This window comes from Procambarus clarkii, chromosome 1, assembly GCF_040958095.1.
Source record: "Procambarus clarkii isolate CNS0578487 chromosome 1, FALCON_Pclarkii_2.0, whole genome shotgun sequence".
Lineage (NCBI taxonomy): Eukaryota > Metazoa > Arthropoda > Malacostraca > Decapoda > Cambaridae > Procambarus > Procambarus clarkii.
Window position 1 is genome coordinate 61,039,231 of NC_091150.1, and position 72,089 is coordinate 61,111,319.

General features: G+C 46.1%; 1 protein-coding gene across 1 annotated transcript; it reads right to left on the reverse strand.

Annotated features, from left to right (window-relative positions):
- Positions 1 to 28,502: 28,502 nt before the first annotated feature.
- Positions 28,503 to 41,482, reverse strand: LOC123755873 (uncharacterized). The gene is made up of 7 exons (XM_069323108.1): positions 41,319 to 41,482; positions 33,715 to 34,038; positions 32,970 to 33,456; positions 32,093 to 32,862; positions 29,124 to 29,244; positions 28,892 to 29,033; positions 28,503 to 28,669 (listed from the first exon to the last, which is right to left on the reverse strand). Exons 1-7 carry the CDS (start codon positions 41,480 to 41,482, stop codon positions 28,503 to 28,505), a joined length of 2,175 nt encoding a protein of 724 aa, XP_069179209.1.
- Between the last annotated feature and the right edge of the window lie 30,607 nt (positions 41,483 to 72,089).

Consider the following 72,089-nt stretch of genomic DNA (forward strand, 5'->3'; position numbering starts at 1 on the left):
TGGTTTGTCTTGGAACACATTAGTATATTTACTTTGGGGGTCACACATGACCAGGGTCACAACTCTTTTGCCCTGCCTACAATCTCGCATTACGTGACCCAATCCGTTACAATTGTAACATCTCATCTGGGAAAAGTCTCTTCTATATGTACCAGAGTAGCTCTGACTCTGCCCACTCGTATTGGAGTTCCTCGGGCCAGACGTACTACTCGTACTCTGTGGAGCTTTACTGGACTCTTGATTCCCTGGATAACGATTAGTTTCTCGTTTGGCTCCTCCATCCTCACATTCAGACGAAGTGCGAGACCTACTCTTCTGAGTTTTAGGGTACTTACTTTTATCTGCCCATTTATCAAAATTTTTCTCACCCCAGACTCTTCTGGGTCTCTCATAATTTCTTCCTCCCCAGACTCCATTGGATCTGCCATTGCTGCGTCTCACATCGCTTCTCACTCTGTTCTCCCTTAAGCTCTTATATGCTTCAGTAATCATATCCGTCCTATCTGCGGCATCTTTCACCTCCTTTATCCCTGCTTCTTGGATCTTGAACTTTGTTTCGGGATGCATCATCTCCAAAAACTTCTCCATGACCACCAGTTGCTTCAGGTCAGTGTAAGATCCAACTCCAGCAGCCTCAATCCACTTCTGGAATCGTCTTTCCAGATCTCTTGCTGTCTCAGCAAACGTACATGCTCCAACTTTGATCATCTCTCTGAAACGCTTCCTATAAGCTTCTGGGGTTAACTGAAACGAGCGCAATATGCTGCTCTTTACTGTGGCATAATCCTGGCACTCTTCCAGTGACAATTGGGTGTATGCCTCCCTGGCTGCACCGGTCAATCTTAACTGGACCAGCTGGGCCCATTCCTCCTGTGGCCACTCCTTGATACTGGCTACTTTTTCAAAGTGCTCGAAAAAGCTTTCTGCCTCTTCGGGAACAAACAAGGGAATGTCCTTCTCCCTAACCCTAACATCTGGTGGGTGTGATACCTGGGTGGTGCTCTCTGGCAACCCATGTTCAATCCTTTGTTCAGCCAAGGTTCTATTCGCTTCTATCTTCATTTGTTTTGTTCTCTCTTTTTCTTTTTCGACCTGGGCTTTTTCTTTTTCTTTCTCCACCTCTAGTCTTGCTTTCTCTTTTTTTATTTCCTGTTCCAACTCCAGTTCTCTTACTCTGGTTTTCTCTTTTTCTACTTCCAGTCTGGTTTTCTCTTTTTCCTTCTCGGCTTCATTTTTCATCTGGAGTTCTAATTTCATCTTTTCCAGCTGGAACTGTCTCTCCTCACGCTGCATCTGGAGCTCTAACTGGAACCTTTCCAAGCTCCTATTTCGGCTACTCCTGCTACTGCGGCTACTCTTGCTGCTCCTACTCGATCCCTGGGATCTCACTTCATCCTGCCCATCATCCTCCTTTCCACTTTCAGCTCCTTTTTGGGCTCCTTGCTCTGCTGCTTCACTTCTGGCTCTCAACTGTCTAAGGATCTCATCCTTCATCCCAGCTACCTTAGATGCTTTCAACTTAATGCCACATTTTTCTGCTATTTGCTTCAATTGATCCCTCGTGCAACCTTCCAAGTCCTCAGGCTTGCCTGACTCCACAAATGCTTGCACCTTCTCCATCTTGTCCTGTGAGTCTTCCCAAGAGAGAGAGTATACACCTGCGGTCACACAGTTTATCTATTTTAGCAAGGGTGTACAAATCCACTCTTGGACAGGGTGTGGGTGTGTCAGTTCACTCTCCCGGACAGGCCCCCAATTTTTTATAGTCTTGTGGGTTGGTTGGTGTTGTTGTCGTCGTGTTCTTTCTTTACGGACAACCCAACCCACAACTCGGTAGAGTGCTTATACTTCACTAGGAGATCACCCTTGGCGCTTCTGGCTCTTGGAGAGGGGCTCAACGTCACACATTTAGGGGATGCGGCTCCAACACCTAGCCTCGTTGTCACGTGCACACACCCACTCGAGCCACTGTGACTCCCCACTCTCTCCTTAGGTAATATGATCTCCTCAATCCCCCCTTTGACTTGTTAGTATTACCTTCTACCCTGTCCACAGCAGTGGTTCTTGATTCTTTTTCTCTCTCTCTCTCTCTCTCTCTTCTTCTGTACTATTTCAGGGGAAGCCTCACTAGGACAAGGGCAAACACCAGCAAATTGGGGTACATTTACTGGACAAAGCACATACACGATACATACACACATATAATAATAATGAATCCTATTCTTTATAATATTACAATCAGGTTGCACTTCAACATCATCAGAACTCTATCATCAGCTTATCAAGTGGTGTCCTATCGTCTGATTCACCACCTGATACTATCAACCTCCTCAAGTAGATCAAGTCTACGTACACTGTTGCACTATCAACAAGAGGAATAAACATATATATATATATCTATAAATGTGTACAATGAAAATCAGCATGTGAAGGCAATAACATATATCAGCATAAATGTTCCTTGCTACACCGCAATGATCAATCGATCACCCTATCAGTCCTAGAACGCATACATCGGTAGGTAATCCAGCCTACGCCTGCAACTCTAAACTTAAGTATAAAACACTCCTTGACATAAGAATGCAAACAGTCGCTCACCTCTCACTGCGTCTTGCACGCTAACGACAACCAAACACTATCAACTCCCTACAAGTAATCCACCAGAACTTCCCTTCCACCTCTGGAAGTTCACTACCCTCATATCTTCAGGTTCTTCAGGGCTTCACTACCAGGATCCTCTGCAGCTCCTCCAGGCTGCTATCATGGAGTTGCCTTGAGCAACTACAGTGCTTCACCCTTCTGCTAGGTTCCTCCACAGCTCTCTTGGCTGCTATACCATGAAGTTTCCTCGAGCAACTATGGTGCTTCACCACCTCTACAGAAGCACGTGACACTCCACTTCGCTGCTTTTCCTCACAGCTCGAGGTCCTCGCCTCCTCTACCTTGGAGTCTCATCAACTACTCCCTCTGTGCTGGCTTCGAAGTTCTCAGCAACTTCTTCCCCAAAGACAAACCTGCAACCCATCGACACTCCAATAAAATTGTTTCCCCTTTAACACATAAACAAAAATAATCACACAATATGTTTGTCTCCAACCTCTATCTGTCCTCTACATACAGTGAGAGTGGACTCCCCCGTTTTGGGCGGGTCCATACTCCACCTCGCCTGGCGGCGGTCCTCACTCGCTGGGAGGGTCTTCCTCCGTCAGGAGCGGGGCTCCCTCAGTCGCCTGCCAGCGCTCAGAGGGGACGGACGTCGCTCCGTGTTCCTCCCTCTTCACTCTCTTATTTCAGGCTTTCTGCCTTATTAAAACATGTCTAACTTATAAATAAACATCGCTACTGTCGCTGGGCACACGACCAACTACAAGCAATCACTATGAACTGGCGTATATCGTGCTTACCACAGATCGTCTGGTCGAGGGCGCTCCTTCCTCTGACGAGACTTGGTCAGGGCGCTTCCACGGCCCACAATAATGCCTCTGGGCAATTTAATAAACACTTCGTCGACCAGGACTTGAGACCACAACGTTCCCAGCTCGGTTCCACAGCTGGCACGTCTACACACTTTTCTTCTCTTAGAGATATATCACTAGGGCTTCCCTTCTGACAGGAGCTCAACGGAGCGCGGCTTTCCCCTGCGATGTCTGGCACTCAAGTGAGGTCAAAGCCCCTCCAGAAGCGAGCCTCACGCCTCCAGCAAAATGTCCACATCTCCTAGCCAGTCATTTATCTATTTCCTTACTTACTGCCCATAATCTTAAACTGCTCATTGAATCCACCATACTATTTTTCATATGGGTTATCACCTCAATATTTGCTAGACCTTCTAATCAGGTCAGGCTTGATGAATAACTCTCAAGGAGGGAGACTCGTTTCTCTTGCAGGCTGAGATCATAACACAAGGTAGGGGGGAGAGATGGGCATTTGAGTTTTCCCCAAACCGCCAAATAGTCAGTTTTGAGCTGGGCGGCAAGCTGAGAGGTGACTTTGGGTGGGGGGGTGGCAGCCTGCCACCTCCTCCCCCATTAATCGCTGTGTCATCCTGATTACTCATCGTGCATGGCACTCCCGCCATCCTGGGTTGTGTCAAGGCCCAATTTGCATGAAATTGGGGCCGATGAGTACGGTAGGAACAGTAACAAACTAAGAGACAGTTAAAGTTTTCACCCAGGGGGCCTCGTAGCCTGGTGGATAGCGCGCAGGACTCGTAATTCTGTGGCGCGGGTTCAATTCCCGCAAGAGGCAGAAACAAATGGGCAAGTTTCTTTCACCCTGAATGCCCCTGTTACCTAGCAGTAAATAGGTACCTGGGTGTTAGTCAGCTGTCACGGGCTGCTTCCTGGGGGTGGAGGCCTGGTCGAGGACCGGGCCGCGGGGACACTAAAGCCCCGAAATCATCTCAAGATAACCTCAAGATAACCCATGAAGCAGCTGGCAGGCCTCATGGTGTATCAGATTGATCCCTCACATCGGGTCTGAGTGTCCTGTCTAGTGCTAATGGACAATTGGTGGAATATGGGCAGTGTAATTGTGGTGATATTACAGGCCCCTGTTGGACTTTGAATTCCACCTTGTTGTGTCCACCATGTGGTGACGCTGCCGGTCATTGTCGCCCCAGTGTACGAGCGAGTCATGCTCTGGTATGATGGGGTTGTAGGTGATCCCCCATCCACGTGTGTATGCATGGGGGTTATCTTGAGATATCTTGAGGTTATCTTGAGACGATTTCGGGGCTTTAGTGTCCCCGCGGCCCGGTCCTCGACCAGGCCTCCACCCCCAGGAAGCAGCCCGCGACAGCTGACTAACACCCAGGTACCTATTTTACTGCTAGGTAACAGGGGCATAGGGTGAAAGAAACTCTGCCCATTGTTTCTCGCCGGAGCCCGGGATCGACCCCGGGACCACAGGATCACAAGTCCAGCGTGCTGTCCGCTCGGCCGACCGGCTCGGCTGGGGGCGCCAGCCAGCCAGCCTGAGGCATTCCATGTGCGCGCCACCCATGCGCCGGCCACCTTGGCCAGCCACCCGTGGGGGGCCACCCTCCAGGCCACGCCGGCCAAACCCCACCCCACCCCCCCCCCGCGCCAGCTCAGCCCGGGGGGGGGGGGTGCTCTGAAATTGAAATTGAAATTGAAATAAGTTTATTGAGGTAAAATACACACAAAGGGATGAGGTAGCTCAAGCTATTCTCACCCCGTTCAGTACAACGTGTTAGTACATACATAGACACACATCACAAACAATAAACATGTTACCAAACATTCTGAGAGATAAACATGTACATTTCCTCCTTCACAAGTGGTATGGTATCAGACGTACACAAATACTTTTATGACCTAGTTATACGGATAATTCAACAAAATATTACAGTCTTGGTGCAAAATTCTTATATCTCTCAAGAATATCATCAACCTTTCCTTTGTGACACATCCAGGCTATTTGCTCAGGAACAGTCCTTATCTCAGTGTTTCTATATACATTAATCAACGGACAATCAAGAACATAATGGGCAAGGGTGTGAGACCTTAACATACCACATAGTTTACACTTCGTGTCATTATCATGAACGCCTATCCCATATTCCCAGTAATATTTGTACCCAAGCCTGAGCCGCATGTACACAGAGTCACTCCAAGCATTTCTCCTTTTACCATAAGTGAAAAGGGTGTTTTGACTCACATACATGTAGTGTTGCATGGTTAGACTTCTCTCATACATTATCCCTCTCCTCTCCACTCCTGCCTGTGCCTGAATATTTCTGATTTTGCTTCTTATTTGTCTCATTGTGAATTCACATTCAATGTCAATTTGTGGTTTTGATGTGGCACGTTTGGCCAAGTCATCCGCCACCTCGTTGAGCACTATTCCAACATGAGATGGAATCCACATGAATTTCACACTATGACCTTTCAGCTGTATCTCAGCTATTCTTCTCTTACAATCCTCAACTATAGACATGAAGACTGGGTTTCGACTGTTTAAGGACTCCAGTGCTCCTCGGCTATCGACAAATACAAAAACATTTTTGTCGTCATGACGTACTTCCTCCAAACACGCCAGAATGGCCTGCAGTTCAGCTTGTGTGGATGATATATAATTACTAAGCCGGAGTTCAATTTTCCTGTCCACAGTCCCAAACTCCGTATATTCCCTTATTAGGACACCACACCCTGCCCTGCCATCCTCCGCCACCGACCCGTCGCAATATACATGTAAACTGTTGCCTCTTGGTAACCGGGATATCATGCTTCCATACATACACCGTAATTGTCCCGGTTCATGATGAATCTTTTTCACATTGAGGGGTACAATTTCGACGTCTATTTTCTGTACTTTCCAGGGAGCAGACATATTACCCTGTCGAGAGGGTTTACAGCAGTCAAGTACATCGTATTCCCTGAGGTCATGAGCTAATCCCCCTCGTGTAGCGTGTCTCCCTCAGTTTCCTGGAAGTGTGTACGTCACTCAAGCAGGTCTGAACGCTCTCAAACAGCTTATCCCCTCCTTTTCCCCGCATGAAACGAATAGCTACTCTAGTGTTAATGTCACGGACTCTATCACACACACTCTGTAAATTTAATTCCAATCTCATTATTTCAATCATTGCATTTCTTTGACATCCAAGAATAATCCTCATAGCCTCGTTCTGTATCAGCTCTATTTTTTGAATTCTGCCTTGGCCTGTGTAAGACAAAACGGGTGCTGCGTAGTCTATCAGGGACCGAACAGTCCTTATGTATAACATCCGTAAGATAGGTACCCCAACACCTTTACCAGAAAAAGCCAGTGCTTTTAGAGGATGCAGACGGGCTTTACATAAGGTGCTGATATGATTTATTTCAGCATTCTTACTCTCACATGTGTATCCAACATACATGCCCAGATACTTGTACTTCTGAACACGGCTCAGTTCCACACCATTTAGAGTAAGTGTTATATTTCTTCGTTTCCTATACGCATATTTGGTTTTATCTGCATTTATAACTAAGCCTAACTTGTGACAGGTTGTACCAAGTATGTTAAGAGCAGTTTGAATTTTGTTCCCGGAAGTGCCTTGTATAAGAATGTCATCAGCATATATGATCGTCGTGACCCCTGGAGGATACATTTCTGATGCTAATCTGTTCATTAATACATTGAATAAGGTGGGACTTAATACTCCCCCTTGTGGGGTACCTAACTGAAACCTCCGTTCCTCAGACATGCATCCCTGATAATACACCTGACCTTTTCTGCCTTGTAGATAATCCCTTATCCAGTGTAACAATCTCCCTGTTATTCCCAGATTGGCTAATTCGTATAAGATTACTTCCCCATTGGCTTTATCAAATGCTCCTTGTAGATCAACAAAAACTCTACAATTGTCATCCATATTAGACAAACACTTTAAGAGACAATCCGCAGTACTTTTGCCTTTGACAAAACCAAAGAGATTACTGGACATGTTATCACCTACAAGGTAGAGTAGCCTATTTAACAAAATCCTTTCCATCATTTTACAAAAGCAGGATATTAAGGAGACAGGTCTGTAGCCTCCGTTTGACTTAGGGATAGGAATGATGACTGCCTCTTTCCATTTTCTTGGTAACTTTCCCTCTCTATAACTCATATTAAACAAATCAAGTAAGGGACTAGGTTTCATACCGGCTAAATAATTAAGAATGTCATACGTTACTCCATCTTTCCCAGGAGCAGTAGAGCTGCCACTTTTTATAGCATCCAGTAGCTCATCGTGAGTTATCTCAGTGCATGTTATAGATCTTGTATTTAAGGCACATAAAGTTACTCCATTTCTAATATTTTCCCATGACTCAATGGTGATTCTCGTGTCTGCAGGTAAGGACTCCATACCAGCAGCACTAGCCCATTTATCTACTAACTCATTAGCAACCTTCCCTGGATCTGAGTGAGCAATGAATTTGGTCTTACAACCCCTGACTTTATTTACTGCTCTCCATATGTCTTTAAGGTTCTTAGTATTACCAATGGACTGAGCAAAGTCTTGCCAGTATCTGTCCCGCGCCTCCTTCCTCACCTGACTGCATTCCCTAGCCACTTCCAACATTGTATTTTTCTCTTCATCCCTCATTCCATTTTTTATCCATTCTTTATGTGCACTCCGTAGCATTCTCTCCCACCCCTTGACTTGCTGATCATTGGAATATTTAAATTTCTTAGGTCCATGCGTCTTGCTTCCCCTGCCCCCGTTATTTTCCCTCTGTACTAATTTCTCTATGTTCTCGACCATATCCTCGTAAAAACTATCAACGCAGAGCGGCGTGTATTGTTGACACCAATCTCCCATATTTTGAATAAAATAATTTTTCATATCTTTATTAATATTTAGCCTTTTCCTTTGAAAGTGGACTTGTTTATTCCCCAGTGGTAATTCAACGTTCAAGGCAAAGTGGTCACTAAGTAGTTCCCGAACAACCCGAGCCTCCCCCATAATCCCCTGAGAGTTTAAAACGCAGGCATAGTCAAGCCGTCCTCCCCTGATGTGAGTTGGTTCATTGTTTCCCAATAGACAGGTATCTGGATGATCTTGTAGAAATTGTAACCACTTGACCCCATTAGTACTAATGCTACCCACTGTCCCAAGGCTTGTGTGCCGAGCATTAAGGTCCCCAATGACCAGTGAAGGATCAGTATAAATGCAGTCAGGTAGATAGTTAGCGTCGAAGCAGTTCCTGGATACATACAAATTAACTACAATAAATTCCCCTTCCCTTAATGATAATTTAACACAGACACTCTCTATACCTTGCGTTTTTGATGGCGGTTCTACTAACTCTGCTGGTATGGAGTTCTTTACATAAATTGACGTGCCTCTGATGTTATTTGCGGCGAAGAGGTGAAACCCTTTATAACCATTTAATTTCAATAAGCCTTCATTCCTATCCCCTGTCTCCTGGAGAGCTACAACATCAATATCATTTCCCATCACATAACAATGAACATCTGTAACCCTGTTTCTTAAACCATTAACATTCCATGACAAAACTTTCAGTCTAGGGTGATCCATTATTAATCAATTCACTGCCTAAGTCATCCCCTATAAATTCACTAAATGATAGCCATACTTGGCATAACATCTCCCACCTCCTCCCAAGTTCACCAGTAAAAGCGACATTGCGATTCTCAAGAGATTTTTTCAGCCCTGAGACGTCCATTATTGGCCCAAATGATTCCTTCATTTTATGTGTAATTATAGGGTTCTTCCTTTCACTACGACTACCATCATTCACACACACTTCACTTTCTTTCATTTCAGCACTCAATATTTCATTATTGCCCTCAACCACTATATCCTGATTTTCTTTCACAGTTTTGTGAATTTCCTTGACCTCCTGAACGTTTAATTTCGCCTCGATGGACTCGATTCTCTGCCCAAGATTTTGGAGGAACTCACCAACTTTTCTTAGTTCAGCCCACACCTCCTTGGCCATATTATTATGACCCTCTTTCTGAGCCACAGTAGCCACTTCACTCACCGTTACATTGTCACTGCCGGAGTCCTGAGTGGTGGCGTGGCTGCTTGTTGCTTGAGCCTGACGAAGTAAAGGAGACTCCTTTACCCACGCATTCGTCCGGTTCACTGGTGCTGTTTGGGGCAGACTGTTTTGCTGTGCTCCCGGTGTCTGGGTAAGAGCTCTTGCCTGCTCTGTAACATTCACCGGCCGGATAACACCCATACTCGGCCTCTTGCTACACACAGCTGAGCTGGCATTGTGAACGCCTCCACAGTTGCAGCATCTGGGAACTATTTTCTCACCCAGATTAAGTCTGTTTCTACACACATTAGAGAGGTGAGACTTTCCGCAGAAACGACATCGTGGATCATTTTGACGGCTCCAGGATTTATGCCCCCATCTGCAGCATTTCAGGCATATTATGGGCTCTTCCACATACTTTGCTACATGCCTGTAGCCAGCCCCGGTGATCACTTTCTCGGGAACTTCACCTCTCACTAAAGCCACCACCTGACTCCTAGCTTCACCTTTAATAAGGTGACGCTTGGCCCACACAAACCGTTGGTCGTCGAGGATGAATTCGGGGTCCAGAATCTGAGGGTATTTATAGATAATTACCTTCGTCAGCTTCTCGTTCCCCTCCGGTATTTCCATAACAATTCCATCATATCCTTGCTGGGTAAGATACTCCACTGCCTCCATAGAACCTACCGTTAAGTAAGGTCTGTTTACACCTTCCTTCAGCAGGGGCTCGAATGTCCCGCGCTATCCGTGGCCACCCTCCCCCCTTAGGGCTACGCGGTGGTCACATGCCTTGGCCATCCCCTTTGGCCACCTTCCATGGACATTCTAGGGCCACACCTAGTCGACGTACGAAGAGCGAGCTAGGTGTTCAACAGCCAGAGTGGTAGTGACCAGGGAAATGTATGTGTTGACGATTTAAAGAGCCGTGAGTACAATAATAGTTGTTAGTGTAACAGTGTCTCAGGACTAGTGGAAATTCCGGTAAAAGCTGTGTTGTCCCATAGCCCTGCCAGGCTAGGGAAGCAGCTGAGAGACAGCTGTCTGTACTGACGTCCAGGTGACTGGTTGGGCGGTACCTGGAGATGGATGGTGTACACGGTACCACACTGTAGATATATATATATATATATTATATATATATATATATATATATATATATATATATATATATATTATATATATATATATATATATATATATATATATATATATATTATATATATATATATATATATATATATATATATATATATATATATATATATATATATATATATATATATATATATATATATATATATATATATATATATATATATATATATATATACATATATTGGTGTATACTGGCAGCAGGTTTTCTTTCAAACATGTTTCATTGAATATGACCGCATATTCTGTATTTATTATTTTCTGGTTTAGGGCTTCTATCCCTCTAACTATTTTCTTAGCATCAGGGCTTAATTGAAATAGGAGTTCTCCAAAACTCATTTTCGTACTTTTAAGGTGAAGAAAAGAAGTGATTTACTATAGAGTGTATTACACTTATTTGTATAATTTGCACGACGTTTCGAACCTCCATGGTTCATTCTCAAGTGAACAGATCTTACAATACTAGTTGATTTTATACCCGCATTAGGTCAGGTGATAATACAATGAAGGTGAAAACATGGGGGGATACATAAGGGATAAACATAGGGGCTGCAGAAGGCATATTGGCCCATACGAGGCATCTCCTATCTAAACACAAAGATTAATCCAGTGTAATTGGCCTGTTATATTGGACATTGTCTTCTGTGTTGGCATCGATATGTTCTTGTCTTGTCCTTACTAAGACAAGACAATAGTAAGGACAAGACAAACAGTAAGGACAAGACAAGAACATATCGATGCCAACACAGAAGACAATGTCCAACATAACAGGCCAATTACACTGGATTAATCTTTGTGTTTAGATAGGAGATGCCTCGTATGGGCCAATATGCCTTCTGCAGCCCCTATGTTTATCCCTTATGTATCCCCCCATGTTTTCACCTTCATTGTATTATCACCTGACCTAATGCGGGTATAAAATCAACTAGTATTGTAAGATCTGTTCACTTGAGAATGAACCATGGAGGTTCGAAACGTCGTGCAAATTATACAAATAAGTGTAATACACTCTATAGTAAATCACTTCTTTTCTTCACCTTAAAAGTACGAAAATGAGTTTTGGAGAACTCCTATTTCAATTAAGCCCTGGTGCTAAGAAAATAGTTAGAGGGATAGAAGCCCTAAACCAGAAAATAATAAATACAGAATATGCGGTCATATTCAATGAAACATATACATATATATATATGTATGTCGTACCTAGTAGCCAGAACGCACTTCTCAGCCTACTATGCAAGGCCTGATTTGCCTAATAAGCTAAGTTTTCCTGAATTAATATATTTTCTCAATTTTTTTTCTTATGAAATGATAAAGCTACCCATTTCATTATGTATGAGGTCATTTTTTTTATTGGAGTTAAAATTAACGTAGATATATGACCGAACCTAACCAACCCTACCTAACCTAACCTAACCTATCTTTATAGGTTAGGTTAGGTTAGGTAGCCGAAAAAGTTAGGTTAGGTTAGGTAGGTTAGGTAGTCGAAAAACAATTCATGAAAACTTGGCTTATTAGGCAAATCGGGCCTTGCATAGTAGGCTGAGAAGTGAGTTCTGGCTACTAGGTACGACATATATATATATATATATATATATATATATATATATATATATATATATATATATATGTCGTACCTAGTAGCCAGAACGCACTTCTCAGCCTACTATGCATGGCCCGATTTGCCTAATAAACCAAGTTTTCCTGAATTAATATATTTTCTCTAATTTTTTTCTTATGAAATGATAAAGCTACCTATTTCATTATGTATGAGGTCAATTTTTTTTTATTGGAGTTAAAATTAACGTAGATATATGACCGAACCTAACCAACCCTACCTAACCTAACCTAACCTATCTTTATAGATTAGGTTAGGTTAGGTAGCCGAAAATGTTAGGTTAGGTTAGGTTAGGTAGGTTAGATAGTCGAAAAAGCATTAGTTCATGAAAACTTGGCTTATTAGGCAAATCGGGCCTTGCATAGTAGACTGAGAAGTGCGTTCTGGCTACTAGGTACGACATATATATATATATATATATATATATATATATATATATATATATATATATATATATATATATATATATATATATATATATATATATATATATATATATATATATATATATATATCTGGTATATATATATATATACCGGTCTCGAGTATGTAACCGGTCAGTGTAGAGATTTACCATATAAGTGATCCAGTCTGTCGATTCTATATAATCGTTCAGACTTGATTAATGCCATAGTGCCACATGTTAATTATATTATTGAAGAGGTAGGCAGGCCAGTGTTGCAGGGATGTCAGTGGATACCTTGAGGTCTGTGTAGTTATGGATACATTTTTCTGATGATATAATTTTCATTGATTATGTGAATGCCATTTCCAATGCCGCTCCAAGCAACAGCCTGGTGGACCAAACTCTCACAAGTCGAGCCTGGCCTCGGGCCAGGCTTGGGGAGTAGAAGAACTCCCAGAACCCAATCAACCAGGTATCAACCAGGTATCATGTGTTTCATTTGCATGTTTTGTATGTACTGTGTTGTGTGGTGAGTCAGTAGATGAGGTTGCTGACTGATTGCCTAATAATGTCATTAGCATGTGGGGTATGCTGATGGCATCATTATGCTGTAGGTTTGTGCAGTGTTGTTATCAGGTATACAATATTACTGCCCTAGGAACTGTGTTGAGGCTTTAAGGGGCCTCTTTGATTATTCAGGAGAATTCACAGTACTTAATGAGAGCAAGCAATTGATTTGTTAATTGCCTAATTAAGAGAATTAGTGCCAGCTATCCGCGTAGCGACGGTGCTTTATATTAACGTAAATTGTCTTGCTGAAGTAGTTGTGACGCTCACAGTAGTCCCTTGCAACGGTTGCAAGATTAGAGGGGGCAGTAATATTGCTATACTCTTGTTGTTGCATAACCGTGTGTCATTACTGTGTGGGCACAGTAATTAATGAGTTGCAGTAGCCACAACCGTATGTGGGCTGTGCATTTATGTTGTTATGCATGCCATTGTAAGTGTGACCTATGTAACACTGGGGTTACTTTGTTTCTTTAAGTTGTGTTGAGGACTTAAGGATTCAGTGAGTTAATTAAAGGGTAATTAACTGGATAAGGGGTGCACACTTATTGTTGAGTGAGTGAGAGCTGTTATAGGAGAACAGTGTTGAGCTTGAGTGAGATACGTTTCGGGTGCAATTAATTGTCCGTGTAACAACTTATTGACCACTCTAGCTAATTATGTAATTAGCATTCTCATCATGAATTCACGTAGTGGGAGAGGATCTGCCAGAGTCTGTCAGTATTTGTGTTAACGTAATTTGCTCGGGACTAATTACCTTTCTGGGGTATAGCAATTAGTGGCTCATGATAATTAGTGGAGTAATTAACGTCTGGAGTCTTGAGGACTCAGATGACTCGGTAAAGTGAGGTCATGGAGCTAGCATGAAATGTTGTATTAATCATATCCTGTCTGAGGACAGTGGATTAAGATGCACTCATGTTAATTTGGGGAGTAATTAACTCCTCTCCCGTGAATTCACAGTGTTTGATGAGACCTCTTAGGCAGTGCGGAGTGAGACGTATTTATGTATGGTTAATTATCGATCCTGGTGACAGTTAATTAATTGCTCGGAGTTAATTAGGGTAATTAACACTCAGTAAAGTAAATTTTGACACAGACTGTTGAGAAGGTACCAAGTTAGGGTAGGCTTAGTTAACGTAACTCAATTGGGATGTAATTAGTGGTCCGTTTGACCTTAATTAAGAATTACTCACTGAATACTTGTAAGGAGTCAAGTGTGATGTAATATAAGAGAGTTTTGAGTTATTGTTAACAAGATGACTTGTGTTAAGAGAGACAAGTGTTGATGATAAACATAGAGTATCATCATGTTGTTGTCTATGAGAGACAATTGTTTGTGATTAACGTAGTACTTGGTTGCTGACTGCTGTGATCAGTCAATTAACGTAATTAATCACATAATCAATTTTGTCATTGATTAAGGCAATTTCTTTTGTTTATCGTCTGGTGACGAGAGTAAAGTAACTTAGGGATTGCTGGAGCTGTGTCTCAGAATCCCACCTTGCCTGGCTTCGTTTTTTATTTACCGTGCAACACCTTACAGGGGGTTGCAAAGAGTGTTCACATTAGGTTGTGATAGGGGAAGTCACTGCTGGACTACCCGCCTAGTTACGGGGGCCACTCCTGTTATGGAAGGAGGACCCTTAAGACTGTGATTATAGTATCTGTTACCGTGAAGCCGTGACAATATTGATTGCAAGCTTGTGTCATCAGTGGGGATCCATCATTGTTCAGTTAGTTCACTGGTCAGCCCGAAGTGTCAGCAAGATGGAGACTGCTGTCATTTTCTCGAGGCGCTGCTGAATAGCTGTGTTGCAATTGCCACTGGATGGACATTAACGTAACAAGTCACTCTGTAGTGTAACTTAGTCTGTGATATTTTTTTGATTAGCATTATTGCGTCGTCAGTGGGCACACCTGTGTTCAGGTTAGTTCAGTATGCAGCCTCACAGCAAGGGTTGCTATTTAGCTGTTTGTTATCGTGCCACTGGATGGACATTAACGTAATGTAAACTCGATAATGTAGTAGTTTAGTCTCTTGTTATTAATAAATTATTATTTATAGAAAATGGTCTTTGATGTCAACCCTTCAACCATTCTTTTCCACCCATGTTCTGCTCTATACGATTGAATGTTGATGTGATCTTTTAATGTAACGGCTGTTCTTGGGAATTCGAATTCCAATTCATAGCGCCACATCAAATATAAATATTTGATTGAGAGAACCCGTCGGTTACCCTTGATTAGTTTTATCGTCCTGTTTAACTAGGAGGAGCCAGCGGCCTATTGTGGACAGGTTTTCACCCCTGGTGGTGGAGGCCTGGCGGTTTGCTCCCGCTTTTCCTTTTTCTATTGGACTCATGCTTAACTGCCGTGAGCAGCCTGTAAACTTGTAGTCCACCTCCTAAGGAAGGTAGGCGTAGAAAAAAATCTCACACACGTAACCTTGTAGATAGTAAGTTCCCTGAGACCACAGGTAGTAACTTTGTAGATAGTATCTTATCTTCACTTATCTTCAGACTGCAAACAGTAACTTACCCTCAGATTGAACATAGTAACTTTCCCTCAGGTCGCAGGGAGTAACTTCCCCTCAGGTCGCAGGGAGTAACTTCCCCTCAGGTCGCAGATAGTAACTTCCCCTCAGGTCGCAGATAGTAACTTCCCCTCAGGTCGCAGGGAGTAACCTACCCTCTGACCGCAGACATCAACTTACATGCCCTCAGACTGTCCTTCACATGCCCAGTGAGGCAGACTCTGCCTTACAGAGCGTCGAAGGGGCCATTGTCGTAGAAGAGGAGACGTTACAAAAAGTGCTTTTCTTTAATTGTTTACCAATATTTACGATGTCTGGAGAAAGGAGATTTACCGTGGGCAGCCAGGTGGTCCCAGCACCTCACATTACCTCGGCGGACTGCCAGTGTGATGAACGATGGCCAGTGGATGATGGTTGTTCTGAAAATTGGCGAATACCGACACATCCTACCGTTCAGCCTCCTGTCACGTCTGTTCCATTGTACTTTCTCCCCGTCATAGAAGGTCCAGCAGCTCATTAACTGGGGAACTAACAAGGGGGGAATGGTTAGACAATGTAGAATCGATTGAGATGATGTGTTCCTCTGGCCAAAAATACAGCAGGAGTTTAGTAGCCAATTTAGTTCTTCCTCCTCTCCTGCGGCTCACGGTAAGGCCAGCACCTGTTCCACCTCCCCTCCCACATTACTTGGCGGTCACAGCACCTGTTCCACCTCCCCTCCCACATTACCTGGTGGTCACAGCACCTGTTCCACCTCCCCTCCCACATTACCTGGCGGTCACAGCACCTGTTCCACCTCCCCTCCCACATTACCTGGTGGTCACAGCACCTGTTCCACCTCCCCTCCCACATTACCTGGTGGTCACAGCACCTGTTCCACCTCCCCTCCAACATTACTTGGTGGTCACAGCACCTGTTCCACCTCCCCTCCCACATTACCTGGTGGTCACAGCACCTGTTCCACCTCCCCTCCCACATTTCCTGGCGGTCACAGCACCTGTTCCACCTCCCCTCCCACATTACCTGGTGGTCACAGCACCTGTTCCACCTCCCCTCCCACATTACCTGGCGGTCACAGCACCTGTTCCACCTCCCCTCCCACATTACCTGGTGGTCACAGCACCTGTTCCACCTCCCCTCCCACATTACCTGGTGGTCACAGCACCTGTTCCACCTCCCCTCCCACATTACCTGGCGGTCACAGCACCTGTTCCACCTCCCCTCCCACATTACCTGGTGGTCACAGCACCTGTTCCACCTCCCCTCCCACATTACCTGGTGGTCACAGCACCTGTTCCACCTCCCCTCCCACATTACCTGGTGGTCACAGCACCTGTTCCACCTCCCCTCCCACATTACCTGGCGGTCACAGCACCTGTTCCACCTCCCCTCCCACATTACCTGGTGGTCACAGCACCTGTTCCACCTCCCCTCCCACATTACCTGGTGGTCACAGCACCTGTTCCACCTCCCCTCCCACATTACCTGGCGGTCACAGCACCTGTTCCACCTCCCCTCCCACATTACCTGGTGGTCACAGCACCTGTTCCACCTCCCCTCCCACATTACCTGGTGGTCACAGCACCTGTTCCGCCTCCCACACATAACACTTCATAAGGTAAAGTCCTCTGTTGACTTTAAAGTTTTTATATTTTAATCAAAAAGGGCAGACACAAAAATGGTTTTAATTTACTTAAAAAATTTAAGTTATTACCAACGTACATAATACACATTACTGTTTGTTTGGGGATAATGTCGTAGTCCGGACCTGAATCTTGCTGCATTACAAGGTAGGTTATCTTGAGGTTATCTTTAGATGATTTCGGGGATTACCGTCCCCGCAGCCCGGTTCTCGACCAGGCCTCCTTTTTGTTACACACACCCCTCAGGCAGCGCTGCCCGTAGCAGCTGTCTAACTACCAGGTGCCTATTTTCTGCTAGGTAACAGGGGCACCAGGGTGAAAGAAACTCTGCCCATCTGTTTCCGCCTCCACCGGGGATCGAACCCGGAACCTGAGGACTACGAATCCGAAACGCTGTCCACTCAGCTATCACTCCCCTTCACCGCCAGTCTGCCAAGTTCTCCCCCTCCCCCCCAAACTCCGTCTCTCCCCTGCTTCTCTTCACGCAGCTTTACGGACAAATTTTCTTCCAACTAGTTTTCTTATCCATTTAGTGTCCCATTTACCTGAACAAGTTCAAGAACCCCACTTGTAGACATTTCGTTAATGTTTGGTCATTAGTGTGTACGTGTGGCCCTGAGGTACGGGCTGTGTGTGTGGCCCTGAGGCACGTGCTGTGTGTGTGGCCCTGAGGCACGTGCTGTGTGTGTGGCCCTGAGGGTCGTGCTGTGTGTGTGGCCCTGAGGCACGTGCTGTGTGTGTGGCCCTGAGGGTCGTGCTGTGTGTGTGGCCCTGAGGCACGTGCTGTGTGTGTGGCCCTGAGGTACGTGCTGTGTGTGTGGCCCTGAGGCACGTGCTGTGTGTGCGGCCCTGAGGGTCGTGCTGTGTGTGTGGCCCTGAGGGTCGTGCTGTGTGTGTGGCCCTGAGGCACGTGCTGTGTGTGTGGCCCTGAGGCACGTGCTGTGTGTGTGGCCCTGAGGTACGTGCTGTGTGTGTGGCCCTGAGGCACGTGCTGTGTGTGTGGCCCTGAGGGTCGTGCTGTGTGTGTGGCCCTGAGGTACGGGCTGTGTGTGTGGCCCTGAGGCACGTGCTGTGTGTGTGGCCCTGAGGCACGTGCTGTGTGTGTGGCCCTGAGGGTCGTGCTGTGTGTGTGGCCCTGAGGCACGTGCTGTGTGTGTGACCCTGAGGTACGTGCTGTGTGTGTGGCCCTGAGGCACGTGCTGTGTGTGTGGCCCTGAGGGTCGTGCTGTGTGTGTGGCCCTGAGGTACGGGCTGTGTGTGTGGCCCTGAGGCACGTGCTGTGTGTGTGGCCCTGAGGCAGGTGCTGTGTGTGTGGCCCTGAGGGTCGTGCTGTGTGTGTGGCCCTGAGGCACGTGCTGTGTGTGTGGCCCTGAGGTACGTGCTGTGTGTGTGGCCCTGAGGCACGTGCTGTGTGTGTGGCCCTGAGGGTCGTGCTGTGTGTGTGGCCCTGAGGCACGTGCTGTGTGTGTAGCCCTGAGGGTCGTGCTGTGTGTGTGGCCCTGAGGCACGTGCTGTGTGTGTGGCCCTGAGGGTCGTGCTGTGTGTGTGGCCCTGAGGCACGTGCTGTGTGTGTGGCCCTGAGGTACGTGCTGTGTGTGGCCCTCAGGGTCGTGCTGTGTGTGTGGCCCTGAGGCACGTGCTGTGTGTGTGGCCCTGAGGCACGTGCTGTGTGTGTGGCCCTGAGGGTCGTATTGTGTGTGTGGCCCTGAGGCACGTGCTGTGTGTGTGGCCCTGAGGCACGTGCTGTGTGTGTGGCCCTGAGGCACGTGCTGTGTGTGTGGCCCTGAGGCACGTGCTGTGTGTGTGGCCCTGAGGGTCGTGCTGTGTGTGTGGCCCTGAGGCACGTGCTGTGTGTGTGGCCCTGAGGGTCGTGCTGTGTGTGTGGCCCTGAGGCACGTGCTGTGTGTGTGGCCCTGAGGGTCGTGCTGTGTGTGTGGCCCTGAGGCACGTGCTGTGTGTGTGGCCCTGAGGGTCGTGCTGTGTGTGTGGCCCTGAGGCACGTGCTGTGTGTGTGGCCCTGAGGCACGTGCTGTGTGTGTGGCCCTGAGGGTCGTGCTGTGTGTGTGGCCCTGAGGCACGTGCTATGTGTGTGGCCCTGAGGGTCGTGCTGTGTGTGTGGCCCTGAGGCACGTGCTGTGTGTGTGGCCCTGAGGGTCGTGCTGTGTGTGTGGCCCTGAGGCACGTGCTGTGTGTGTGGCCCTGAGGGTCGTGCTGTGTGTGTGGCCCTGAGGCACGTGCTGTGTGTGTGGCCCTGAGGGTCGTGCTGTGTGTGTGGCCCTGAGGCACGTGCTGTGTGTGTGGCCCTGAGGGTCGTGCTGTGTGTGTGGCCCTGAGGCACGTGCTGTGTGCGTGGCCCTGAGGGTCGTGCTGTGTGTGTGGCCCTGAGGCACGTGCTGTGTGTGTGGCCCTGAGGGTCGTGCTGTGTGTGTGGCCCTGAGGTACGTGCTATGTGTGGCCCTGAGGTACGTGCTGTGTGTGGCCCTAAGGCACGTGCTGTGTGTGTGGCCCTGAGGGTCGTGCTGTGTGTGTGGCCCTGAGGTACGTGCTATGTGTGGCCCTGAGGTACGTGCTGTGTGTGGCCCTGAGGTACGTTCGGTGTGTGTGGCCCTGAGGTATGTGATGTGTGTGGCCCTGAGGTACGTGCTGTGTGTGGCCCTGAGGTACGTGCTGTGTGTGGCACTGAGGTGCGTGCTGTGTGTGGCCCTGAGGTTCGTTCGGTGTGTGTGGCCCGGAGGTACGTGCTTTGTGTGTGGCCCTGAGGTACGTTCTGTGTGTGTGGCCCTGAGGTACGTGCTGTGTGTGGCCCTGAGGTACGTGCTGTGTGTGGCCCTGAGATACGTGCTGTGTGTGTGGCCCTGAGGTACGTGCTGTGTGTGTGGCCCTGAGGTACGTGCTGTGTGTGTGGCCCTGAAGTACGTTCGGTGTGTGTGGCCCTGAGGTACGTGCTGTGTGTGTGGCCCTGAGGTACGTTCGGTGTGTGTGGCCCTGAGGTACGTGCTGTGTGTGTGGCCCTGAGGTACGTGCTGTGTGTGTGTGGCCCTGAGGTACGTTCTGTGTGTGTGGCCCTGAGGTACGTGCTGTGTGTGGCCCTGAGGTACGTGCTGTGTGTGGCCCTGAGGTACGTGCTGTGTGTGTGGCCCTGAGGTACGTGCTGTGTGTGGCCCTGAGGTACGTTCGGTGTGTGTGGCCCTGAGGTACGTGCTGTGTGTGTGGCCCTGAGGTACGTTCTGTGTGTGTGGCCCTGAGGTACGTGCTGTGTGTGTGGCCCTGAGGTATGTGCTGTGTGTGTGGCCCTGAGGTACGTGCTGTGTGTGGCCCTGAGGTACGTGCTGTGTGTGTGGCCCTGAGGTACGTGCTGTGTGTGTGGCCCTGAGGTACGTGCTGTGTGTGTGGCCCTGAGGTACGTGCTGTGTGTGTGGCCCTGAGGTACGTGCTGTGTGTGTGGCCCTGAAGTACGTTCGGTGTGTGTGGCCCTGAGGTACGTTCGGTGTGTGTGGCCCTGAGGTACGTTCGGTGTGTGTGGCCCTGAGGTACGTTCGGTGTGTGTGGCCCTGAGGTACGTGCTGTGTGTGTGGCCCTGAGGTACGTTCGGTGTGTGTGGCCCTGAGGTACGTGCTGTGTGTGTGGCCCTGAGGGTCGTGCTGTGTGTGTGGCCCTGAGGCACGTGCTGTGTGTGTGGCCCTGAGGGTCGTGCTGTGTGTGTGGCCCTGAGGCACGTGCTGTGTGTGTGGCCCTCAGGGTCGTGCTGTGTGTGTGGCCCTGAGGCACGTGCTGTGTGTGTGGCCCTGAGGCACGTGCTGTGTGTGTGGCCCTGAGGGTCGTATTGTGTGTGTGGCCCTGAGGCACGTGCTGTGTGTGTGGCCCTGAGGCACGTGCTGTGTGTGTGGCCCTGAGGCACGTGCTGTGTGTGTGGCCCTGAGGCACGTGCTGTGTGTGTGGCCCTGAGGGTCGTGCTGTGTGTGTGGCCCTGAGGCACGTGCTGTGTGTGTGGCCCTGAGGGTCGTGCTGTGTGTGTGGCCCTGAGGCACGTGCTGTGTGTGTGGCCCTGAGGGTCGTGCTGTGTGTGTGGCCCTGAGGCACGTGCTGTGTGTGTGGCCCTGAGGGTCGTGCTGTGTGTGTGGCCCTGAGGCACGTGCTGTGTGTGTGGCCCTGAGGCACGTGCTGTGTGTGTGGCCCTGAGGGTCGTGCTGTGTGTGTGGCCCTGAGGCACGTGCTATGTGTGTGGCCCTGAGGGTCGTGCTGTGTGTGTGGCCCTGAGGCACGTGCTGTGTGTGTGGCCCTGAGGGTCGTGCTGTGTGTGTGGCCCTGAGGCACGTGCTGTGTGTGTGGCCCTGAGGGTCGTGCTGTGTGTGTGGCCCTGAGGCACGTGCTGTGTGTGTGGCCCTGAGGGTCGTGCTGTGTGTGTGGCCCTGAGGCACGTGCTGTGTGTGTGGCCCTGAGGGTCGTGCTGTGTGTGTGGCCCTGAGGCACGTGCTGTGTGCGTGGCCCTGAGGGTCGTGCTGTGTGTGTGGCCCTGAGGCACGTGCTGTGTGTGTGGCCCTGAGGGTCGTGCTGTGTGTGTGGCCCTGAGGTACGTGCTATGTGTGGCCCTGAGGTACGTGCTGTGTGTGGCCCTAAGGCACGTGCTGTGTGTGTGGCCCTGAGGGTCGTGCTGTGTGTGTGGCCCTGAGGTACGTGCTATGTGTGGCCCTGAGGTACGTGCTGTGTGTGGCCCTGAGGTACGTTCGGTGTGTGTGGCCCTGAGGTATGTGATGTGTGTGGCCCTGAGGTACGTGCTGTGTGTGGCCCTGAGGTACGTGCTGTGTGTGGCACTGAGGTGCGTGCTGTGTGTGGCCCTGAGGTTCGTTCGGTGTGTGTGGCCCGGAGGTACGTGCTTTGTGTGTGGCCCTGAGGTACGTTCTGTGTGTGTGGCCCTGAGGTACGTGCTGTGTGTGGCCCTGAGGTACGTGCTGTGTGTGGCCCTGAGATACGTGCTGTGTGTGTGGCCCTGAGGTACGTGCTGTGTGTGTGGCCCTGAGGTACGTGCTGTGTGTGTGGCCCTGAAGTACGTTCGGTGTGTGTGGCCCTGAGGTACGTGCTGTGTGTGTGGCCCTGAGGTACGTTCGGTGTGTGTGGCCCTGAGGTACGTGCTGTGTGTGTGGCCCTGAGGTACGTGCTGTGTGTGTGTGGCCCTGAGGTACGTTCTGTGTGTGTGGCCCTGAGGTACGTGCTGTGTGTGGCCCTGAGGTACGTGCTGTGTGTGGCCCTGAGGTACGTGCTGTGTGTGTGGCCCTGAGGTACGTGCTGTGTGTGGCCCTGAGGTACGTTCGGTGTGTGTGGCCCTGAGGTACGTGCTGTGTGTGTGGCCCTGAGGTACGTTCTGTGTGTGTGGCCCTGAGGTACGTGCTGTGTGTGTGGCCCTGAGGTATGTGCTGTGTGTGTGGCCCTGAGGTACGTGCTGTGTGTGGCCCTGAGGTACGTGCTGTGTGTGTGGCCCTGAGGTACGTGCTGTGTGTGTGGCCCTGAGGTACGTGCTGTGTGTGTGGCCCTGAGGTACGTGCTGTGTGTGTGGCCCTGAGGTACGTGCTGTGTGTGTGGCCCTGAAGTACGTTCGGTGTGTGTGGCCCTGAGGTACGTTCGGTGTGTGTGGCCCTGAGGTACGTTCGGTGTGTGTGGCCCTGAGGTACGTTCGGTGTGTGTGGCCCTGAGGTACGTGCTGTGTGTGTGGCCCTGAGGTACGTTCGGTGTGTGTGGCCCTGAGGTACGTTCGGTGTGTGTGGCCCTGAGGTACGTTCGGTGTGTGTGGCCCTGAGGTACGTTCGGTGTGTGTGGCCCTGAGGTACGTGCTGTGTGTGTGGCCCTGAGGTACGTTCGGTGTGTGTGGCCCTGAGGTACGTTCGGTGTGTGCGGCCCTGAAGTACGTTCGGTGTGTGTGGCCCTGAGGTACGTTCGGTGTGTGTGGCCCTGAGGTACGTTCGGTGTGTGTGGCCCTGAGGTACGTTCGGTGTGTGTGGCCCTGAGGTACGTGCTGTGTGTGTGGCCCTGAGGTATGTTCGGTGTGTGTGGCCCTGAGGTACGTTCGGTGTGTGTGGCCCTGAGGTACGTTCGGTGTGTGTGGCCCTGAGGTACGTGCTGTGTGTGTGGCCCTGAGGTACGTTCGGTGTGTGTGGCCCTGAAGTACGTTCGGTGTGTGTGGCCCTGAGGTACGTTCGGTGTGTGTGGCCCTGAGGTACGTTCGGTGTGTGTGGCCCTGAGGTACGTTCGGTGTGTGTGGCCCTGAGGTACGTGCTGTGTGTGTGGCCCTGAGGTATGTTCGGTGTGTGTGGCCCTGAGGGTCGTGCTGTGTGTGTGGCCCTGAGGTATGTTCGGTGTGTGTGGCCCTGAGGTACGTGCTGTGTGTGTGGCCCTGAGGTACGTGCTGAGTGTGTGGCCCTGAGGTATGTGCTGTGTGTTGTGGCCCTGAGGTACGTGCTGTGTGTGTGGCCCTGAGGTACGTGCTGTGTGTGTGGCCCTGAGGTACGTGCTGTGTTTGGTCCCTGAGGTACGTGCGGCGTGTGACCCTGAGGTACGTGCTGCGTGTGGCCCTGAGGTACGTGCTGTGTGTGGCCCTGAAGTACGTGCTGCATGTGGTCCTGAGGTACGCGCTGTGTGTGTGTGGCCCTGAGGTACGTGCTGTGTGTGTGGCCCTGAGGTACATGCTGTGTGTGGCCCTGAGGTACGTCCTGTGTGGCCCTAAGGTACGTACTGTGTGTGTTGCCCTGAGGTACGTGCTGTGTGTGCGGCCCTGAGGTACGTGTTGTGTGTGGCCCTGAGGTACGTGCTGTGTGTGTGGATCTGAGGAACGTGGTGTGAGTGGCCCTGAGGAACGTGCTGCCTGTGGGCCCTGAGGTACGTGCTGTGTGTGGCCCTGATGTATGTGCTGTGTGTGGCCCTGATGTACGTTCTGTGTGTGGCCCTGAGATACGTGCTACGTGTTGCCTTGAGGTACGTGGTGTGTGTGGCCCTGAGGTACGTGCTGTGTTTGGCCCTGAAGTACGTGTGGTGTGAGGCCCTAAGGTACGTGGTGTGTGTGACCCTGAGGTACGTGCTGTGTGTGGCCCTGAGGTACGTGCTGTGTGTGGTCCCTGAGGTACGTGCTGTGTGTGGCCCTGAAGTACGTGTGGTGTGAGGCCCTAAGGTACGTGGTGTGTGTGACCCTGAGGTACGTGCTGTGTATGTCCCCTGAGGAATGTGCTGTGTGTGACGCTGAGGTACGTGCTTTGTGTGGCTGTGAGGTACGTGCTGCGTGTTTCCCGGAGGTACGTGCTCGTGTGGCCTTGAGGTACGTGCTGTGTGTGGCCCTGATGTACGTTCTGTGTGTGGCCCTGAGATACGTGCTACGTGTTGCCTTGAGGTACGTGTTGTGTGTGGTCCTGAGGTACGTGCTGTAAGTGGCCCTGAGGTACGTGCTGTGTGTGGTCCTGAGGTACGTGCTGTAAGTGGCCCTGAGGTACGTGCTGTAAGTGGCCCTGAGGTACGTGCTGTGTGTGGTCCTGAGGTACGTGGTGTGTGAGGCCCTGAGGTACGTGCGGCGTGTGGCCCTGAGGTACGTGCTGTGTGTGTGGCCCTGAGGTACGTGCTGTGTGTGTGGCCCTGAGGTACGTGCTGTGTGTGGCCCTGAGGTACGTGCTGTGTGTGGCCCTGAGGTACGTGCTGTGTGTGGCCCTGAGGTATGTGATGTGTGTGGCCCTGAGGTATGTGATGTGTGTGGCCCTGAGGTACGTGCTGTGTGTGGTCCCTGAGGTACGTGCTGTGTGTGGCCCTGAGGTACGTGCTGTGTGGGGCCCTGAGGTACGTGCTGTGTGTGTGTGAGGCCCTGAGGTACGTGCTGTGTGTGGCCCTGAGGTACGTGCTGTGTGGGGCCCTGAGGTACGTGCTGTGTGTATATGTGTGTGGCCCTGAGGTACGTGCTGTGTATATGTGTGTGGCCCTGAGGTACGTGCTGTGTGTATATGTGTGTGGCCCTGAGGTACGTGCTGTGTGGGGGCCCTGAGGTACGTGCTGTGTGGGGCCCTGAGGTACGTGCTGTGTGTGTGTGAGGCCCTGAGGTACGTGCTGTGTGGGGTCCAGAGGTACGTGCTGTGTGAGGCCCTGAGTTACATGGTGCGTGTGGCCCTGAGGTACGTGCTGTGTGTGGCTCTGAGGTACGTGCTGTGTCGTGCCCTGAGGTCCGTGCTGTGTGGTGCCCTGAGGTAGGTGCTGTGTGTGGCCCTGAGGTACGTGGTGTGTGTGGTCCTGAGGTACGTGCTGTGTGTGGCCCTGAGGTACGTGCTGTGTTTGGCCCTGAAGTACGTGGTGTGTGTGGCTTTGAGGTACGTGCTGCATGTTGTCCTGAGGTACGTGCTGTGTGTGGCCCTGAGGTACATGGTGTGTGTGGTCCTGAGGTACGTGGTGTGTGGCCCTGAGGAAGACCTTGCTGATTGTATGAGAGGTGAGGGTACGGAGCCGTGGCTACGAGAGGGTGTAGTGAGGAGAGAGGCAGGACTGCAACAAGGGTGCCCGAGGCCAGGTCATGGCTGCCACTGCACCTGCCTCGTGGCCAGTTCCAACCTCCAGCACTTGCCCTTTACAACACGTCGGTCAGATCTGGAGCCGACGTTACGCCTATTGCGACGAGGCTCTCGAAAAAGTAAACATTAAAACATAACTGGAGTAACCTCCAAAGTGTCAACATGTGTGCTGGCCAGGGCCCGGGGAGCACACCAGCCACCCAGCACGGGGGAGGAGCTGGGGAGGGAGGCTGCAACGTGACCTGGGGGGGGGGGGTGAAAGTTCTACACAGACTATTTTTTTTTGGCCATCTCCGATTGGCAGGAACCCGGGGCACAAAAGTGAGCGCTCTCTTGAAGGCGCCGAACATTTTTGCCTCCCTTCAGGAGCAGTAGGTGAGGGAGGGGCTAGGGAGGGAGGGGCTAGTGAGGGAAGGGCTAGGGAGGGAGGGGCTTAGTGAGGGAGGAAGCAGAGGGAGGGTAATATGAAGGGAACGGCGAAAAATTGAGGGACGGAGGGAAGAAGGAGCGGATGACGGAAATTGGAGGGATTCAAGTAGAAGCGTGATGGTGAGAAGGAGCAGGGGAAAAGAAAAAAAAGCAGGGAGTGAGCGAGGGCAAGCTGGAAGGAGTGAGGGCAAGAAGGACAGAGGGAAGGAGTGAGGGCAAGAATGATGGGAGTAAGGGCTAGAAGGAAGGAGCGGCGGCAAGAAGGAAGGAGCGGCGGCAAGAAGGAAGAAGCTGGGGCAAGAAGGAAGGAGCGGCGGCAAAAAGGAAGAAGCGGGGGCAAGAAGGAAGAAGCGGGGGCCAAGAAGGAAGAAGCGGGGGCCAAGAAGGAAGAAGCGGGGGCCAAGAAGGAAGAAACGGGGCCAAGAAGGAAGAAGCTATGGCAAAAAAGGAAGGAGCGAGGGTGTTACGGCCAGCCTGGGCCAGTAACCAGGTTCTTACTGTTAACGCGTCTTATAACCTCCTCTTCTTGATCTTACCCAAAGTCGATGGTAAGTTTTCAAGAACCAGCTATGGCAAGTAGTAGTGCAAAGAATATAAGGGGATAAACAATACGTAATTACACCTTCACCAATCTATTATCACCTTCACTAATAAATTATCACCTTCACCAATATATATATCTCTAAGTATTACTACAGATATTTACACTGTCGCTTTCACTCAGGACACTCAATAGATTGGTAGTATTCATCAAATCCCGGTGAGTCCACTATCTTGGCATATACGTCCAGGTACATGTCGTCCACACTTAGTGGCAATCACCGGCGAGTTCACCTTCCTCAACAAGGGTCAGTCCACACACCTTGTCGTCATGATGTCTTAATACCCCCACCTCCACGCCCCAGAAACACGCTGACAGAGGGTTTCAGCAACGCGCTGACATGGGGTCTCAAATAATCACGTATATGGGGTAGCTAACATGCTGGCAGAAGTCTCTAGTTACACACTAGTAGCACTTCTCAACAGACGCACTACTGTCACCTAGTAACAACTCTTCTTGGCCAAATCCCAAGTACGTCAGTCCATACAACACTTATAAATCCAGCAGCTAACACACTGCTATTACCGACAGCGGCCACTTTGTCCTCTCACAGGACCAAGTCAAGAGTTCTGAACTGCCCTCCTCAGCGCAATCGCCTCCTTACGTCACCTCTGTGAACATAAAACGTCATTAGCTAGACAGACAGTATACTGGGTGACCTTAGGATAACACCCTTCCACCGGGAAATTGAAATTATAATTGCTTGCACAACCTAGATGACGTTGATATCGTTACGCCACCAGCCAGAGGTCATCATCATCGACCTCACACACTAACTGATGTATGAAACAGGAGCCTTCCACCGACGCCACACCACTGCCAACAGATGGCGTTGTTTGCATTTCCTCTAATACCTGAGAGTTGGAGTGCAGGGTCCCCTAGATGGCACCGAAATCGCCAATCCACACTCCAGCGATGGGGCTGATGCTGTAACACCTCCCAACCAAAAAGAATTTGGTTTGGCTTCTAAACGGAAAATAAACCGAATTAGTATGTTTGTATAAAACCAATCAGACTTATGCAGATAGATAGCTAATGTTAGAAGAAAGTCCTGCTCTAGAAACTGTATTAATAGAGATGTCTTGACGAAAGTGAACACCAAGAAGACGGGCAATGATTTAACTGACATGCTTGTCCGTAGCGTGGCCACATTGTACACCATGGTTTATGTAAACACCGATACTCTGAGGAAGATCGAAAAACTGGAGCGAACTGGCTATACCTCCCTGAGCCGTGGTACCGCTGGTGGCTGTATACAGATGGTGTTTCCTGTACCGATCTAGCGGTCCCTCAAGGAGACAGGAATCTGAAATACAGGAAATTGACGATTTTGGCTACCATGTACAGCCTGGAGATGCATACCAGTGTCTCGACCAAAGACTAGACTCACACGTGTTCCTACAGTACCTGTCTATACGCTAATGAAGAGTGCTTTCTCTCCTTTAACTTCAGGGCTGCCACCACTCTTTATAATTTTGGCACTAGTCCTACTAGTTACATGAGGGGACATCAACCTGTCGAGCTATTACTCAATAAAACCATTTCTTTTACTACCACCATCCTCAATCACTTCTTGATCTCTTCCTCCTTCCACGACAATTATCACGGGGCGAAAGTCCTTTCCCTGATACCGTTCCACCATGCTTACGTGTGCTATCATCTGCTTGACCGTCCACTGGTCCTTGGTCACTTCTTCCATTGCAAACACAAGGAAAATACAAAATACACATAAGAACCATTTGGCTAACCGATGAATAACTTTCACAATCCTGCAATGTCCATAATGGGCTGTTTCCATCCACCTGGTTCGGAACATCGAGGGCACTACAACCTGTGCACATTCCTCTGAAGTCTAGGTAGTTCTTGGTTGGTTCTGTGAGCACTGCATCACATCATTCCCCAAGTACAGGTTACCTGCCATCGGGCCAGAGTTTAGGCTATCTGTGGGTGCTTGCACTTGTGGTTCCTTTTCTTGCTCAGTTATCCATGTTGCTCTAGTCCAATGTTTCTGTTCGGGGGCAGAGTCGAGAGAGCTCGCTGGAATACTCTCAACAACCTGTGTTGTAGATGTAGGGTTAAACAAGTTATTTGATTTCAACATCGTCTGTACCTGGGATCTGGATTGTGCTGCTACTACAGGTCTTACCACTTCTCCAGCCGGATCGTCCCCAACCATGGGACGGTTACTGTCCAAACCCGTCACCAAGTTGTTGGCCAGTTTGACCTCTATTAGAAGAGGATCCACTATTGCCAACGTACACTTGCCACTGTAATATGGCGATTCCGAGTGTACTTCTTCTAAGGGGAGCAACGTACCACGTCGAGAGAGCCCATCCTAAATAATCCTTTGTTTCCCACCAGTAAGCACTTCCTCGGGTAACGAGTTTCTCAAAATCAGAGACTGGGCAGCTCCACTATCCCTAAGAATCCCTACAGACCTGCCTGGCTGATCACTCGGTACATACCCTCTCGAAGTGTAAGGTGCAAACAATCCTGGCTTTTCTCTCTCTCCCTCTCTAGAGACTGGGCGTCTACTGGAGGTGTCGCACGACTCACCAACATAACCTCTCTATGTTGGTCGTTACCGGTCCTGCTTTTTCACTTGGCAGCTATCTAAGGAAGGAGCTATGGCAAGAAGGAAGGAGCGGTTGCAAGAAGGAAGAAGCGTGGGCAAAAAGGAAGGAGCAAGGGCAAGAAGGAAGGAGCAATGCCAAGAAGGAAGGAAGGAGCGATTTCAAGAAGGAAGGAGCGATTTCAAGAAGGAAGGAGAGATTTCAAGAAGGAAGGAGCGATTTCAAGAAGGAAGGAGCGATTTCAAAGAAGGAGCGAGGGCAAGAAGAAGGAACGAAGGCAAGAAGGAAGGAGAGATGGCCAGAAGGAAGGTGCGAGGTCAAGAAGGAAGGAACGAGGGTCAGAAGGAAGGAGTGAGCACAAGAAGGAAGGAGCGAGGGCATTACGGCTGAGTGGATAGCTCTTGAGGCTCTTAGTCATAAAGGCCTGGGTTCAATTCCCGGCAGAGGCAGAAACAAATGGGCAGATTTTTTTACCCTGATGCCCCTGTTCACCTAGCAGTAAATAGGCACCTGGGAGTTGGACAGCTGCTACGGGCTGCTTCCTGGGGGGGGGGGGGGGGGTTGCGCGTGTGTTAGAGAGAAATATATGTAGTAGATATAATAGAGGAAAATATATTGGGTAGAATGACCGAATTCAAGAGCTAAAAAAAAAGAAAAAACTCCGCACAAATATTAAATACACAAACAACTCCGAGCATCAACAACATGCCAGCCATCATAGACCGACTCGCTCTGACATTTGGTGTATCCTCCGGGATACATTAATAAGTTTTACCCCGTCCATTTCCCCAAAATATTTCAGTTATCCGTTAATTACCACCTGTTGCTGTGCGTATTGGGGGGAGCGGGCCGTCGGGGGAGCGGACCCCTCCAACCCATGGCGCCAAGACCTAAACACGTTTTAACTCAACAAGTGCCAGCACAACTATCACACTGTTGTTCCTCTCAGCTTTACGACTCTTATCTCTTCTTAGCGAGATATCCCAACTGTCCTTCGCTATTCTGTCCCTTTAAACAGTACTAATAATTAAAAGGATCTCACTGTGACTCCCAGGGCACAACTGGGAGTCTGACCTTACTCAGGGCGCCCAGGGCACAACTGGGAGTATGACCTTACTCAGGGCTCCCAGGGCACAACTGGGAGTATGACCTTACTCAGGGCTCCCAGGGCACAACTGGGAGTCTGACCTTACTCAGGGCTCCCAGGGCACAACTGGGAGTCTGACCTTACTCAGGGCTCCCAGGGCACAACTGGGAGTATGACCTTACTCAGGGCGCCCAGGGCACAACTGGGAGTATGACCTTACTCAGGGCTCCCAGGGCACAACTGGGAGTATGACCTTACTCAGGGCTCCCAGGGCACAACTGGGAGTCTGACCTTACTCAGGGCTCCCAGGGCACAACTGGGAGTCTCACCTTACTCAGGGCTCCAAGGGCACAACTGGGAGTCTCACCTTTCTCAGGGCTCCCAGGGCACAACTGGGAGTCTCACCTTTCTCAGGGCTCCCAGGGCACAACTGGGAGTCTCACCTTACTCAGGGCTCCCAGGGCACAACTGGGAGTCTGACCTTACTCAGGGCTCCCAGGGCACAACTGGGAGTCTCACCCTACTCAGGGCTCCCATGCCACAACTGGGAGTCTCACCCTACTCAGGGCTCCCATGCCACAACTGGGAGTTTGACCTTTCTCAGGGCTCCCAGGGCACAACTGGGAGTCTCACCTTACTCAGGGCTCCCAGGGCACAACTGGGAGTCTCACCTTACTCAGGGCTCCCAGGGCACAACTGGGAGTCTCACCCTACTCAGGGCATCTCAGAAAACGTCTAGGACTCTGATGATCTATCACTGTGATAATATACCATCAATACACTAAATACAAACACAGAATAATGACTTATAACATGACGTGAGTGACAGTTGTCCATCAACTGGGGCCATAAATACATCAATATCAAGGGTGTCAATAGTGCACATGTTTTGTTCTCTAGTTAATATTCATCATAAAGGAAGCGGAACCTTTTGGTGCGGAATATTTCCGTTCCAGATCCTATTATTCAGATGTAATATATACAGAAGGAAAGGCTTCTATGAGGTAGTTCAGTGCTGTTTGTTAAAGAGAGATATCTGCAAGATATTGATGACTAAATGATGGAAAATATGAATATTACTGATAGTGTGAGATCAGCTTAACGTTGTTAGATAGAGAGAGATGTGCTTGACGTCCTGTGATACACACTGAGATCTGCATGACACTGTGAGTGACACACCCAATAACGCATCCCACTCAGCTGATGGCAGCGCTGAAAAGCAGCTCGTTGGCTCCGAATTAGTCATCGAAGCGCGAAATTAATTGAATTGGAAATCGTTAGAATATTGCTTTAAGAGAGAGAGAGAGAAGGGGAACGTGGCTTGGCACAGGGCGGTGCCACACGGGGGGGGAGGTGCCATAGTGGGGTCACACTGGGGGAGGTGCCATAGTGGGTCACACTGTGAGAGGTGCCATAGTGGGGTCACACTGGGGGAGGTGCCATAGTGGGTCACACTGTGGGAGGTGCCATAGTGGGGTCACACTGGGGGAGGTGCCATAGTGGATCACACTGTGAGAGGTGCCATAGTGAGTCACACTGTGGGAGGTGCCATAGTGGGTCACACTGGACGAGGTGCCATAATGGGTCACACTGGGGGAGGTGCCATAGTGGGTCACACTGTGGGAGGTGCCATAGTGGGTCACACTGGGGGAGGTGTAATAGTGGGTCACACTGGGGGAGGTGCCACAGTGGGTCACACTGGGGGAGGTGCCATAGTGAGTCACACTTGAGGTGTCATAGTGAATCACACTGAGGGAGGTGCCATAGTGGGTCACACTGGGGGAGGTGCCATAGTGAGTCACACTTGAGGTGTCATAGTGAATCACACTGAGGGAGGTGCCATAGTGGGTCACACTGGGGGAGGTGCCATAGTGAGTCACATTTGAGGTGTCATAGTGAATCACACTGAGGGAGGCGCCATAGTGGGTCACACTGGGGGAGGTGCCATAGTGAGTCACACTTGAGGTGTCATAGTGAATCACACTGAGGGAGGTGCCATAGTGGGTCACACTGGGGGAGGTGCCATAGTTGGTCACACTGGGGGAGGTGACATAGTGGGTCACACTGGGGGAGGTGCCATAGTGGGTCACACTGGGGAAGGTGCCATAGTGGGTCTTACTGTGGGAGGTGCCATAGTGGGTCACACTGGAGGAGGTGCCATAGTTGGTCACACTTGGGGAGGTGCCATAGTGGGTCACACTGGGGAGGTGCCATAGTGAGTCACACTGAGGGAGGTGCCATAGTGGGTTACACTGGGGGAGGTGCCATAGTTGGTCACACTGGGGGAGGTGCCATAGTGGGTCACACTGGGGGAGGTGCCATAGTGAGTCACACTGGGAGAGGTGCCATAGTGAGTCACACTGGGGGAGGTGCCATAGTTGGTCACACTGGGGGAGGTGCCATAGTGGGTTACACTGAGGGAGGTGCCATAGTTGGTCACACTGGGGGAGGTGCCATAGTGGGTCACACTGTGGGAGGTGCCATAGTTTGTCACACTGGGGGAGGTGCCATAGTGGGTCACACTGGGGGAGGTGACATAGTTGGTCACACTGGGGGAGGTGCCATAGTGGGTCACACTGGGGGAGGTGCCATAGTGGGCCACACTGGGGGAGGTGCCATAGTTGGCCACACTGGGGGAGGTGCCATAGTGGGCTACACTGGGGGAGGTGCCATAGTTGGTCACACTGGGGGAGGTGCCATAGTGGGTCACACTGTGGGAGGTGCCATAGTTGGTCACACTGTGGGAGGTGCCATAGTTGGTCACACTGGGGGAAGTGCCATAGTGGGTCACACTGGGGGAGGTGACATAGTTGGACACACTGGGGGAGGTGCCATCTATCTTGAGGTTATCATGAGACGATTTCGGGGCTTTAGTGTCCTCGCGGCCCGGTCCTCGACCAGGCCTCCACCCCCAGGAAGCAGCCCATGACAGCTGACTAACACCCAGGTACCTATTTTACTGCTAGGTAACCGGGGCATTGGGTGAAAGAAACTCTGCCCATTGTTTCTCGCCGGCGCCCGGGATCGAACCCGGGACCACAGGATCACAAGTCCAGTGTGCTGTCCGCTCGGCCGACTGGCTCCCCCGGCTATAGTGGGTCACATTGGGGGAGGTGCCATAGTGGGTTACATTGGGGGAGGTGCCATAGTGGGTCACATTGGGGGAGGTGCCATAGTGGGTTACATTGGGGGAGGTGCCATAGTGGGTCACACTGGGGGAGGTGCCATATTGAACCACACTGGGAGAGGGGCCATAGTTGGTCACACTGGGGGAGGTGCCATAGTGAGTCACACTGAGGGAGGTGCCATAGTGGGTCACAATGTGGGAGGTGCCATAGTGGGTCACACTGGGGGAGGTGCCATAGTGGGTCACACTGGGTGAGGTGCCATTGTTGGTCACACTGGGGGAGGTGCCATAGTGGTTCACACTCGGAGAGGTGCCATAGTGGGGTCACACTGAGGAAGGTGCCATAGTGGGTCACACTCGGGGAGGTGCCATAGTGGGTCACACTCGGGGAGGTGCCATAGTGGGTCACACTAGGGGAGGTGCCATAGGATATTAGTATTAGTCAGTGGTTGTCCCTCATGCTGCTGGTCCACAAGCCTGGTAATGATCATAGGTTATGCATACATTACCAGTAAGTTAACACGGTTACAGTAGCTGATACATATATCCTTCCCAGGATGGAAGAGTGTAGTGATACCGTCGGTAAGGCCTCCTACCTCACTAACTTCGACCTCTTCAAGGGCTATTGGCAGGTACCTCTGACAGTGCGTGCCAAACCCTTTGCCTTTGTGGCTCCTGGTAGTCTTTTTGGGTGTCAAGTGGAATGATAAATTTGGAATGATAAATGCTGCCTCTTCATTTCAGCGATTGATGACTATTGTACTACGCTACGTAGAGAATGCAATGGTCTACATACATGATGTGATGATCTGCAACTCAAACTAGGAAGACCATTTACGACATATGGAAGCATTATTTTTTGGCTATTCGACAAGCTCTGTTGGTAGGCAATCTGTATTGCCTATCAACCGAGCAGGGCAGCTGTGCGTACTAGTGGCTTTACAAGATTGTAATTACTATAATATGTATCCTCACAATCCCAATGTATCTTCTTGTATATATATAAATAAATAAATAAATAATAAAATAAATAAATAGTATTAATCGGAATTTGTTAAGACTTCTGTTATCTTTGTAGGACATTTGGTTGGTGGAGGATGGATCGCCCCTAAGTTCAGTGCCCAACCCCTTCCACACATAAGGAGGTCCTGTGTTTCCTGGGTATTGCCGGATTCTACCGAAAGTTTGTTCCTAACGTCTCGACTATGGCAGTTTTTTTTTTTTTTTATTATTATTTTCTACCACAGACGTGGCCACACATTTACAATGCTAACCAGCATATATACATTTTCTTCTGTCCTCCATGGACAGGGTTAGAGAAGTGTTAAACATATAGTTCAAGGGTTTATTGAACACTCAGCCACAGAAGGTGATTCGGTACTTTTAAAATGCTAAGCTAACCTACATACGTAAATACATAGATACACAGATTTACGTATGCCCTACCTAAAGTGTTAGATGTGTCTTTTACATAGTGTCATTAATGTACATTCACAAAGGCAGTGATTATGGCAGTGCCTTCGACAACCCTCCAGAAGAAGGGAACAAAGTTCATGTGGACCAAGGACTGTCATGTAGTCTTTGAGAGCTTTAAAGCCGTACGGATTGTGGGAGAAACCTGCTGGGATTGATATGAGAGGAGAACTACCAGGGACTTGTACTGAACTAAATTAAATATTACTGTCTGCAAATTAATTCAACTAAAGTCTCTAGCTAGTCTCGTAAATCCTAGCTCCTCTTTTCCTAATGACAGATTGTGGGCTGTAAGGGGCAGGTGGGGTGAATAAATTAGTTGATTGAAGTTTCAGTCCACCTGCAGACAGGTATCTCACATTAACTTGTATTTTATACAAGGATAAGATTTAATAAATTCAGTTCTATGACTGAAGACTGGTTCTGTTAAAATCAGGGAATGAAACATATACGTAATACAGCCTAGCACCTTACCTATCAACAGCCAATATATTCTTACACTAATAACACAAACACCTCTCCGTGGTGCCTCCTTGCCGTGGTGAGGGGCTCACGTACACCTCCCTGGGACTGGTGTGAGTTGCCTGAGCCCCCTCTTTGGGTGGTGTACGTGCTGAAGAGCACCATGTAGGGGCCCTGTGAGCCATCAGACCACCCGCTGGAGGAGTCGCCTGTGAGAAGCCGCCCTGAGTGGATGGTTGGGTGTCCAGGCTGGGGCGATAAGGGACTGGGGTCTTAGCACCAGTGTGGGACAATGAACGAAGTAGTAGAACTCTTATCTCTTCTTAGCGAGAGATCCCAACTGTCCTTCGTTATTCTGTCCCTTTAAACAGTACTAATAATTAAAAGGATCTCACTGTGACTCCCAGGGCACAACTGGGAGTCTGCCCCTACTCAGGGCTCCCAGGGCACAACTGGGAGTCTGCCCCTACTCAGGGCTCCCAGGGCACAACTCCTAGTTGTGGCTGCATTGCTGAGCCACAGCAATCTTTCCCTCTCTCTCAGTCCTCTCCACCATTCCCTAAACCCATCCTTCGTTCCCTCGTCCTCACAACCATTTCTCACTCCCTCGTCCCTCTTTCCTCCCCACCATCCCCCACTCAAGCATCCCCTCGCCCTCCAAACCATTCCCCACTCCAAATCCCCTCGTCCTCCCCACTATCTCCCACTCCCCTGTCCCCGTGTCCTCGCTCTCATTCCTCCCCCTCCCTCGGCCCCTCGTCCTCCCCACTATCCCCCACTCCCTTGTAACCTTGTCCTCCTCACCATTCTTCATTCCCCTTTCCCCTCGTCCCTACCATCCCCAACTCCCCTGTCCCCTCGTCCTACCCCACCATTTGCCCCTCCCCTGTCCCCTTGCTTCCCCCCCACCATATTCCACATACATCCCCTCGTCCTTCCAACCATTCCCCACTCCCCATCTGATGATCAAATGATCTGATGTTCCCATCAAAAAATTGTGAACATCAAATGTTCTGGGGCTAGATTCACGAAGAAGTTACATAAACACTTACGAACCTGTACATCTTCTCACAATCTTCGGTGCCTCTGTTTGCAATTATTAAACAGTTAATGAACTCTGAAGCACCCGGAGGCTGTTTATAACAACAGTTGATTGGCAAGTTGTCATGCTAGTAAACTGTTTAATAAATGAAACCAAAACCATCAAAGATTGAGGAAAGATGTACACGTTCGTAAGTACTTGCGTAACTGCTTCGTTAATCTGGCCCCAGATGTTCCCATCACTGATATATAAAAAAAAAAACAGTTTAAAAAACGAAATGAAAAACAATGAAAAACACCAAATGCACTATACTCACGAAATGAACGGTATGGTAAACAACACAGCTCAATTCCAACTTAATGTCACACAAAATAATTAAATCAAAATGAAAATAAATTGAAGTTTATGAAAATTCAATTTATCAATGAAATTGGAAACATTGAAATGGAATCGTAACATATATAATATAGCGTGTGTTGGTCTTGTGTGCAACAGATGGCACTGTGTTACAAAAACGCATGTTTTTACCTGTCACAGGGGTGGCATCTATATAGTAGGTATATAAAAACATGTGTGTATTCGAATGGAATGTTGTGTCAAAATTTCAAAGCAATCAATGAAGAACTTTTGTAGATTACAGCGTGTGTTGCTCTTACGTCCAACAGATGGCGCTGTTTAAAAAAAAAACATGTTTTTCCTGTCACAGGTGAGGCATGTATATAGTAGGTTTATAAAAAGACGCGCCTATTCGAATGCAACATTGTTTCAAAATTTCAAAGCAATCGGTAAAGAGGTTTCAAAGATTTCCCTCACATGAAAGCACAGTTTAAAACAAAAAGCAAAATTCCCATCACAGACGTGACATCTACATAGTATGTATATAAAAATCAGCTCGAATGCGAATGGAACGTTGTGTGAAAATTTCAAAGCCATCACTGAAGAACTTTCGGAGATTATCGATTATAAACAAACGATCATTTCCATTTTTATTTATATAGATTTGACATACAACGAGTCAAATTCATACAGGATATTGGAGGCGCCGGGGTGTCGGTCCTTACCAATTATAAAGTCACACCTTTCAAGACTTAATGTTCACAGGTTGAATAGGAGGTCAGGTCGTGTGAAGCGATCTTACTTTCTGCTAAGCTGATAATTGCAGCCGGTTGGTAGTGTGTTTCCCTCAAACAAGCCGCTGTCTATGTATGGTAGGTAGATAGACAGAGGCTATCTCCTGGTAGGCAGAGCTTAGCTCCCAGTTCTCCTATATATACCCGTGGAACTGTACAGCTGAGGCATTGATCAGGAGGACAGTGACAGCCGTCCTAGACGGCTACTCCATAGAGAGAGGTTCCAGAAGCCAGACTAGGCCGTCCCAGGCCAGGTGGGGGACTCTGTCTATCAGTCGTGCCACCTCCTTCTCTACTTAACGTGGTCTCAGAGACTTTGGTGAGTGAACTGTAAGGTTGCCATATACTGTGTTTTCCAACTTAGGTGTTGTGTGATTTCCAGGGGCAGTCATCCGTAGTCAGCCATCAAATCATCAAATCTCAGTCAGCCGTCAGCAATCTCGTCAATTGACAGTCAGCCGTTAAATCTCAATTTATTGTGTGGTGACTCAAAATTTGTGTATTTTTGTAACCGTTTGAACATCAATTGAAATGGTTGAATTATGATACTCATAATATTAAATATATAAATGATTAACTTACTATTTAAATTGTCTTTAATTGTGATCCCTAGATCTTGTATAGGGAAAGCTAGAGTGGAGAGCTCTCTGAAGTTTACTGGCTTAAGATTTTGACTTAAAGATTTTTGGTTATATGAGTTGTACATGCTTACAAGTGATGCATGTTAACATCACATCATATTGTTGTGCATTCCATTGTCTTATATATAAGTTCCATTCCTTGTCTTATATATAATTAACTTGAATGGATGGTGTCAGCAACCTTCTATCTTTCTACTATTCTAGCACTCTTACTGTCTACTCTTCTACGTTTCCTCCTTGATCTCATTTTTTCTTTCTCCTTCAAAACTTTCCCTTTCCCACTGAAGTTCTTCACTACTCCCTTCCACCTCTCACACCCTATGAGTTTTCTTCCTTTCTTTACTTCTTTCAATTTCCGATACGTTACAAGTACACCCGACCCCATTTTCTGTTCTGCGGTGGAAGGCTGTGATCTTATTGACCCCCTGTGTAGTTTCTTTCTTACTAATCACATTTTAGTCCGCAGTAGAAGTGATGTGGGTGGTAACTTGGTCGACAGGAATCAGTTCACCCAGGGCCGTCCTGAACTCAAGACGTGTTCCAGTAGAAACTAGTGGTCGAGTTGGCTAAGTATCACAATGATTTGTCTGTGATACTTAGCGAAGTATTAGTGATTGGACCGACGTATCCTGGGATGGCGAAGTTGAGTTACGAGATGGAATCAATGTCTGTCTATTAAGGCTTGTTATAAGCCTGTGTGGAAGCCTGCCAGTGTGTTGCTGGAGACCCCTGCCAGTGTGTTGCTGGAGACCTCTGCCAGTGTGTTGCTGGAGACCTCTGCCAGTGTGTTGCTGGAGACCCCTGCCAGTGTGTTGCTGGAGACCCCTGCCAGTGTGTTGCTGGAGACCCCTGCCAGTGTGTTGCTGGAGACCTCTGCCAGTGTGTTGCTGTAGACCTTTGCCAGTGTGTTGCTGGAGACCTCTGCCAGTGTGTTGCTGTAGACCTCTGCCAGTGTGTTGCTGTAGACCTCTGCCAGTGTGTTGCTGGAGACCTCTGCCAGTGTGTTGCCGTAGACCTCTGCCAGTGTGTTGCTGGAGACCCCTGCCAGTGTGTTGCTGGAGACCTCTGCCAGTGTGTTGCTGGAGACCCCTGCCAGTGTGTTGCTGGAGACCTCTGCCAGTGTGTTGCTGGAGACCTCTGCCAGTGTGTTGCTGGAGACCTCTGCCAGTGTGTTGCTGGAGACCCCTGCCAGTGTGTTGCTGGAGACCCCTGCCAGTGTGTTGCTGGAGACCCCTGCCAGTGTGTTGCTGGAGACCTCTGCCAGTGTGTTGCTGGAGACCTCTGCCAGTGTGTTGCTGGAGACCTCTGCCAGTGTGTTGCTGGAGACCTCTGCCAGTGTGTTGCTGGAGACCCCTGCCAGTGTGTTGCTGGAGACCTCTGCCAGTGTGTTGCTGGAGACCTCTGCCAGTGTGTTGCTGGAGACCCCTGCCAGTGTGTTGCTGGAGACCTCTGCCAGTGTGTTGCTGGAGACTCCTGCCAGTGTGTTGCTGGAGACCTCTGCCAGTGTGTTGCTGGAGACCCCTGCCAGTGTGTTGCTGGAGACCGTCAGGTCTACAGCAACTACAGCCAGTGTGTTGCTGTAGACCTCTGCCAGTGTGTTGCTGGAGACCTCTGCCAGTGTGTTGCTGGAGACCTCTGCCAGTGTGTTGCTGGAGACCTCTGCCAGCGTGTTGCTGGAGACCTCTGCCAGTGTGTTGCTGGAGACCCCTGCCAGTGTGTTGCTGGAGACCTCTGCCAGTGTGTTGCTGGAGACCTCTGCCAGTGTGTTGCTGGAGACCTCTGCCAGTGTGTTGCTGGAGACCTCTGCCAGTGTGTTGCTGGAGACCCCTGCCAGTGTGTTGCTGGAGACCTCTGTCAGTGTGTTGCTGGAGACCCCTGCCAGTGTGTTGCTGGAGACCTCTGCCAGTGTGTTGCTGGAGACCCCTGCCAGTGTGTTGCTGGAGACCTCTGCCAGTGTGTTGCTGTAGACCTCTGCCAGTGTGTTGCTGTAGACCTCTGCCAGTGTGTTGCTGGAGACCCCTGCCAGTGTGTTGCTGAAGACCCCTGCCAGTGTGTTGCTGAAGACCTCTGCCAGTGTGTTGCTGGAGACCTCTGCCAGTGTGTTGCTGGAGACCTCTGCCAGTGTGTTGCTGTAGACCTCTGCCAGTGTGTTGCTGGAGACCTCTGCCAGTGTGTTGCTGGAGACCCCTGCCAGTGTGTTGCTGGAGACCTCTGCCAGTGTGTTGCTGTAGACCCCTGCCAGTGTGTTGCTGGAGACCTCTGCCAGTGTGTTGCTGTAGACCCCTGCCAGTGTGTTGCTGGAGACCCCTGCCAGTGTGTTGCTGGAGACCTCTGCCAGTGTGTTGCTGGAGACCTCTGCCAGTGTGTTGCTGGAGACCTCTGCCAGTGTGTTGCTGGAGACCTCTGCCAGTGTGTTGCTGGAGACCTCTGCCAGTGTGTTGCTGGAGACCTCTGCCAGTGTGTTGCTGGAGACCTCTGCCAGTGTGTTGCTGGAGAATATAAGTGGTGTTTTGAGCACCGTGACCATACTGTATATGACTGGCTCATGATTTACTGAGAAAGGTGAACTCGCCGGAGTGAGGACCATAGAAGACAGACTCAGGAGATAGATAGAAGTGGACTCGCCGAGCTGGAAAGAAGATTACAGACGTTTTACAGTGTCCTGTGGGAAAGTGACACCTGCAGTGTTATGTCATTTATATATGTGTATAAATAGTTGAGAAGTCCACTTGGTGATGGTTCTGTTTAGTGGTGTTTATCCCTTTTCCATTAGATTGATTATTACTGCCAGTTCTTAATAACTTACCTATGACTCGGGGTGGGATCAGATAAGAAGAGGGCATTAAGGCTCCATATACAGTGTGATAAATAGAGAACCTGGTTACTGGCTAAATGAGGCCGTAACAGTGACTTTGCCTTTGATTTAACATACCATATATCCACTTTGCCCACAACATAAATGCACTTCATGTGTTGTCAAGTGTACCCATGCTGCTAAGTTTTGTCACCTGGGTAACTTAGTAATATCTAGCTGCAATGACTAGTGCTTGGGAGGTCAACATTATTATATTATTAATAACTTTGTTGAGGTGTATATTTGTAAGTAGCTGTTATGTAAGATAAGTTCACCCCAGTTAAATGGTGGTTTTAATTGTAGACTGACAATATATCCCAAGACCCTATAAAGTTGTGATATACTTGAGGCAAAGAATGCCAACTATTGAGTCAGGGAGAAGTCTATACTACGAGCCTTATGGTGGGTCATGACGGGGGTCATTATAATGGAATCAGCTTCGTTATCGGAATAGCTAGAAATTTTAGTGTCGTCCTATTCCTACTTAAAGGTTTAGAAAACGTTTAATTTTTAAACTTTGTAAATGCAGAATAGAGCCAGTAAAGAGTAGAGGCGCCACAGGCACAATCAGCAAAAACTGGATGAACATCAGAGGTCCACAGTTGTACAATATCCTCCCTGCAAGTATAAAAAATATTGCTGCAATAAAAGAGAACTATTGAATTTCACGAAAAAATTTGTTTCCAGCATGAAGTGCCAGACAATCCGGGTTGTAGTGGACAAGTAGGTATACAGGGAGGCATTACTTACACTAGGGGAACGGCAGGGTATTCAAAATGTCAAGACTAGAATACAGCAGCATAGTCTGTTTAATTGAGACAGTTAGGCAAGTACCAACTGCATCTGGGCATAACTGACAGGATGAACCCCTCAGCTAGTTTTTTTCCAATTGGGGGTTGATATACATGCTGCTTTGGCGGTATGCTCACTCACAGGATGAGTAGCCCTGGACAATACTGTCACTGTGGCGGTATGTTCACTCACAGGATGAGTAGCCCTGGACATTACTGTCACTGTGGCGGTATGCTCACTCACAGGATGAGTGACCCTGCCCAATACTGTTACTGTGGCGGTATGCTCACTCACAGGATGAGTGACGCTGCCCAATACTGTCACTGTGGCGGTATGTTCACTCACATGATGAGTGACGCTGCCCAGTACTGTCACTGTGGCGGTATGTTCACTCACAGGATGAGTGACGCTGCCCAATACTGTCACTTGTTATGATCTCAGCCTGTAGGAGAAACAAGTCTCCCCTTTGAGAGTTATTCAGCAAGCCTGACCTAACCAGAAGGTCTAAGAAATATAGAGGTGATAACACAGATGTAAAATAGCTGGTCGGAGATGATGAACAATTTAAGATTATGGGCAGTGAAGAAGAAAACAGATAAATGACTGGCTAGGAGATGTGGACATTTTGCTGGAGGCGTGAGGCTCGCTTCTGGAGGGCTTTGACCTCACTTGAGGCCAGACATCGCAGGGGGAAAGCCGCGCTCCGTTTGAGCTCCCGCCAGAAAAGAACCCCTAGTGTTCACCCCTAATCTCCAAGAGAAGAGTAGTGTGTAGACGTGCCAGCTGTAGAATCGAGCTGGGAACGTTGTGGTCTCAAGTCGTGGTCGACGAGGAGAGTATTAAGCCGCCCAGAGACATTTTCGTGGGCTGTGGAATCGCCCTGGCCAGGCTTCGTCAGAGGGAGGAGCGCCCTCGACCAGATAATCTGTGGTAAGCACGATATACGCCAGTTCATAGTGATTGCTTGTAGTTGGTCGTGTGCCCAGCGACAGTAGCAATGTTTATTGATAAGTTAGACATGTTTTGATAAGGCAGAAAGCCTAAAATAAGAGAGTGGAGAGGGAGGAACACGGAGCGACGTCCGTCCCCCTCTGAGCGCTGGCAGGTGACTGAGAGCTCCCGACGGCGAAGGCCCCTCCCGGAGTGAGTGATGCCCACTGGGCAAGGTGGAGCATGGACCCGCCCAACGGGGGAGTCCACTCTCACAGTATGTAGAGGACAGATAGAGGTTTGAAGGCAAACATATTGTGTGATTATTTTTGTTTATGTGTTAAAGGGAAAACATTTTTATTGGAGTGTCGATGGGTTGCAGGTTTGTCTTTGGGGAAGAAGTTGCTGAGAACTTCGAAGCCAGCACAGATGAAGTAATTGATGAGACTCCAAGGTAGTGGAGCAGAGGATTTTGAGCTGTGAGGAGAAGCAGTGAAGAGGAGTGTCACGTGCTTCTGTAGAGGTGGTGAAGCACCATAGTTGCTCGAGGGAACTTCATGGTGTAGCAGCCCAGAGATCTGTGGAGGACCCTAGCAGAAGGGTGAAGCACCGTAGTTGCTCAAGGAAACTTCATGGTAGCAGCCTGGAGGAGCTGCAGAGGATCCTGGTAGTGAAGCCCGGTAGAACCTAAAGATATCAGGGTAGTGAACTTCCAGAGGTGGAAGGGAAGTTCTGGTGGATTACTTGTTGGGAGTTGATAGTGTTTGGTTGTCATTAGCGTGCAAGACGCAGTGAGAGGTGGGTTCGATCCCAGGCGCCGACGAGAAACAATGGGCAGAGTTTCTTTCACCCTATGTTTACTGCATGTTACCTAGCAGTAAATAGGTACCTGGGTGTTAGTCAGCTGTCACGGGCTGCTTCCTGGGGGAGGAGGCCTGGTCGAGGACCGGGCCACGGGGACACTAAAAAAAAAAAGCCCCGAAATCATCTCAAGATAACCTCAAGATAAGGAGTGTTTTATACTGAAGTTTAGAGTTACAGTCGTAGGCTGGATTACCTACAGATGTATGTGTTCTAGGACTAATAGGGTGATCGATTGATCATTGTTGTGTATCAAGGAACATTTATACTGATATATGTTATTGCATTCACATGCTGATTTTCCTTGTACATGTTTATAGATATATTCTCTTGCTGATAGTGCAACATTGTAGTATAAGACTTGATCTAGTTGAGGAGGTTGATAGTATCAGGTGGGGAATCAGAAGATAGGATACCACTTGATAAACTGATAATAGAGTTCTGATGGTGTTGGAGTGCACCCTGATTGTAATAGTATAGAGTATAGGAGTCATTATTATTATATGTGTATATGTATTGTGTATGTGCTCTGTCCAGTAAATGTATTCAAATTTGCTGGTATTTGACCTTGTCCTAGTGAGGCTTCCCATGAAATAGTACAGAAGGAGAGAGAGAGAGAAAGAACCAAGAACCACTGCTGTGGACAGGGTAGAAGGTAATACTAATAAGTCAAAGGGGGATTGAGGGGATCATATCACCTAAAGAGAGAGTGGGGAGTCACAGTGGCTCGAGTGGGTGTGTGCACGTGACAACGAGGCTAAGTATTGGAGCCGCATCCCCTAAACGTGTGACGTTGAGCCCCTCTCCAAGAGCCAGAAGCGCCAAGGGTGATCTCCTAGTGAGGTATAAGCCCTCTACCGAGTTGTGGGTTGGGTTGTCCGTAGAGAAGGATCAACGACGACAACACCACCAACACACAATCTATAATACACTGTGGCGGTGTGTTCACTCACAGGATGAGTGACGCTCCCCAATACTGTCACTGGCGGTATGTTCACTCACAGGATGAGTGACGCTCCCCAATACTGTCACTGTGGCGGTATGTTCACTCACAGGATGAGTGACGCTGCCCAATACTGTCACTGTGGCGGTATGTTCACTCACAGGATGAGTGACGCTGCCCAATACTCTTACAATGACGCTTTTTTCACTCATAGGATGAGTGACGCTGCCCAATACTGTCACAATGGCGCTATTTTCACTCATAGGATGAGTGACGCTGCCCAATAAACTAGCCTTCATGGGTAAAATTAATCAACTGCTAGGAGTCGATAAAATTTACATAGAGAAACCATCGTCATATATAATATTCAGTAATTAAAATCACTGGATGTTAGCTTAATAATAAGTATTTGATATTACACATTTGCAGATCATTTATATATAGCGAGCAAAAACAATTTCTTACGAAGTTGGAGATTTTGACAACAACTGGGTTGTTGTTGTTGATTTAGGGGCGACGACGATCGTGGGACCGGATGCGCCCCGGCGTACCTGTGAAGGGTTAATCGCAAAGCCGAATAGCAGATGATTGGGGAGCCCCAGAGCCCTCAGGGGACAAGCACCGGCCCCGCCCCACATAGAGAACACAGGGTGGCAAAACTAAATACTCGTCTCCCAATTAAGACGTAAAAGTCATCCAGTGCCCTCCGGCAAGGCAGGAGCCAGCCGCCCACCACGGCTGAGGGCACACCAGGAGCCCACCAAGACCCGCCAACTCCCGGCACCTCTCAGCTAAGCCGGCGCCGGACACCGTGACCCCGCCGGGAGAACCAGCCAGACCACGTAAAAAAAAATCTGCCAACAATCCCGTGATCCAAGGCGATATGTGCGCCGGTGGTCGTACAACCGGACCGTGGAATAGGGATGCCAAACGGCAGTATCAAATCCAAATTACAAGACAAAAATTGATCCAGAGGCTCGCATTCGGAGGAGGCGTCCTGACGTCAGCTCGGCGTCAAGGATGAACCAACAATTGAGTTTAGGGCGACCTGCATCCAGCGTCGACACCATCAAAGTCAACTGTAGTACGACAGTAAACCCTATGCTTCCCAACCTTATCTAAACGACATAATTTATAGGCAATTGATTGCAATGCTTAAATAATATATACAGTTACATATACTTTTGTTAAATATTTCATTTTATTTACATTAATCAAAGAATATAATATGATGTTAGTTGAGAAATAAAGTAAGCTCGTATCTTGTGGTAAACAATTATGTTTTAAAAATTCTTCAATTTAATAATGTGCAGAGACTGGTAATTAAGTATTACATTATTATTAGAAAATTATACCCAAAACCCCAATGTATAGATGTTTGAAATAAATTTAGTTTAAGTATATTTTTTATATTTATATATACAAGAGATCATACATTCTCTTGTATGAGTTCCTACATTCTGTCATATTTTGTTTTTACATTATCGACAACGTGTTATTTGAATTATATTGCTGAGGAAAACTTTTCTTTACTGTTAAAATTTTAAATGATATTTAAATGATACAGCTATTTGATATCATAATTCGAGACGAATTGCAGCATATGATCAAATATAACCCTAGAAGCGTATTGAACTAACCATAGGTTCCATTTACAATAGTAAATTAACATTAACAAGTGAACGCCTATGTCGCTTGTGTCGTGGATTACGATTGGAGCTTCAAAGAGATTGTTGTATGTTGTTATTATATAGTTTAATATTATCACCAATTATACAAGTACTGTATATTTAATTATGCACGTGTAGTAGTTACATACCACTACGGCCATTTAATGTGAATGTCCTAATTTGTGTTGAATATTAAGCTGTTTTATTGGCTAATGAATGTGCAAATGGCATCTGAATTTTTGCTAGTTATTGAATGGGACATTCAATGGGACGTTATTGAATGACAGCGTTAGAGAAAACAGTATAATTAGTCAGTTTTATGATTTTAAATTAATGGAAAAACGATTATTGTAAAATATGTGATATGCCTGTAATTGCTACATATTTCTCATTTATGAATGGGCAAATTCCCAGTTCGTGTCTTAAATTTATTTTCTAAACCAAATCTAGTAATTACGTAAGTGTATTTACAGAATGAGTTCCAGTACTCTATGTCATCAAATGCTTTTAAACCAAGGACGGTTTTGTCACCCACCACCATCTTCCAGCTGTCTACCACTCTGTTTGCAAAAGTGAATTTTCTTATATTTCTTCGGCAGCTTTGTTTAGTTTGCTTAAATCTATGGCCAGACCCAAAAAAGCACTAACGATGCACTTATTAGTAAGATTAACTTGATACATGCAGCTCTTGATAAAAATGAGTTCCCTGTTGGGTTACTTGTGGACCTGCGTAAGGCTTTTGACACTGTCAACCACCAAAACCTTCTTCTTAAATTACATCATTATGGGGTCAGAGGTACCCTGCAATACCTCAAATCTTACCTTACTGATAGGCTCGAGTATGTTTCTGTGAAGAATTCAATTTCTCCCTCCCTACCCATCAACATTGATGTTCCTCAGGGCAGCATACTTGGCCCTCTCCTCTTTCTCATCTACATTAATGACCTTCCAAATGCCTCCCAACATCTCAAACCAATTCTATTTGCTGACGATACAACCTTCATTTATTCCAGTCCTGACCCCCTTGCTCTTAATGGCACAGTGAATACTGAGCTAAATAAAGTCCATCTTTGTCTAACTGCCAACAAACTCACCCTCAACATTGACAAAACTTTCTATATCTTGTTTGGCAATAAATTCTCAAATCAAATAAATCTCAGGATAAATAATACCCAAATTTGTAGCAAAATTGATGGCAAATTCCTTGGTGTTCTCATTGACCAAAAACTGAATTTCCAGGGACACATTCTAAATATATCAAAAAAAGTTTAAAAAACTGTTGGCATTCTTTCTAAGATCAGATATTATGTACCTCGCCTTGCCTTAGTGACGCTCTATTACTCCCTCATCTATCCTTATCTCAACAATAGTATTTGTTCTTGGGGTTCTACTACCCAAAATCATTTACGTCCTCTAATTACTCAACACAAAGCTGCTATTAGGACAATATCCAACTCTGGCCCCAGACATCACTCGCTACCCCTACTCAAATCTCTGAATATGTTAGATATTTAGTCACTGCACATCCTCTCATGTGTATTATCTATATATATGTCGTACCTAGTAGCCAGAACGCACTTCTCAGCCTACTATGCAAGGCCCAATTTGCCTAATAAGCCAAGTTTTCTTGAATTAATTGTTTTTAGACTACCTAACCTAACCTAACCTAACTTTTTCGGCTACCTAACCTAACCTAACCTAACCTATAAAGCTAGGTTAGGTTAGGTTAGGTAGGGTTGGTTAGGTTCGGTCATATATCTACGTTAATTTTAACTCCAATAAAAAAAAATTTACCTCATACATGATGAAATGGGTAGCTTTATCATTTCCTAAGAAAAAAATTAGAGAAAATATATTAATTCATGAAAACTTGGCTTATTAGGCAAATCGGACCTTGCATAGTAGGCTGAGAAGTGCGTTCTGGCTACTAGGTACGACATACATATATATATATATATATATATATATATATATATATATATATATATATATATATATATATATATATATATATATATATGTCGTACCTAGTAGCCAGAACGCACTTTTATGCCTACTATGCAAGGCCCGATTTGCCTAATAAGCCAAGTTTTCCTGAATTAATATATTTTCTCTATTTTTTTTCTTATGAAATGATAAAGCTACCCATTTCATTATGTATGAGGTCAATTTTTTTTTATTGGAGTTAAAATTAATGTAGATATATGACCAAACCTAACCAACCCTACCTAACCTAACCTAACCTATCTTTAGAGGTTAGGTTAGGTGAGGTAGCCGAAAAAGTTAGGTTAGGTTAGGTTAGGTAGGTTAGGTTGTCGAAAAACAATTAATTCAGGAAAACTTGGCTTATTAGGCAAATTGGGCCTTGCATAGTAGGCATAAAAGTGCGTTCTGGCTACTAGGTACGACATATATATATATATATATATATATATATATATATATATATATATATATATATATACATATATATATATATATATATATATATATATATATATATATATATATATATATATATATATATATATTGGTGTATACTGGCAGCAGGTTTTCTTTCAAACATGTATCATTGAATATGACCGCATATTCTGTATTTATTATTTTCTGGTTTAGGGCTTCTATCCCTCTAACTATTTTCTTAGCATCAGGGCTTAATTGAAATAGGAGTTCTCCAAAACTCATTTTCGTACTTTTAAGGTGAAGAAAAGAAGTGATTTACTATAGTGTATTACACTTATTTATATAATTTGCACAACGTTTTGAACCTCCATGGTTCATTCTCAAGTGAACAGATCTTACAATACTAGTTGATTTTATACCCGCACTGGGTCAGGTGATAATACAATAAAGGTGAAAACATGGGGGGATACATAAGGGATAAATGTGAGGTGAAACATAGAGGCAGCAGAAGGCTTATTGGCCCATACGAGGCATCTCCTATCTAAACACAAAGATTAATCCAGTGTAATTGGCCTATTATGTTGGACATTGTCTTCTGTGTTGGCATCGATATGTTCTTGTCTTGTCCTTACTCTCATGGTGGGTAGAGTAAATAGTTCCGTGATTTGGGTGTTCATGGTAGGTCGCTCTATTCTTATGTGAATTGCCTCAAGTATTTGTAATCTTCTTGCATCTTGGGTTTTGTCTATTATGCAGGTATTCTTGTTCAACATTTCTCTTGTTAGAGTAATGTCATGGGTTTGTCTCATGTGATTCCTAGGGGCACCAGATTGAAGATGGCATGTCAAACGCCTAGTCAGCTTGGTCGACGTCATACCTATGTACTTACATTGAAGGTTACATCCTTCGTGGGGGCAAGTGTACATATATACAACGCTTGACTGCTGTAGAGGGTTCTCCGTCGGCTTCGGGCTGTTTTTGATAAGGAGTTCGGAAGTCTTCTTGGTTTTGTAGAATATTATCAGGCTTATGTTTTGGTTAGGAGTAGTGCTTTTTACTCCTTTACGGATTATTTCTTTCATTATTCTTTCCTCTTTTATATGTTCACTGTGCATGGTTGATTTGTAATATAATTTTATTGGGGGTGTTGTGGTTTCTGTTCTAGGTTCTGAATTATACCAACGGTCCAAGTGTCTTCTTATAGCAGCGTTTATTTCCGCGTTGCTATATCCGTTGTTCACCAATACCTGAGTTACTCTTTCAAACTCTCTACTCACGTTGCTCCATTCAGAGCAGTGGGTAAGCGCTCGACGAATATAAGCATTGAGAACACTGGCTTTGTATCTTTGGGGGCACTCACTTCTACCGTTCAGGCATAATCCTATGTAGGTGGGCTTGGTATATACGTTGGTGCTTAAAGAGGTTCCTGTTTTTGTTATTAGTACATCCAGGAATGGCAGACTGTTATTTTCACTATTTTCATGTGTAAATCGGAGTACTGACTCTCTCTCTAGGTGTCTTTTTAGGTCAATTAGTTCATCTGAGTCTTTTACTGTTACGAATATGTCATCTACATAACGGCAATATACAGTTGGTTTTTGTCTGCTACTGAAGACCCTGTCTTCGATGGTTCCCATATATAAATTAGCAAATAAAACTCCTAAGGGGGAGCCCATTGCTACTCCGTCTATTTGTAAATACATGTCTCCTTGTGGACTGATGAAAGGGGCTTCCTTTGTACATGCTTCGAGAAGACTTTTCAAGTGTGGCTCAGGTATATCTAATTTGGGGGTGCTCTCGTCTCTGTATACTCTGTCCAGTATCATTCCTATGGTTGTGTCGACTGGGACGTTGGTAAATAGGGATTCAACGTCCAGGGGAAGCGATGATACCATCCGGCTGGGTAGATTTGATCAATTCTAGGAAATCTGCTGATGATTGTAGACTAAACTTACTTGGAGTGTATGGAGTTAGGAGTTCATTGAGTTTCTTTGCCAGGTGATAAGTTGGGGTTGGTATTTGGCTGATTATAGGGCGTAGTGGGTTACCTGGTTTATGCGTCTTAACATTGCCGTAGGCATATCCTAAGCCGTAGTCGCCTTGAAGTTTATTGAGATACAAAGATACAAAGCCAGTGTTCTCAATGCTTATATTCGTCGAGCGCTTACCCACTGCTCTGAATGGAGCAACGTGAGTAGAGAGTTTGAAAGAGTAACTCAGGTATTGGTGAACAACGGATATAGCAACACGGAAATAAACGCTGCTATAAGAAGACACTTGAACCGTTGGTATAATTCAGAACCTAGAACAGAAACCACAACACCCCCAATAAAATTATATTACAAATCAACCATGCACAGTGAACATATAAAAGAGGAAAGAATAATGAAAGAAATAATCCGTAAAGGAGTAAAAAGCACTACTCCTAACCAAAACATAAGCCTGATAATATTCTACAAAACCAAGAAGACTTCCGAACTCCTTATCAAAAACAGCCCGAAGCCGACGGAGAACCCTCTACAGCAGTCAAGCGTTGTATATATGTACACTTGCCCCCACGAAGGATGTAACCTTCAATGTAAGTACATAGGTATGACGTCGACCAAGCTGACGAGGCGTTTGACATGCCATCTTCAATCTGGTGCCCCTAGGAATCACATGAGACAAGCCCATGACATTACTCTAACAAGAGAAATGTTGAACAAGAATACCTGCATAATAGACAAAACCCAAGATGCAAGAAGATTACAAATTCTTGAGGCAATTCACATAAGAATAGAGCGACCTACCATGAACACCCAAATCACGGAACTATTTACTCTACCCACCATGAGAGTAAGGACAAGACAAGAACATATCGATGCCAACACAGAAGACAATGTCCAACATAATAGGCCAATTACACTGGATTAATCTTTGTGTTTAGATAGGAGATGCCTCGTATGGGCCAATAAGCCTTCTGCAGCCTCTATGTTTCACCTCACATTTATCCCTTATGTATCCCCCCATGTTTTCACCTTTATTGTATTATCACCTGACCCAGTGCGGGTATAAAATCAACTAGTATTGTAAGATCTGTTCACTTGAGAATGAACCATGGAGGTTCGAAACGTTGTGCAAATTATATAAATAAGAGTAATACACTCTATTGTAAATCACTTCTTTTCTTCACCTTAAAAGTACAAAAATGAGTTTTGGAGAACTCCTATTTCAATTAAGCCCTGATGCTAAGAAAATAGTTAGAGGGATAGAAGCCCTAAACCAGAAAATAATAAATACAGAATATGTGGTCATATTCAATGATATATATATATATATATATATATATATATATATATATATATATATATATATATATATATATATATATATATATATATAGATATATATATATATATAACTGAAAACTCACACCCCAGAAGTGACTCGAACCCATACTCCCAGGAGCAATGCAACTGGTATGTACAGGGACGCCTTAATCCGCTTGACCATCACGACCGGACAATAAGGAAGTGATAGCCGAGGCTATTTGAACCACTTCCCCACCGGCACTCGGATGGTAATCTTGGGCATAGCATTTTATCAAATCACCTCATTCTTTGGGGCACACGTGAGGAACACAAATGCAAACAAGCCTGAATGGTCCCCAGGACTATATACAACTGAAAACTCACACCCCAGAAGTGACTCGAACCCATACTCCCAGGAGCAACGCAACTGGTATGTACAGGGACGCCTTAATCCGCTTGACCATCACGACCGGACAATAAGGAAGTGATAGCCGAGGCTATTTGAACCACTTCCTCGCCGGCACTCGGATGGTAATCTTGGGCATAGCATTTTATCAAATCACCTCATTCTTTGGGGCACACGTGAGGAACACAAATGCAAACAAGCCTGAATGGTCCCCAGGACTATATACATGGGTTACTATATACATACATATATATATATATATACTATATATATATATATATATATATATATATATATATATATATATATATATATATATATATATATATATATATATATATTATTTTTTGTGCTTTATTATGTATTTGATGGTTACAAGATATACATGGGTTGATACAAAAATAATAATACAAAAAGGTGCTTAGAGGTTATGGATCTCTTGAAAAACACGACAATGGGAAACATTGATGAATGTCACAGACGGGTTCGATCATTGTTGCAAGTCAAACACTTCTTCGAAATTCCTCTGAAGTTGGACAAGTGCCCAAGACGCAACAGGCATTTCCCCTCTGAATCGCAACACTGAGGCACTGGAACAAGAAACTTTTTGCTCTCTGGTCTTTTGTAGCGCTGATCAATTTGTCCCCCAATTTCTTCAGGAACTACAATGCACATTTTCCCCACGAACCGAGGGTCTCCGAGCCGATTGGAACAAAGCTGTAGCAGTGTGCCAGACCTCTATATATAATAATTTTCTGCGATTCCCTGAAAGAAGCAGCACCACCGCTTTCACGTGTGCTGTAGTGGAGGTAGGTACTGGCCAGTGTGGCAGCACACGTGTAGTCCCATACCACTTGCTTACCATCCTTCCAAGGTAGCAAGGTGACCCAATCTGGGCGCTTCTGAGGGTCGTTGGGTCTGGATAAGTGTGGTTCTCTTTGTGCCGGGCAGCGGGCTGTGGCGAGGCTCCTCTTGATGATGTCGTTGACTTCTTCATGTCTTGCAATTTTACCCTGTGATTTACGACATACCAGACCATGACGACCATATTGGTCTGCCATCGCAGTTCCGCAGATGCACCTATGTTCGGTGAGGATGGGGGCGGCAAGGCGAAGGTCAACTCCAATGCGGAGAGCATCATGACTGAGGCGAGTTCCCAGGGCTGCATTGGGCACAGCAAATAAAAAATCCCCGGCGTGGGGTGCTGTTACCGCTAGGAGGCGGGCTTTGTTTTCAGCATCAGCGTTGTCAATCATTGCTGTGACAGTCTTTTCCATTATGGGGCTATCCCAGTGGGCATATATATATACATATATATATACATATATATATATATATATATATATATATATATATATATATATATATATATATATATATATATATATATTATTAATATATTTACATTTTAAGGATGCAAAATCAACCCAGGAAACCAAGATCTTGAATTTCTCCAAGTTCACGTGCAATTCACTTTTCAACTTATTTACCCGCTTCTGCTTTTCAGAAATTTCAAAGTCCAACAATCTTAATAACCAAGAATTATATTCACTTGTCAACGCAAATTTGACAGAATACACTTTAAACCTGAGGAATCTTGGGACCAAACGATGCGCCTTACAGGTTTGTAGAAATTCCAAATCCAAGTGAGCCTTCTTAACTGCGAAATCCACTTTTTCTATTCTTCTGTATAACGTAACTATAGGTCTTCCGTATCGTTTTAATAAAATATTTATGATCGATGTTCCCTTCGGGAATCTTAATTTTAACATGAATAGGAAAACCAGGGATATACTGTACATCTTGTTTCAGATTCTTTACTTTAAAATGCATAACGTTTCGAATACTTCTCGTATTCATCATCAGATCTAAAAGAAAAAACAGAAATCACAATCAAATAACTGGTAAACAAAGAACTCATACTGAATATAATTGCCTATCAAAGAAAGGAAAATGCTTAAAAAACAAAACACTTAAGCGCACTTAAAGTGATCAATACAAATAAAACGTATTAACTGTCACATATATTAAAGCTAATTTAAAAATCCATTAAACTACAAGATGAATTTTATAACTACTAAAACAAACCATTCTAGTAAACTTACATGAAGTGATCAGAAGTGAAACTTGATACGTAACACATAGATACTAAACACTATAACAAATATTTATATAATGACTACAAATCTACAAAAAATGTATGTAAAATACAAACAGAATAAACGACAATTATAAAGTACTAACCAAAATCTTATAAAAATCTCAAATATTAAATAAAATTAAATACCAAAAAATGTATTATATATCCTAAATAAAAGATTATATTAATGTACAATGTCAAGACTTGAAATAAGTAAGAAAGGGCAAAGACATGGTAAACTAAACAAAATTATAATAAAATTAAACTACCAAAATGAACTATAAATCAAATTACAGGGCCTACTGTGCACTATACAGTGTACAATTGAACAGCTGAAAGGTTGCTATTCAACAGAGGCCGCAGCTCCTTTATATACAAGGATTCCATTACTCTCAAATCTGACTGGCCATTCATACAAGTGTCCAGAATTTTAAAATCAGATTCCAGCAGAGAATGATCAAACTCATAACAATGGTTTCTAATCTCCGAAAATGCTGGTTTAGACAATGGTAATCCAGTCCTAAAAGATAATCCCCGGTGCTCAAGTATCCTAATCTTAAAGTTCCGAATGGAACTCCCGATATATCCAGCATTACAGCTGGAACAATTATACATATATACGACATTTGAGCACAAGGGGGTAGGCACTTTATCTTTAAATTTAAAATAAGAGCCTATGGTATTTGTGTTGACAAAAATAAATCTAAAGTCTACTTGAGGATAACACTGCTGCAACAGTCTCCTCAAACGACTCCTTACAGAAAAGCTAATACTGCCATAAAATGGTAATTTAATATATTTAAGATCCCTTTCCACTGTAGTAATCCTACACGATGGGTGAAACTTCTTATTTAAGAAATTCCTTATAAATGTATAAACCATATGCAAAGGATAACCATTATTTGAAAAAAATTTCACAAGAAAATTAATTTCTTGACCAAAGTTATTCCAATTAGAACATAAAACAAAGGCCCTATTCAGTAGAGTGTTAAATGAAAAATGCAATTAACACTCTACTGAATAGGGCCTTTGTTTTATGTTCTAATTGGAATAACTTTGGTCAAGAAATTAATTTTCTTGTGAAATTTTTTTCAAATAATGGTTATCCTTTGCATATGGTTTATACCTTTATAAGGAATTTCTTAAATAAGAAGTTTCACCCATCGTGTAGGATTACTACAGTGGAAAGGGATCTTAAATATATTAAATTACCATTTTATGGCAGTATTAGCTTTTCTGTAAGGAGTCGTTTGAGGAGACTGTTGCAGCAGTGTTATCCTCAAGTAGACTTTAGATTTATTTTTGTCAACACAAATACCATAGGCTCTTATTTTAAATTTAAAGATAAAGTGCCTACCCCCTTGTGCTCAAATGTCGTATATATGTATAATTGTTCCAGCTGTAATGCTGGATATATCGGGAGTTCCATTCGGAACTTTAAGATTAGGATACTTGAGCACCGGGGATTATCTTTTAGGACTGGATTACCATTGTCTAAACCAGCATTTTCGGAGATTAGAAACCATTGTTATGAGTTTGATCATTCTCTGCTGGAATCTGATTTTAAAATTCTGGACACTTGTATGAATGGCCAGTCAGATTTGAGAGTAATGGAATCCTTATATATAAAGGAGCTGCGGCCTCTGTTGAATAGCAACCTTTCAGCTGTTCAATTGTACACTGTATAGTGCACAGTAGGCCCTGTAATTTGATTTATAGTTCATTTTGGTAGTTTAATTTTATTATAATTTTGTTTAGTTTACCATGTCTTTGCCCTTTCTTACTTATTTCAAGTCTTGACATTGTACATTAATATAATCTTTTATTTAGGATATATAATACATTTTTTGGTATTTAATTTTATTTAATATTTGAGATTTTTATAAGATTTTGGTTAGTACTTTATAATTGTCGTTTATTCTGTTTGTATTTTACATACATTTTTTGTAGATTTGTAGTCATTATATAAATATTTGTTATAGTGTTTAGTATCTATGTGTTAGGTAACAAGTTTCACTTCTGATCACTTCACGTAAGTTTAATAGAATGGTTTGTTTTAGTAGTTATAAAATTCATCTTGTAGTTTAATGGATTTTTAAATTAGCTTTAATATATGTGACAGTTAATACGTTTTATTTATATTGATCACTTTAAGTGCGCTTAAGTGTTTTGTTTTTTAAGCATTTTCCTTTCTTTGATAGGCAATTATATTCAGTATGAGTTCTTTGTTTACCAGTTATTTGATTGTGATTTCTGTTTTTTCTTTTAGATCTGATGATGAATACGAGAAGTATTCGAAACGTTATGCATTTTAAAGTAAAGAATCTGAAACAAGATGTTCAGTATATCCCTGGTTTTCCTATTCATGTTAAAATTAAGATTCCCGAAGGGAACATCGATCATAAATATTTTATTAAAACGATACGGAAGACCTATAGTTACGTTATACAGAAGAATAGAAAAAGTGGATTTCGCAGTTAAGAAGGCTCACTTGGATTTGGAATTTCTACAAACCTGTAAGGCGCATCGTTTGGTCCCAAGATTCCTCAGGTTTATATATATATATATATATATATATATATATATATAATGTCGTACCTAGTAGCCAGAACGTACTTCTCAGCCTACTATGCAAGGCCCGATTTGCCTAGTAAGCCAAGTTTTCATGAAATAATTGTTTTTCGACTACCTAACCTAACTTTTTCGGCTACCTAACCTAAAGTAACCTATAAAGATAGGTTAGGTAGGGTAGGTTAGGTTCGGTCATATATCTACGTTAATTTTAACTCCAATTAAAATTTTTTACCGCATACATAATGAAATGGGTAGCTTTATCATTTCATAAGAAAAAAATAGAGAAAATATAATTCAGGAAAACTTGGCTTATTAGGCAAATCGGGCCTTACATAGTAGGCTGAGAAGTGCGTTCTGGCTACTAGGTACGACATTATATATATATATATATATATATATATATATATATATATATATATATATATATATATATATATATATATATATATATATATATATATATATTAGTATATTTTGGTAGCAGTCTTTCCTGTAGACATATATTATTAAATATGACCGAAAAAGTAAGATTAATAATTCTAACACGAATTTTCTCAATCTTTCGTACATTTCTTTTCACTGTTGGAGGTAATTCAAAAATCAATTCTCCAAAATTCATTTTTATTTCTAGTCTGACGCGACACTTGAGCGCGTTTCGTAAAACTTATTACATTTTCAAAGACTTTAGTTAACACATACACAACTGAATAGAACTAACACATCTCCGATTTTGTTTATATCTACATTTGAGTGAGGTGGATGGGGTGAGGTGGTATTTAATAAGGTATTAATTTCATCAACACAAGCCAGAACATGAAACAATGGGTATTGAACAGAAGTGATTGTAGAAAGCCAATTGGTCCATATTTCTTGATGCTTCTATATTGGAGCAGAGTCTTGAGGTGGGTAGAATATAGTTGTGCATTAATTGGCTGTTGATTGCTGGTGTTGACTTCTTGATGTGTAATGCCTTGCAAACGTCAAGCCGCCTGCTATCGCTGTATCTATCGATGATTTCTGTGTTGTTTACTAGGATTTCTCTGGCGATGGTTTGGTTGTGGGAAGAGATTATATGTTCCTTAATGGAGCCCTGTTGCTTATGCATCGTTAAACGCCTAGAAAGAGATGTTGTTGTCTTGCCTATATACTGGGTTTTTTGGAGCTTACAGTCCCCAAGAGGGCATTTGAAGGCATAGACGACGTTAGTTTCTTTTAAAGCGTTCTGTTTTGTGTCTGGAGAGTTTCTCATGAGTAGGCTGGCCGTTTTTCTGGTTATAGTAAATCTTCGGTTGTATCCTCTGATTTTTGTCTGTAGGGATAACATTACTATTAACAATATCTTTCAGGACCCTTTCCTCCGTTTTATGAGCTGTGGAAAAGAAGTTCCTGTAAAATAGTCTAATAAGGGATATAGGTGTTGTGTTGGTTGTCTCTTCAGAGATTGCATGGCGTTTCACTTTCCTTCTTATGATGTCTTCGACGAAACCATTGGAGTATCCGTACCCGCATTGAACAACACCTCGACATCCTCACAGACCGACATCACCTCAGCACTGAAACAAGGATTATCAAGAAACTAACAACATTATATGGAGGACCTATGGCAATTCCACGACCAAGAGATGGCTTCCTGAACCTTGCAGGAATTAACCTCACTGAGGACCAAGTCACTCTCCTAAATCTGGGCATAAACTGTCACGTTATGTCCAGACCGAGTGAGATGGCCCGGAAAGTAGAGTTGGAAATTCTGTTGGACGACATATTCGACCTCGAGACACAAAAGAAGGTCACTACCAAAGATACCTTACTAGCAGAACTTATTGCAGAAGGAGGAAAGAATCGAGGCAATTACAGAAGCACCATACTGTCCCCCGAGCTCAAAGCGGCAGCTAAAAGCCTTCGTGAGAACGAGGAGATAGTTGTCAGGAGAGGTGACAAGTCGCCAATATGTCATTCTTAAAAAAGACGAATATCTGGCTAAAATGAACCTCATACTCTCTGACCAAACTAAGTTCCAAAGGGTAACGAAGGACACTACAGCCGAATTGAAAGCAAAGGTCAACAAACTGATCGAAACTGTGAACGCCAAGAAATCCGGACTCCACCTGCCAAAGATCTTTGGGGAATATAAACTTGGATATGCGTATGGAAATGTCAAGACACACAAGCCTGGAAACCCACTTCGGCCAATCATTAGCCAGATACCCACACCCACGTACAGACTGGCGAAGCGACTCAACGGCCTGCTGACTCCTTATGTCCCTTGCGCCTTCAGCCTGAAGTCGCCAAAGGAATTTGTTGACTTACTGCGGGGCACACGGGCCACAGGAATAAGAGCGTCGTTGGACGTAGAATCGCTGTTCACTAACGTACCAGTGGACGAGACAATCGGGATGATAGCCGACAGAGTGTATCGTGATCCAGCCTGTACTCCTCTTGACATACCAGAAAATATCCTAAGGAAACTACTCCAAGCTTGTACTAAAGAGGCACCCTTCTTGAGCCCGGATGGGCACATGTATAAGCAAGTAGATGGGGTCGCCATGGGTTCTCCCCTAGGTGTCCTGTTTGCAAACTTCTACATGGGTACCATCGAGCAAAAAGTCTTAGTCGACATGAACATGAAACCAGCCATATACTGCAGGTATGTTGACGACATTTTTACACAGGTACCTGATGTCAGAAATCTGCAGGAGTTGAAGGAGGCATTTGAGCGGAGTTCCGTGCTGCGTTTCACTTACGAGATGGAAAAGGGTGGGAAGCTGCCCTTTCTAGATGTAACAGTCATGGAAAAGAGCGGAGGTTTCGACACTGCAGTCTACACTAAGGAAACGAACATAGGAATGTGCCTAAATGCCAAAAGCGACTGCCCAGATAGGTACAAGAGGAGTGTTGTTAACGCATATGTCGACCGTGCTCTCAGCCACAGCTCTGAATGGAAGCAAGTCGACGAAGAACTCTGTAGGGTAAGGCAGGTCCTAGTCAACAACGGCTTCTCCAATGGTTTCGTCGAAGACATCATAAGAAGGAAAGTGAAACGCCATGCAACCTCTGAAGAGACAACCAACACAACACCTATACCCCCTATTAGACTATTTTACAGGAACTTCTTTTCCACAGCTCATAAAACGGAGGAAAGGGTCCTGAAAGATATTGTTAATAGAAACGTTATCCCTACAGACAAAAATCAGAGGATACAACTGACGATTTACTATAAAACCAGAAAAACGGCCAGCCTACTCATGAGAAACTCTCCAGACACAAAACAGAACGCTTTAAAAGAGTCTAACGTCGTCTATGCCTTCAAATGCCCTCTTGGGGACTGTAAGCTCAAAAAAAAACCAGTATATAGGCAAGACAACAACATCTCTTTCTAGGCGTTTAACGATGCATAAGCAACAGGGCTCCATTAAGGAACATATAATCTCTTCCCACAACCAAACCATCGCCAGAGAAATCCTAGTAAACAACACTGAAATCATCGACAGATACAGCGATAGCAGGCGGCTTGACGTTTGCGAGGCATTACACATCAAGAAGTCAACACCAGCAATCAACAGCCAATTAATGCACAACTATATTCTACCCACCTCAAGACTCCGCTCCAATATAGAAGCATCAAGAAATATGGACCAATAGGCTTTCTACAATCACTTCTATTCAATACCCATTGTTTCCTGTTCTGGCTTGTGATGATGAAATTAATACCTTATTAAATACCACCTCACCCCATCCACCTCACTCAAATGTAGATATAAACAAAATCGGAGATGTGTAAGTTCTATTCAGTTGTGTATGTGTTAACTAAAGTCTTTGAAAATGTAATAAGTTTTACGAAACGCGCTCAAGTGTCGCGTCAGACTAGAAATAAAAATGAATTTTGGAGAATTGATTTTTGAATTACCTCCAACAGTGAAAAGAAATGTACGAAAGATTGAGAAAATTCGTGTTAGAATTATTAATCTTACTTTTTCGGTCATATTTAATAATATATATATATGTCGTACCTAGTAGCCAGAACGCACTTCTCAGCCTACTATGCAAGGCCAAATTTGCCTAATAAGCCAAGTTTTCCTGAATTAATATATTTTCTCAAATTTTTTTCTTATGAAATGATAAAGCTACCCATTTGATTATGTATGAGGTCAATTTTTTTTTATTGTAGTTAAAATTAACGTAGATATATGACCGAACCTAACCAACCCTACCTAACCTAACCTAACCTATCTTTATAGGTTAGGTTAGGTTAGGTAGCCAAAAAAGTTAGGTTAGGTTAGGTTAGGTAGGTTAGGTCGTCGAAAAACAATTAATTCATGAAAACTTGGCATATTTGGCAAATCGGGCCTTGCATAGTAGGCTGAGAAGTGCGTTCTGGCTACTAGGTACGACATATATATATATATATATATATATATATATATATATATATATATATATATATATATATATATATATATATATATATATATATATATATATATATATATATATATATTATATATATATATATATATGCGAACAAGCCTGAATGGTCCCCAGGACATATGCAACTGAAAACTCACACCCCAGAAGTGACTCGAACCCATACTCCCAGAAGCAACGCATCTGGTATGTACAAGACGCCTTAATCCACTTGACCATCACGACCGGACAAAATGAGGTGATAGCCGAGGCTATTTGAACCACCCCACCGCCGGCACTCGGATAGTTATCTTGGGCATAGCATTTTACCAAATCACCTCATTCTTTGGGGCAACACGTGAGGAACACAAATGCGAACAAGCCTGAATGGTCCCCAGGACATATGCAACTGAAAACTCACACCCCAGAAGTGACTCGAACCCATACTCCCAGAAGCAACGCATCTGGTATGTACAAGACGCCTTAATCCACTTGACCATCACGACCGGACAAAATGAGGTGATAGCCGAGGCTATTTGAACCACCCCACCGCCGGCACTCGGATAGTTATCTTGGGCATAGCATTTTACCAAATCACCTCATTCTTTGGGGCAACACGTGAGGAACACAAATGCGAACAAGCCTGAATGGTCCCCAGGACATATGCAACTGAAAACTCACACCCCAGAAGTGACTCGAACCCATACTCCCAGAAGCAACGCATCTGGTATGTACAAGACGCCTTAATCCACTTGACCATCACGACCGGACAAAATGAGGTGATAGCCGAGGCTATTTGAACCACCCCACCGCCGGCACTCGGATAGTTATCTTGGGCATAGCATTTTACCAAATCACCTCATTCTTTGGGGCAACACGTGAGGAACACAAATGCGAACAAGCCTGAATGGTCCCCAGGACATATGCAACTGAAAACTCACACCCCAGAAGTGACTCGAACCCATACTCCCAGAAGCAACGCATCTGGTATGTACAAGACGCCTTAATCCACTTGACCATCACGACCGGACAAAATGAGGTGATAGCCGAGGCTATTTGAACCACCCCACCGCCGGCACTCGGATAGTTATCTTGGGCATAGCATTTTACCAAATCACCTCATTCTTTGGGGCAACACGTGAGGAACACAAATGCGAACAAGCCTGAATGGTCCCCAGGACATATGCAACTGAAAACTCACACCCCAGAAGTGACTCGAACCCATACTCCCAGAAGCAACGCATCTGGTATGTACAAGACGCCTTAATCCACTTGACCATCACGACCGGACAAAATGAGGTGATAGCCGAGGCTATTTGAACCACCCCACCGCCGGCACTCGGATAGTTATCTTGGGCATAGCATTTTACCAAATCACCTCATTCTTTGGGGCAACACGTGAGGAACACAAATGCGAACAAGCCTGAATGGTCCCCAGGACATATGCAACTGAAAACTCACACCCCAGAAGTGACTCGAACCCATACTCCCAGAAGCAACGCATCTGGTATGTACAAGACGCCTTAATCCACTTGACCATCACGACCGGACAAAATGAGGTGATAGCCGAGGCTATTTGAACCACCCCACCGCCGGCACTCGGATAGTTATCTTGGGCATAGCATTTTACCAAATCACCTCATTCTTTGGGGCAACACGTGAGGAACACAAATGCGAACAAGCCTGAATGGTCCCCAGGACATATGCAACTGAAAACTCACACCCCAGAAGTGACTCGAACCCATACTCCCAGAAGCAACGCATCTGGTATGTACAAGACGCCTTAATCCACTTGACCATCACGACCAAGTGGATTAAGATTCTGGGAGTATGGGTTCGAGTCACTTCTGGGGTGTGAGTTTTCATTCGCATATAGTCCTGGGGACCATTCAGGCTTGTTCGCATTTGTGTTCCTCACGTGTGCCCCAAAGAATGAGGTGATTTGGTGAAATGCTATGCCCAAGATTACCATCCGAGTTGCCGTCGGGGAAGTGGCTCAAATAGCCTCGGCTATCACTTCCTTTTGACGGCCGTGATGGTCAAGCGGATTAAGGCGCCCTGTAGTTACCAGTTGCGTTGCTTCTGGGAGTATGGGTTCGAGTCACTTCTGGGGTGTGAGTTTTCATTCGCATATAGTCCTGGGGACCATTCAGGCTTGTTCGCATTTGTGTTCCTCACGTGTGCCCCAAAGAATGAGGTGATTTGGTGAAATGCTATGCCCAAGATTACCATCCGAGTTGCCGTCGGGGAAGTGGCTCAAATAGCCTCGGCTATCACTTCCTTTTGACGGCCGTGATGGTCAAGCGGATTAAGGCGCCCTGTAGTTACCAGTTGCGTTGCTTCTGGGAGTATGGGTTCGAGTCACTTCTGGGGTGTGAGTTTTCATTCGCATATAGTCCTGGGGACCATTCAGGCTTGTTCGCATTTGTGTTCCTCACGTGTGCCCCAAAGAATGAGGTGATTTGGTGAAATGCTATGCCCAGGATTACCATCCGAGTTGCCGTCGGGGAAGTGGCTCAAATAGCCTCGGCTATCACTTCCTTTTGACGGCCGTGATGGTCAAGCGGATTAAGGCGCCCTGTAGTTACCAGTTGCGTTGCTTCTGGGAGTATGGGTTCGAGTCACTTCTGGGGTGTGAGTTTTCATTCGCATATAGTCCTGGGGACCATTCAGGCTTGTTCGCATTTGTGTTCCTCACGTGTGCCCCAAAGAATGAGGTGATTTGGTGAAATGCTATGCCCAAGATTACCATCCGAGTTGCCGTTGGGGAAGTGGCTCAAATAGCCTCGGCTATCACTTCCTTTTGACGGCCGTGATGGTCAAGCGGATTAAGGCGCCCTGTAGTTACCAGTTGCGTTGCTTCTGGGAGTATGGGTTCGAGTCACTTCTGGGGTGTGAGTTTTCATTCGCATATAGTCCTGGGGACCATTCAGGCTTGTTCGCATTTGTGTTCCTCACGTGTGCCCCAAAGAATGAGGTGATTTGGTGAAATGCTATGCCCAAGATTACCATCCGAGTTGCCGTCGGGGAAGTGGCTCAAATAGCCTCGGCTATCACTTCCTTTTGACGGCCGTGATGGTCAAGCGGATTAAGGCGCCCTGTAGTTACCAGTTGCGTTGCTTCTGGGAGTATGGGTTCGAGTCACTTCTGGGGTGTGAGTTTTCATTCGCATATAGTCCTGGGGACCATTCAGGCTTGTTCGCATTTGTGTTCCTCACGTGTGCCCCAAAGAATGAGGTGATTTGGTGAAATGCTATGCCCAAGATTACCATCCGAGTTGCCGTCGGGGAAGTGGCTCAAATAGCCTCGGCTATCACTTCCTTTTGACGGCCGTGATGGTCAAGCGGATTATGGCGCCCTGTAGTTACCAGTTGCGTTGCTTCTGGGAGTATGGGTTCGAGTCACTTCTGGGGTGTGAGTTTTCATTCGCATATAGTCCTGGGGACCATTCAGGCTTGTTCGCATTTGTGTTCCTCGCGTGTGCCCCAAAGAATGAGGTGATTTGGTGAAATGCTATGCCCAAGATTACCATCCGAGTTGCCGTCGGGGAAGTGGCTCAAATAGCCTCGGCTATCACTTCCTTTTGACGGCCGTGATGGTCAAGCGGATTAAGGCGCCCTGTAGTTACCAGTTGCGTTGCTTCTGGGAGTATGGGTTCGAGTCACTTCTGGGGTGTGAGTTTTCATTCGCATATAGTCCTGGGGACCATTCAGGCTTGTTCGCATTTGTGTTCCTCACGTGTGCCCCAAAGAATGAGGTGATTTGGTGAAATGCTATTTCCAAGATTACCATCCGAGTTGCCGTCGGGGAAGTGGCTCAAATAGCCTCGGCTATCACTTCCTTTTGACGGCCGTGATGGTCAAGCGGATTAAGGCGCCCTGTAGTTACCAGTTGCGTTGCTTCTGGGAGTATGGGTTCGAGTCACTTCTGGGGTGTGAGTTTTCATTCGCATATAGTCCTGGGGACCATTCAGGCTTGTTCGCATTTGTGTTCCTCACGTGTGCCCCAAAGAATGAGGTGATTTGGTGAAATGCTATGCCCAAGATTACCATCCGAGTTGCCGTCGGGGAAGTGGCTCAAATAGCCTCGGCTATCACTTCCTTTTGACGGCCGTGATGGTCAAGCGGATTAAGGCGCCCTGTAGTTACCAGTTGCGTTGCTTCTGGGAGTATGGGTTCGAGTCACTTCTGGGGTGTGAGTTTTCATTCATATATATATATATATATAATGTCGTACCTAGTAGCCAGAACGCACTTGTCAGCCTACTATGCAACGCCCGATTTGCCTAATAAGCCAAGTTTTTATGAATTAATGTTTTTTCGACTACCTAACCTACCTAACATGACCTAACTTTTTCGGCTACCTAACCTAACTTAACCTATAAAGATAGGTTAGGTTAGGTTAGGTAGGGTTGGTTAGGTTCGGTCATATTTCTACGTTAATTTTAACACCAATAAAAAAAATTGACATCATACATAATGAAATGGGTAGATTTACCATTTCATAAGAAAAAAATTAGAGAAAATATATTAATTCAGGAAAACTTGGCTTACTAGGCAAATCGGGTCTTGCATAGTAGGCTGATAAGTGCGTTCTGGCTACTAGGTACGACATATATATATATATATATATATATATATATATATATATATATATATATATGTGACGATAATCTCTTTCAAGAGAGATTGAGCCTGCTCTTCCCTACATTATTACGTCAAAATACAAGATACTATATACAAGATACGTTCACCAAGTATCGCCAAACGTTTTGCCCAGAGAGCAAATCGTACCCAGCACACCTGGCCACCGCTGTAACCAGCTAATTGCTCGTCCTTTGCCTGCCTGTTGCTGATTGGCTGGTGTCTCGTCGCCCCTGCCCTCCGCCACCACCACAAGTCGACGTCTGGGCTGCAGTGCGCCAGTCTCGTCAGAATATCTCAGTGCTCCATGCAGTTGACATCTCTCGCTGGTAGACTAAGCCTTGGCTCTCGTGTACTAAGGGAGGTGGCAGCTCGAAGCCAGTATTCCAGCACTCATATTTTATTTTGCTATCACTGTAACTTACTTGTCTTAGCGTAACTTTTCATTTGCCAGTGATTATTCATGTTATTTTGTTTGTTGACTTGTCCTGCATATTTTTATGAGATTACCTTTATTCATGTCTTGTTTTCTAGAGTAATTAAAATTTCATTGTTTATATACTTGTGTTTTGTGTGTCTTCCCATTACCTTACCACAGACGAAAGGACCAACTTTTCTCTCTTTTTTTGATTATGTGACGAGGCCCTGCCCCTAGCTTTTGAAACAGCCGAACCCCAACGCTTTACCGTCACAATATATTTAAAACGCTGAACTGTAATGCCTATCCTGACCTTAAAAGCTTCATTGAAGGTTGTAACAGAACCCATGTCCACCACACCAGAAACAAATACCTTTATGATTTTCCAAGAGTTCGACTTAATCAAATTAGAAATGCTCTGCAAATCAAGAGACTCAGAATGTGGAATGACCTTCCCAATCATGTTAAAGACTGTACCTCTCTCAACCAGTTTAAGATAAAAACTAAGCACTACCTAATTAACTCTCAGTAACCTACCTTACCCCTTTAATGTCAACCCATGTCTGTTATTTTTATACAATGCTGTTTGTCGACCATATGTATTTTTGTTTTTTTCTGCCTTGTTCCCCACTTTTTTATTTATATATTTTTTCAACACGTTTTATAATTTAATCTCAATTAGTATTAAGTTTTAGTCTTTAGTGTTTTTCCTGCCCGAAACGCTTTGCATAATAGTGGCTTTAGGCATTGTATGTACTAGCTCTATCTATAAATTCATCAATTTTTGTATTAACCCTTGTATGTATGTATTTTACCTAAATAAACATTTGAATTTGAATTTGAATTTTATTTTTTTTATATATATAATTGCTAAAACAGTTAGTTGCATGTCTCTACACTTCTTCCAGTTTGTTGATGTACTTCTTAAGATATGGGCACCATACAACCGCTGCAAATTCCAGCTTTGGCCTAACAAAAATCGTAAACAATTTCTTTACTATATCGCCCTCCATCTATATAGAAGCAATTCTGAAATTGGAAAGCGTAACAAAGGCTCCTCTCACAATGTTCTTTAAGTAGTCCTTGGGTGACAGTTTTCTATTTAGAACCCTTTCCTGGATCTCTTTCTTTATCAACAATTTCTGAAGCTTTTTCACATATTTTGTAGGTTGTGTGTGGAGAATTTTCTCTACTCCACATTCTATAACATTGCATTTATTCATATTGAATTCCATTTGCCAAGTGGTGCTCTTTGAACTTGTCTTATCCAGGTCATATTAAAAGGCGCGACAACCGTCAAAGTTTCCTATCATCCCAATAACTTAGCATCATCAGCAAACGTGTTCATATAATTTTATTTTCCTTGTGGTGGGTTGTTTATGTTGACAATGAACATTACCGGTCCAAGAACTAAACCTGGAACTGAACTGAACTCGTGAAATTTCTGTAGTCCAATACATTGCCTCTGATTACTGCCTTCATTTTTGTATCAGTTTGAAAAATTTTCATCCATGTTAGAAGACTTTCTGTCACTCCTCCAGTAGGTTCCAGTTTCCAGACCCTCTTAAGCGGGACGGTCAAAAGCCTTATTTAGGTGCAGATAAATTTAGTCAACCCAGCCACCTCTTTCCTGTAAAATCTCTGTTATCTCAATCACAGAAACTAAATAAATTCGTTATTCAGGTTATTCCAGATCATAAACCAAAATGTCTGTTATTATTTAATTTTTCTCCAAGTGTTTTAGCCATTTGGATTTAATTATTTGTTGCAGTAGTTTGACTACTACACTTATCAATGATACAGGTCTAGAATTAAGGGAGTTTCCTTTCTGCCACTTTTGTAGATTGTAAACATGTTAGTTCTTCCACATATCTTCAGGGATCCTGCAAATACAGATAACTCAAAAATCAATTGAAGTGGTTTTTCAGGAAGCCTGAAAAAACAATTGAATAGTAAAAGTTTACAATCCACACGGGCTAGGAGGACGGTACTTTCCGAGAGGGCTAGAAGGACAGTACTATCCAGGAGGGCTAGGAGGACTGAACTTTCCAGGAGGGATAGGAAGACGTTACTGTCCAGAAGGGCTAAAAGGACGTTACTATCCACGAGGGCCAAGAGGACGGTACTATCCAGGAAAGCTAGGAGGACAGTACTTTCCAGGAGGGCTAGGAGGACGGTACTTTCCAGGAGGGCTAGGAAGACGTTACTGTCCAGGAGGGCTATAAGGACGTTACTATCTACGAGAGCCAAGAGGACGGTACTATCCAAGAGAGCTAGGAGGACGGTACTTTCAAGGAGGGCTAGGAGAACGGTACTTTTCAGGAGGGCTAAGAGAACGGTACTTTCCAGGAGGACTAGGAGGATGGTACTTTCTAGGAGGGCTAGGAGGACGGTACTTTTCAGTAGGGCTAGGAGGACGGTATTTTCCAGGAGGGCTAGAAGGACGGTACTTTCCAGGAGGGCTAGGAGGACGGTACTTTCCAAGAGGGCTAAGAAGACGTTACTGTCCAGGAGGGCTAGGAGGACGTTACTATCCAGGAGGGCTAGGAGAACGTTACTATCCACGAGGGCCAAGAAGACGGTACTATCCAAGAAAGCTAGGAGAATGGTACTTTCCGGGAGGGCTAGGAGGAGGGTACTTTCCGGGAAAGCTAGGAGGATGGTACTTTTCAGGAGGGCTAGGAGGATGGTACTTTCTGGGAGGGCTAGGAGGATGGTACTATCCAGGAGGGCAAGGAAGACGGTACTGTCGGGGAGGGCTATGAGGACGGTACTTTTAGGAAGAGCTAGGAGGATGGTACTTTCTAGGAGGGCTAGGAGGACGGTATTGTCTGGGAAGGCTAGGAGATCGGTACTTTTAGGAAGGGCTAGGAGGAAGGAACTTTCCAGGAGGGCTAAGGGGATGGTACTATCCAGGAGGGCTAGGAGGACGGTACTATCCAGGAGGGCTAGGAGGACGGTACTGTCCGGGAGGGGAAGGAGGACGCTACTATCCAGGAGGGCTAGGAGGACGGTACTATCCATGAGAGCGAGGAGAACGTTACTGTCCTGGAGGGCTATAAGGACGTTACTATCCACGAGGGCCAAGAGGACGGTACTATCCAAGAAAGCTAGGAGGACGGTACTTTTCAGGAGGGCTAGGAATACGGTACTTTCTAGGAGGGCTGGGAGGACGGTACTTTCCAGGAGGGCTAGGAGGACGGTACTTTCCAGGAGGGCTAGGAGGACGGACCTTTCCAGGAGGGCTAGGAGGACGGTACTTTCCAGAAAGGTTAGGAGCACGGTACTTTCCAGGAGGGCTAAGAAGACGTTACTGTCCAGGAGGGCTAGGAGAATGGTACTTTCCAGGAGGGCTAGGAGGACGTTACTATCCAACAGGGCCATGAGGACGGTACTATCCAAGAAAGCTAGGAGAATTGTACTTTGCGGGAGGGCTAGGAGGAGGGTACTTTCCGGGAGAGCTAGGAGGATGGTACTTTAAAGGGGGCCTAGGAGGACGTTACTAGTCCAGAAGGGCTAGGAGGCCGGTACTTTACGGGAGGGTTTGGAGGACGGGTACTTTCCAGAGAGGGCTAGGAGGACGGTACTTTCCGAGAGGGCAAGGAGGACAGTACTATCCAGGAGGGCTAGGAGGACTGAACTTTCCAGGAGGGCTAGGAGGACTGAACTTTCCAGGAGGGATAGGAAGACGTTACTGTCCAGGAGGGCTAAAAGGACGTTACTATCCACGAGGGCCAAGAGGACGGTACTATCCAGGGAAGCTAGGAGGACAGTACTTTCCAGGAGGGCTAGGAGGACGGTACTTTCCAGGAGGGCTAGGAAGACGTTACTGTCCAGGAGGGCTATAAGGACGTTACTATCTACGAGAGCCAAGAGGACGGTACTATCCAAGAGAGCTAGGAGGACGGTACTTTCAAGGAGAGCTAGGAGAACGGTACTTTTCAGGAGGGCTAAGAGAACGGTACTTTCCAGGAGGGCTAGGAGGACGGTATTTTCCAGGAGGGCTAGGAGGACGGTACTTCCCAGGAGGGCTAGGAGGACGGTACTTTCCAAGTGGGCTAAGAAGACGTTACTGTCCAGGAGGGCTAGGAGGATGGTACTTTCCAGGAGGGCTAGGAGGACGTTACTATCCAGGAGGGCTAGGAGGACGTTACTATCCACGAAGGCCAAGAAGACGGTACTATCAAAGAAAGCTAGGAGAATGGTACTTTCCGGGAGTGCTAGGAGGAGGGTACTTTCTGGGAGAGGTAGGAGGATGGTTCTTTCCAGGAGGACTAGGAGGATGGTATTTTCTGGGAGGCCTAGGAGGATGGTACTATCCAGGAGGGCAAGGAAGACGGTACTGTCGGGGAGGGCTGGGAGGACGGTACTTTTAGGAAGGGCTAGGAGGATGGTACTTTCTAGGAGGGCTAGGAGGACGGTACTGTCTGGGAGGGCTAGGAGATCGGTACTTTTAGGAAAGGCTAGGAGGAAGGAACTTTCCAGGAGGGCTAATGGGGATGGTACTATTCAGGAGGGTTAGGAGGACGGTACTATCCAGGAGGGCTAGGAGGACGGTACTGTCCGGAGGGGTAGGAGGACGCTACTATCCAGGAGGGCTAGGAGGACGGTACTATCCATGAGAGCGAGGAGAACGTTACTGTCCTGGAGGGCTATAAGGACGTTACTATCCTCGAGGGCCAAGAGGACGGTACTATCCAAGAAAGCTAGGAGGACGGTACTTTTCAGGAGGGCTAGGAGGACGGTACTTTCTAGGAGGGCTAGGAGGACGGTACTTTCTAGGAGGGCTAGGAGGACGGTACTTTCCAGGAGGGCTAGGAGGACGGTACTTTCCAGGAGGGCTAGGAGGACGGATCTTTCCAGGAGGGCTAGGAGGACGGTACTTTCCAGAAAGGTTAGGAGCACGGTACTTTCCAGGAGGGCTAAGAAGACGTTACTGTCCAGGAGAGCTAGGAGGATGGTACTTTCCAGGAGGGCTAGGAGGACGTTACTATCCAACAGGGCCAAGAGGACGGTACTATCCAAGAAAGCTAGGAGAATTGTACTTTCCGGGAGGGCTAGGAGGAGGGTACTTTCCGGGAGAGCTAGGAGGATGGTACTTTAAAGGGGGGCTAGGAGAATGGTACTATCCTGGAGGGCTATGAGGACAGTACTTTCCGGGAGGGCTAGGAGGATGGTACTTTCCAGGAGGGCTAGGAGGACGTTACTATCCAGGAGGGCTAGGAGGACGTTACTATCCAGGAGGGCTAGAA

Bases quoted from the DNA above. Each gene is read 5' to 3' on its own strand.
- LOC123755873 (XM_069323108.1), bottom strand. From the start codon at position 41,482: ATGAAGTGCATTTATGTTGTGGGCAAAGTGGATATATGGTATGTTAAA. The intron at 32,863-32,969 runs GTGACTCACTAT...CACCTCCCTCAG, and splicing joins ACTATGGCACCTCTCCCAGT to TGTGACTCACTATGGCACCT. The intron at 29,245-32,092 runs GTGTGACCCACT...GCCATATTACAG, and splicing joins CCACTATGGCACCTCCCACA to TGGCAAGTGTACGTTGGCAA.